Raw genomic sequence first — 60,948 nt, forward strand, 5'->3', positions numbered from 1 at the left:
AAATATTTTAAAAAATAATAATAATAAAAAAATGGTAGACCTAAGTCTACCATAATAATTTCATTAACCATTAATGTACTAAACACTCCAACTAAAAGACAGGGATTTTCAGAATGGATTAAAAAATCATATACAATCTAAGATGCACATTATACTAAAAAATGAAGATAGAAAGTAAGATGTAAAAATGTAAAATCAAAGTAAATGAATGGAAAAGATGTACCATGCAAACAGTACACCTAAGAAGGCTGGGGTGTCTATATTATCAGGTAAAAGAGAAAACAAGAAAAAGATTACTACAAAAGCTAAAGAAGAAAGGGAATTTCATGATGATAAAAGGCTTAATTCATTAGAAAGACACAAGAGCAGTCCTTCAAAATATATAAATCAAAATTGACAGAAAAATAGAAAATTGCACCATCTTCATTGGAGATTTTAATACCCCTCTCCATCATTGATATACCAATTAGACAAAAAAATAAAATATCAACTTAGAAGCTTTTACATAGTTGAAACCAATATTTAGCAGTGAAAGTTACACACAAAAAAATTGTGGACATTGAAAGACTACAAGAGCTTACCGTCCAGGCACCTACACTAAAAACTATTAAAGAAAATACATAACGAAAAGAAATACAAACCACAGAAGTTGATGAAATGTCAGCTATTTTAATAATATTAAAATAGAAATACCAAATTTGTAGGGTTAAACTGGTAAAGACAAAAATCTAAATAATAATGAGATTGCAGAAGAATTCCCAATGCATACTTAAAGCATATTAAAACCTTCTTATGTTCAGGAAAAGAACAGAAATACTGAATAATAGAAGCCCTGTTTAGGTGAACTTATAATTAAAAATGTGTCTTTACATTTAAGAGTAACACTAAAACAATAAAAAGAGAAGTTATACCTTTCCAATGATTAAGAAAATTTCATTAATTTAAAAGAAAGCAAGGAAAGTAAAAAGAAAAAGAACAACAACCACAAAACACAAAGTTAAGATAGTTAGAAATAAGTAGTATCTGAAATGCCACCAAAAAAGTTTAATCGTTCTAATTATAGCAATTATCAGTTGATTTTTCTTTAATTTCAACTCATACCCTGCTTTCAAAATATCTAACTAAAACAAAGAACAAACTGAGGGTTGTTGGAGGGAAGATGGGTGGGGAGATAGCGTAATTGGGTGGTGGGTAATAAGGAGGGGACTTGATGTAATGAGCATTGGTTGTTATATGCAACTGAAAAATCACTAAATTCTACTCCAGAAACTAATACTACCTTGCATGTGAACTAACTTGAATATAAATAAAATTTTGGGAAAAAAAATGCTAGTCTCATAAGAAACTTGAGTAACAATATCGACATCAGGCAAAAAAAGGTCAAAAGTCATTAGCCAAGCAGAGTAAATCTATATAATAATAAAAGAAATACTCCACCAAGAAGAAATAATATTCATGAACTGTATGTACCTAATAGCATAGGTATAAACATAGAAATTAAAAACTTTTAATTACATTTATTAGGAACTTACATCAAGAAGAACTTTTCTACTGTTTCCCAAGGAGCTGACTAATTAAGAGATTTCAGACCAATCAGTTAAACTCTGCTCCCTCTTGGTGAAATGGTGGTATTCGAGCTTGTCTTTCTAAACTCAGTGCTTTTGTTTTAACTAGATAAAGCTTAATAGATAAATATATACTGGCAAACATGTATCTGTATGTAAGTAGGCATGTGCATATGTATACTTATACAGATAGACACTAACAGACACGAGATGAGAAGAAAAGAGGAAAAACACACAAAAGAACCCAGACACACAAAAATTCAGTTATCACACAAAGGCTGACACAAAAGGAAATGGAAAAATGAGGAGATAAATGAGGAGGGAGGAGGATAAGGAACCACAAAAGTCATGATGGACATTGGAGAGAAAGAGAGCAAGAACCATTTACAAAGACCTGGATCCAGGGAGCTACAAATAATAATTGAGATAAACAGAAAATACATTTCCTTTGGGACCTTGCATTGTTTAAGTCATATAGTAAATAAGTCAGATTCTTAACTATTTCATGAGTGAACAGGTTATCAACATCAAAACAGACAAAATCATTGGCTCTAATGTGTTTCCTGAAGTCCCTTTAAAAATAAATAAATAAATAAATGTGATTGAATTGTATCAGGAGGTCATGCTACAAGGCATTTGCTTTGATGGAAGCTTTCTTTAAGCTTTAAAACAAAATGGGCTGCATCACAAAAATATGTAAAATCTGACCATTTATATGACAGATGTTGGATTTTTTTTTTAATTAGGTACTCTGGTGCTTTAAGAACAAAGTAGTTAAATAGTAATGCAGTGCATGATGAAGGTCGTTGAGTTCCTTCGCATTGCTCTGACCTGTCACCAATGTGCGTGACACTACTTGAAGCTAAGAGATAAACCTGATGAATTCCCAATGTCCTCTTCGCCCCTGGGAAAGCAATGTCCATTGAAATCCTCTTCAATGAAAAGCAGTTGCGTGAAAAGCTGAGACCTACTACAAAACGAGCTAAGAAGAGCATGCTCCTATGAGCTTACTGTCTAAAGCAGACAATACTGATGAGGCTGGAGATTAAATTATGTCAACCAAATACAAGAAAATGTAAGTTAGTCATTTAGAGATAAGAGAGATTGCTTTCTTGCCTATGAACTGCTTGAAAGTAGGACCCGTGTCTTTTTCAGCTGTTTCTCCAGGGCCTAACACGAGGCCAGGCATAAAACAGGTACTCGGTGATGGATTGTTAAATGGAATTGAATTATGAAGGCATTGGTGTCTCTGACTGGATCTGAATTGAAACGGGAACATGAGACTTTGCAGAACAATGACTTTGGCAAATGGCTGTTTTTACCACCCAGCACCCACTGGTGTTTCTGCTGGTGTCGGTGCCCTGGTGATAGTTCCCCTCCCTCTCAGCACGTGGGTTCCAGGGGAGCCTTCCTGGGATAACCTGTGACACAGACTGAAGCCAGTCGGCATGGCACCTTACCCTGGCCAGTACCAATTTGTTCAGTGATGGGAAACTGGCCCAATTAGAGATGAAGATAATTCTAAGAATCAGGGGTCAGAGGTTCTCACTCTTTTGCAAATAGGATTTGAAGACAAAAGATTAACAGCTGCTACTGATCATGAGGGGAGACCCTCTTAGGGTCAAAGTCAACCAGAAACAATGCAGAACTGAGAGAAAGGGAAACCCCAGCTCCAGCTGACATTAGTTGAGCCCCTGAATCCAGCTGGACCATGTGTCTGCCCCACAGTGTTATTTTGACACTCAGCTTTCAGCAAAATAGAGGGAACTATAGTATTTTTCCCCATATCACACAATCTTTCATTTTCTCTGCCCTTGTGAGTTCTTACTGATAAATCTCTTGCTTTTCTCCTCCCTCATCTGTGAATGCTTCCTGGTCCTCTGAACCATCCTCCTTATTTTCTAAGTCTGCTCATTCTACCTTTTCCCAAATACTTGTACTTGTGTTCATAATGGTCTTATTTGTGTGTAGGCCTGTTTCCCTTCTGAAATATGAGGTCTCCCAGGTAAAGGATTATGTCTTATTCATTTCATACACAATTTAATTTCTGGAACATAGTAGGCACTCAATGTAATCATAAAGATAGTGTGTGTAGTGCTGTGGAAAGAGCTGTAAAGCAAGCCCAACTGGATTCCAACCCACTACTTAACCACAGTATAGAATACGCTGGCATCTCAGTTTCCCCATATGTTAAATAAGAATAACTTTCACGACTATGCTGAAAAGTAAATGTTAGAACTATGTTTCTATGATGCCTCGCTTACAGAAAGTCCTCAACAATTATTAGTTTTTCAATTCCATTCCCAATAAGTTTTGAATAAATTGATAATTCATGCAAGTGGTAATGAGGATATAATGGAAAACTATAGTTACACACACACAAAAAAAAAAAAGAAGACCAAATTTAGGATATAAAGTAAAAACAACAAATTTTGGCAAAGGGCTAAGTAGAGTGATGAACACGGATAATTAAACATAACCTAGAAGATAGAAGGACTCAGAGAGACCACTGATAATTTCATTCCAGTGCAGAAAAATAGCACATAGCGTGTTATCAGCTAGTTTAGAAATCCTCCTCCAGAGTTCTAACAACGTAACTGACAGTAGCAATGGTAAAACTATAATTTAACTGCTGTGAACATGTTGATTAGCCAGACTCTAATTCTCCGTTAGTGCTACCATCAGCCATTTCAGTAATTAATTGCCCAAATTAGTTGCCAGCATTGAGCTCATTGATACACAATTTAATGATAACAAAGCATATGGCAACGACAAAAAAGAGGGGAGGGTTTCCTGCTGGAGACCCTGGGCCCTGGAAGCCCCAACATACCTCAATCCTGATCCTTCCCAGCCCTCATTCCAGCACTGGGACCCTCCAAAGTCCTGTAAATGTGTATACAGTGTGTACAAAGCCTTTTTTTTTCTACTGAGTACTATCATTAAATATGGTTATTTTAAAAAAATAAAAATAAAATAATAATAATAATAATAATATCCAATGTAGGGTAGAGCTATCTTCTAGAAATTACCTTAATAGTTAGTTGGTACCATTCTCTCACTAATTCCTTAAGGTCCTAGGCCTTCCTATGGAATTTCCGCTGAACCTTTCTGATGAGATTTGCTGACTGGAAACATCAGGAAAATATCTAAGTATCAGAATGAATCATCAAAAAATGTTTTTGATGCATACATACTGTACAGATCAATGAGTGAAATATCTTAACCTACTGATCTCTTTTTTATTACTAGAAAAGAGCAAAGTTTAATTATGACAATGCATTTCTGCTGACAGAGCACCAATAAGGCCAATGAGATTATATGTAGATTATCTCGGTATTAACCATTTCTGTTCAAGTAATATAAATTCATGTACACAAATGTAGAGAGTTAGAGGACGCTTGGTGAATAAAAATTTCCAGATGGCTGGCTTTTTTTTCTGAAAGTTGATTTCATAATTTTATATACCCAAACTCTTAATTATCTTGAGTGGAATTCTTTCCAAAATAAATCACTTATCTACTTGACTCCTTATACAACGAATATTGATTCAAGTTTTTCATTATAAATAACAATTATTAAAGTCTTAAATATCTGAATACCCTTTAAGTTAACATTTGCATTACTGGGAATTTGTCTTTATAGCATAGTCATAAAGGTGCCCAAAATTTTACTACAAGGATACTCATATGTTTTCATAATTATTTATAGGATGTACACTCAAAAGTCATCAAAATAGTACAGATAAATGATGAATAAATATGCAACATTTACAATATTTTTACAAAATGAAACATGACAAGGAACATGTCACACTTTTTAAGAAAGGACCATATGTCACTCTGAAAATATTAATTGTGATATTGTACAGTGACAGTGGTGATGAGCACACACAAAATCAGGTTCTAGTCTAGTCCTTTTCAGGTCTTGTGACAGAGTTCTGATATGTCTCCGCCTTTCTCCACTGCAATACAGTGATGTTCTCTGTCTTCTCAATATTGACAATACCTCTGTCCATAGCAGCCCTCCTCCTTTCTCATTCTCTTGACTCATGAGATTGAATAAGATGTCAGCGATCCTTGAAACCAATGACCTTCTGAATGCTCAAGTCACCTCATTGACAACTCTGTCAAATGCCACTCAGCTGAAACTTGTACCCATGCACCTTAGGACAATGTCTCCCTCTTGCTGCCTCTTGCTTCTTTCAGTTTTCCAAATTTCTTTTCTATTGGCTCCCCTACAATGTTAACGTTTTGGCTTCAGGGATAGCCTTTGAAGCCATTCAAATCTAAACACCTTTCCAGTTACAATTCTTGAAACATTTAAAAATAACTATCATGGTACCCAAGGTCTTCTCTATTCCTTCATTTTTCATTAAATCAATGAATCATTATTTACCCCTACTCAGTGTTGGGGACTGCTCTAAACACTGGTAATATAGTAATAAATAAGGCCAGTAAGATTTCTGTCCTCATCAAATCCACATCCTAGTGAGGAAGATCATAAACAGAAAATAAATAAGTAAACAAGATAATTACCAATCACAGTAGATATCCAGAAGAACCCAAGTAGGCTTTTGTTACAGAAAGGTTTCGGGAGAGACTGAGTACATAGGGAAGGCACCATATCTGAGTAAACATGAAAGTTGAAGAATTGAGAAAGCCAAGGGGAAAGCATTTTAAGCAAAAAGGAATAGAATGAATTCACTCTTAAATAAGAAAACTCTCAAAATGATCAAGGAACATAAAGGAAGCAACTTGACCCAAGAGAGTGAGAAATGGGAGGGGCAGAGGGTTATGAGATGAGGTGAAAGAGGTAGGAAGTACGAGATCATGTAGGGACTTGGTAAAAGGCTTAGATTTCTTTCCAAGTGCAATGGCAAGTGACAGGCATGAGAGTGATAACATCTGATTTATGATTAAAAGAACCTTCTGGCTGCCTAAACTACAAATTCCTGTAACCTTTTCTCACAGGAATGATTTGCAGTGCTTCCCTTGGTCCCACCCCTCTGAACATGCTCTAGTTTTTCTACATTCTTCTCCAGAAGGGAGCCCACAGCTGAAGGCAGTGCTGTGAGTGGGATCTGATTGTTCAGAATAAGGTGAAATAATCACCTCTCTTACCTGGGATCTTCTATTAATTTAGCTCAAGATTAAATTCCCCTACACTGTTGGGAATCCTATAAAGAAACTTATCGGTAAATAAACTGTTTGAGGGCTCAGAGCAGTGGTTCTCAACCTTACCTGCCCATTAGAATTACCTGCGAGCTTTGAAAAAAAATCCCTGGTGTCCAGACAATATCCCAGACCCATTAAATCAGAATCTCTGAAGGTAGTCTTAAACATCCCCAGGTGCACCCAAGGCCGAACACCAGAACAGAAGGACTAGCCTAGCACTTCCAAACATTAATGAGCAGAGAAATCATCTAAAGATCTGATTAAAATGTATATTCTGATTTCATGGGTCTGAGGTCTGTATTTCTTAAAAGCTTCCAGGTATACCTTCGTTGCTGGGTTAAGAACCACACTGCAGGTAGCAAGAGGCACCCTGAAAGCCCTCATGCACCAGAAGCACTAGGAAGGTTTGTTGGAACACAGGTTGCCAGACGCCATCCTCAGAGATTCTGATTCAGTAGGTCCAGGGTAAGACCTGAGACTATGCATTGTTAACAAGTTCCCTGTTGATGCTGCCGCTGCTTGTTCAGAGATCCACTTCTGCTATTCAGGGGGGAGGAAACACGTCAACTGTAGGCTCTGATGTTCAGAGCACAGACTCTAATTTTGTCTTGCGTTATGCAGAAAACTTTTCATCTCTTTTCATTCTCCCCTGAATCCCATCTAAGCGCATAGTTATGTATGGTCTCAGCAGGAAAATGCCAGCTAAAAGGCAATTTATTTCAGGAAGGAAAAATATGACAAGGACAAGCCAGCAAATTAATCTGGACCATTGAAGCTAGCCCTGATATGTTCCATTAAGAAAAGCTGTTGTTAAATTTTGCATTGTCTCCTTCTCATAGGTTTTAGCTACAGCATGTAACCAGTCTATTTAGTAAGATCTTGAATATTCCGAATTCTCTCTGTCTGCCTATCCGCTTTCCTGATTGCTTTGTTTCAGTGAATCTTTGTGTCTCTGGCTTGTGAATATGCTACATAATGCAAACTAATAAAAATACATGCCACTAAAGAGTAGAGAGCTGAGTATCATAAATAGAGAGTAAAGTGAATTGCTCTTCCGGCACCAAGTGTTTCTCAGTGAGCATTTTTCGGAATAATATATTCCCTTCAGGCTCATCTGCATACCAAAAAGCTGACAGATATATTATACTTCATCTGTTACAGATATATATTTTTTTGATGTTACATCATTTATTTCCTTTTACTGTTTGTCATCCTAGGAATGATTATTTAAGTAGTTTTATTAGTGAAATGTGTTTAATAAACCAAAAAAATTGTTCCCCTATATAAATACTTATTTACTCTATAAATAGTTTTTGTTGATGTCCAGGACATACAAAAAATTGATGATTATAAATTATAATAAATGATTAATAAATTATCAGATTATCAATTATAATTGATTATTATTTTTATCTACAATATTTATCTATATTATTTGGATGGATAATGTTATTTAGATAGATAAGTATTATATACTTATCTGTTTATGATCTATATTATAGATAAATATAATAGATTATTAATAAATGATAATCTGTTATCATTAATAATCTGATAATTAATAACCATCTATTATTTTGTAGGTCTTGGACAGCAACAAAAACTTTATTTATAGAGTAGTTATAAAAAACTACCAAGCTTAGCACTCTTCTATGAAGCAGTAAAAAAAGTCACGGTTGTGATATAATGAAAATCTTTTAAAAAACCTAAAACAACTATGGCATCATTCACCTCAAAAATAGCATGGATTCTTACAGCTCTATATTATAATATGAAGTTGCAAACTGCATATTGTCAAACCAGACGTGGGAGGTAGATGATTGGAAACTTCCACGTGTCCTCCCAATTACCTGATATTCTCTGAACAAAGGACAGTAATAAAAGGTAATTAACACACACACACACAAAAAGGTACTTAACAGAAATCCTTTTCCTACTTGATTTAAAATGTCAAATTATTTTTTAAACCTTCTAATCAGGAACAGTCTCTGAAGAATCACAAAAAAAGGAAAGAAGGGAGGAAGGAGGGAGAGAAAAGAAAGAAGAAAGAAAGAAAGAAAGAAAGAAAGAAAGAAAGAAAGAAAGAAAGAAAGAAAGAAAGAAAGAAAGAAAGAAAGAAAGAAAAGAAAAAAGAAAAGAAAAGAAAAGAAGGAAGAAAGAAAGAGAAAGAGAGAGAGAAGGAAAGGAAAAAAAGGAAAGGAAAGGAAGAGGCTTCTGGGCAGCGGGTGGGGGGATGAGAGGCAGAGGAGAGGAGAAGCAGATTCCATTAAGCGGGAGCCCAGTCTACCTTTGGCTTAGGTCATGATCCCAGGGGTTGAGCCCCACGTGGGGCTCCCTGCTTAATGGAATCTGCTTCTCCCTCTCCCTCTGCCTCTCCATCCCCCCCACCCCGTTGCTCATGCTCTCTCTCAAATAAATAAAATCTTAAAAAAAAAAAAAAAAAGACGGGTGTGGGGGGCAGCCTGGGTGGCTCAGCGGTTTAACACTGCCTTCAGCCTAGGGCCTGATCCTGGAGACCCAGGATCAAGTCCCACGTCGGGCTCCCAGCATGGAGCCTGCTTCTCCCTCTGCCTGTGTCTCTGCCTCTCTCTCTCTCTCTCTCTCTCTCTCTCTCTCTCTCGGTGTGTGTGTGTGTGTATGTGTCTCATGAATAAATAAATAAAATCTTAAAAAAAGAAGAAGGAAAGAAAGAAAAATTGCATTTTATTATTTTTAAGAAAAGAAAAGAGAAAGATTGACTTGAGAACTTACTCATAATAAATCTATTCTGGCAGAAACCCAAACAGAAACTAGAAGTTTCACATTAGAAAATGGCATTTCATTGGCATTTTGCTTGCCATCAGTCTTAACAGTTTAAGAAAAATCAGTGAGATAAAATGGAGTGCCTTCCAAAGAAGTAGAGAAAAACCAAAAGATATGCCGAGGCTCAGATTCCTTGCAATAAGTGTTAGAAAGGCAAATTTGAGGGGATGATTCCATGACATGTTAAATTATCTCTTTCTCATAAATTTGAGCTATAGCATGCAACCAGCTTCTTGATTTCATTGTTGACTCAGTGGATTACCCAGTGTTGACCAGTTCCAGGATTCATGGCTGGAAGTCACCAGGTTCTGAGTATTGCAGGTATACACAGCCTGATATGTTTCTTAAGTTAGTTCTTTCAGAAAACCCTTGTAGGCATTTAGCATTTTGGCAGCTGGAAAAGAAAAGTGACCAAAAGCCCCTTGATTTTGGCCAAAATAGCCAAATAGCTCTACCTATGAATTACTATTCAAGCCAATATGTAGGATATGTAATTTCTTCTGTGACAAGAGATGGGAGAAATTGAAATTGAACTACTGGGGAGACAATATTGCTAAAAAATACATACATAAATAAATAAAATCTAAAACTTTAAAAAGCCATTTCAGGAGGAAAAAAAAAAAAAAAACAAGCCCAGAAAGTAATTAGAAACATAAGATATCCTGATTAGGAGAAAACACTAAATAGAGTTTCATGCAAGTCCTTTAGAAGCTAGTATTATTTAGCACTTTCATTAAAAGTTGAGAGTGAAGGAATTAATTGTAATCAAACTTATAAGTGGTTGGAAGAATTGTGCTGGTTTTGAAAATTAGGATTAAAATAGAATATGAGCCTGAGAACTTGGGAGAAAGAGGTGAAAAACAATAAAAATGATTTATTCAATAAAGGAAAACAGTGACATGGCTCACATAGAAAGCAGTGAGAACCACAAAATACTAATGAGAACAGAACACAAAAGAACATGAGAAAAATGAAAGATGTCAATAATGTGTCACCAACACAAAAATTCAATAATACATTTTATCCTTCATTAAGTATAGTGTTTAACACAATTAAGGAGTTTTATTTGCATTGCTCTGGTTTAGTACCAACTGAAGTTCATTCTAGGAGTATTATGTAATAAAAGAGACATTGATTGTAACATTTCGAAGAGAAGAATTAGTAGAAGGCTAGGAAAGAAATGCCTCCCATACAAAGGCTATAGGAATTTGTTAGTCAGACAAAAGACGGCAAAGTAAAAATGATAAAACTCTTAAATAATACATAAATAGAAAGTAGTACTCAGTGTGACGGCTAAGAGATTTTATAGGCAGAGAGAGACATGGGTCAGAATACTATATTCTTCAACTTCCTACTGTTCACAGGAAAGAGCATGACTCGGGAAGTTACCCCACCTTCTAAATTTCCTGATCTGTAGAATGCAGAAAATAATAATATCTAGGTTTGTAGGATCGTTGTGAGAGTGAGACCATATATTAGTGAGAGCTTGCACCGGTTTCTGAGCCTCATTTCCATTGTTAATTAAGAAAATTTAGTTATGGGGCACCTGAGTGGCACAATCCTTGAAGGATCCAACTCTTGGTTTCTGCTCAGGTGGTGACTTCAGGGTCCTGAGATCGAGCCCCATGTCGGGCTCTGCACTCAGTGGGGAATCTGCTTGAGATTGGCTCTACCTCTCCCTGACCCTCCCACTTGTGCTCACTCTCTCTCTCACTCTCTCTCTCTCTCTCTCATAAATAAATAAACAAACAAAAGATAAATTTTAAGAATATTTTCTTACATTTCACAAGTTCTTGCTACAGTTTGATCTAACTCTTTTTGTCTTTTGTGCCTTAAATTTAACTTTTAAGATTTCTACATATAATGTATTCCTTCCTACCTAAAACTTCTATATCCTCACTCTCTTCTCATTCCTCATACATATAATTTGAAGTCTGCAATTTCCAGTCTCTTTCCCAAAAGGCAGCTACATTTCTTGTTACTTGCCTAACTACTTTGATCAAGTATTGGCTGCCTGGAATTTCATGTGAAATGTGAGGCACTCCATGAGGGGTAGGACGTTTGTGAAAATCTAAATCGATGACCTCTAACACTATAACCAAATGTACCATTTCAAGTCTTTGATTGTATATAGTCATCAAAAAGATTTTCACATATCTTTAGGAGACTTTACTAAAGAAAGCTATGGTTTTCTCTAATTCTACTGGAAACCTAAGTGCACACAGGGGAGAGAACATGTGATACATATGAGAGGTGGGAATATGAAATCAATCCTGACGAGCACCCGGCAGTCTTTCGTGATTCATGAATCCTATCACCGAGACCCGCAATACTTCAAGTGTCAGACGAAGGAAAACTTGGCTCCAATTTCATTAAAATAGATCGTTCAGTAATACGAATGCTGTTAAAGATGAAAATGCTTGCATAAGAAAAAAACATAATTCAGAGACTTCCTCTGCATTCTGAAATAAGATTGATTATTCAATCACATATTTTTACACGCAGTATGAGGATTTAGGGCTAGATATGGCAAATATCTTGAGGCAGACAAGAAAATATTGAAGAGATTTTCACGAGGAATTCTAACAGAAATCTTAAACCTAATAAATCCAAAACTGGACTCTTACTTTTCCCCCCAGATAAAATTTAACTTTACCTGAGCCCCCTGCTCCCAGTCTTTTGCATCCAAAGAAATGGATAGGGGCACCTGGGTGGCTCAGTGGTTGAGCATCTGCCTTTGGCTCAGGTCAGGATCCGAGAGTCCTAAGATACAGGCCCACATTGGGCTCCTGGCGGGGAGCCTGCTTCTCCACCTGCCTTTGTCTCTGCCCCACTCTCTGTGTCTTTCATGAATAAATAAATAAAATCTTAAAAAAAAAAAAAGAAGTGGATAACCATGAAGCACCACCTTGATATCAAACATTCCAAAATAACCCACCTCCACCCTTCCTCAAGGACACGGATAAGAGCCCTCTCCATCCCTCCTCATGCCTCCCATAAGACAGCCTGATGACTCTCTTGCCTACCCGCATCTCCCTCAAAGTCTCCCTCCAAGCCCCTTTCTTGTTATTTATTAATAAATAATAAATTGTTTATTAATAATCTTTCTCCCTATTGCAATAGGCCGAATAAAATCAGCTCCTTAATTGGTGCATTTTGTCTCTCAGACACCAAAACTCCATTCCAACCTTTAGTTCAATTGATGCTCATCATTCTTGATGTTCCTCAACCCTTAGAGTCACCGCTGGCTCCTCTCTTGCTCTCAAACACCCTCATATGATCTATGAAGAAATCTTTTTTATTTGAACTCAAAACATACCCAGAATCTAGCCACTGCTGAACAACTTCTTCACTACCATTGATCTGAGCCACTGTCATCTCTTCCATAGATTACTGAAATAACCATCCCATGGACTCTCAGCTTCCACCCTTGCCTAGCGGCTATGGTATATTCTCAACAAAACAACATGAGCAAACTCCGGAACTTCAGATAATGTCATGCTTACAGGTTCTCCAGAGGCTCCTAAATGGAGTCAGAATCCTTACAGTGGCCTAGAAGTTCTCTGCAACCCAGGACCCCATAATATCTCTGACTTCATATCTACCACTCTGCCCTGCTCACTCTGTTCTGGCAAACAAAACTGGCCTCATTTCTTTTTCTCGAATATGTCAAGCATGCTCCCACCTCAGAATCTTCGCCCTGGCTTTTGCCTCTGCCTTGAGCTCCCTTCCTTCAGATGAGATACGTAGGTCATTCGAATAACTTCTCCAAGTGTTTTCTCAAATGTCACTTACTCAGTGAAGCCCACCCTAGCCACCCCTTGAAAAACGGGGCATACAAACCAGCCTTCCACATTCCATTATCAGGTTCTATTTTTCCCCGAGTACTTTACTCCTCTAAATACACTCTACAATGTCTAGAATGTCTCTTCATATTTATGTATACTCTCTCCTTCTCTCAGAGGGAGAAGCATTCTTATGTTTTATTCATTGGTGTATTTCTTAGTTCCTCACTCTTTTCTCTTTCATTGATATATCCCTAGTACCTAGAAGAGAGTTGGCACATAGCAAGGAGTTAAATAAATATTTGTTGAAAGATTGATTGGCCAGATAACCAACTCGACTAATTGAATGAGTAAGTAGACATAACAAGGCTAGCTATCTGTCTGTAGTAGTAATGAGTACAGTAATGAAGTTGCACACTGATTTCCTGGATTATTTTACATCATGACTCTGTCGGACTTTTGCCACGTCATGACCCCCAGTTCTCTTTCCAGGCTCTGAATGTGGTAGGAAACACTAGTATTACTGTGTATCTGGCACCACGGACACTCCTGATGCATTGCCATAGTCACATGGCCCCGAACAGTAAGGAAATGGCATTAGCTAAGTTGTAAAACAGGCAAGAGTATGTCCACAAATTAATTGTTCGTGAATTCATTGGAAACTTAGAGGCCTCCCATTGAAGGAGTGTGTACCAAAACCTGTACTTCCGAGATCAAGCCATAGGCTACCGGGCATCCAATGAAGCCAAGAATTTTCATTCAAGTCCCCTGGTAAGAGCTGTACAGAGTAGCAGAGTGTGAATTGGGGAAATTAGAGACTCTAGCTCCCTGCCCTATTGAGGAGAGATTCTTGATCAGGCTAGAAGATGACCACAGGTTTTATTTAAAATTTCTAAGAATAATTCTTAAAAAAAAAAGTATTTATTTAAGAGAGTGAGTGAGTGAGTAGGGAGGAGAGAGCGAATCTGAAGAAAACTCCATGCTGAGCTCAGAGCAAGATGGGGAGCTCAATCCCACAATTGGGAAATCATGACCTGAGCCCAAACCAAGGGTCAGACACGTAACTGAATGAGCCACCGAGGTGCCCCTCTAAAAATAATTCTTAAGGTTTTTTTTTTCAACCAGTTCATTTTCAATTCACCTATTAATGACACCAATTTGATTTCTCAGTGGCTCAAAAACTTTAGGATGAATCTGTGGGGATTCTAACAACAAAGACTGTCCAGTAAATAATGCAGAACAATGAAGTCCAAAGGATACAGTTGGAGCTTAGAATCAGACTCAGTTTAAAATCTATACCAACTACTTATTATGTATCTTTGGGCATGTTTTTAAATCTTTTAACTTAAATTTCCTCCTCTAGAAAATGAGAACAATAATCTGTGCTTCAGAGAGAGGTTGTAGGGATGCAGTTAGATCTCCAGGGAGCCAGGTACCCGGTGTCAATCCTATTCATAATTAAAGAAATGCTCCCTCTGTTTTGTTTTGCTTTGTTCTGTTTTGTTTAAAGATTTTATTTATTTATTTTAGAGACAGTGGGAGTAAAGGTTGGAGCAGAGGGAAGAGGAGAGAGAGAATCCCAAGCCGACTTCACGCTGAGCGTGGACCCTGATGTGGGGCTCGATCCAAGGACCCTAAGGTCACAACCTAAGCTGAAATCAAGAGTCGGACACTTAACCGACTAAACCATCCAGGTGCCCCTCTACCTCTTTTTTTTTTTTTAATCTTTCTGAGGTTTGGGACCAACCAAGAAGTCTCCCCTATTCAAATGCCAACTGAGAATTTTAAAACTCTGCTTAAATTGCTAAAAATTCTCCCAGGTGAAGGTACTCTCTCTGCTTTAGGTTTTTCTGTTCCTTGAACACTCCAAGACTGGTCATGCCTTGAGATTTTGACCTCTGCCTGGAACCCTTTGCCCCTTTTCCTTCTGGGCCTTCATGGCAGGTGTGGTATCTCAGAGAGCCCTTCCACTAATGGTGGCTTCTTTTCGGCCTTATTACTCTCTGTCACAGCACCCTATTCCTTAAACTCTGTAGCATTATTAAAGCTATTTCTGTTTGTTAACTTTTAACCTCTTTCTTCTTCCACCACCACCAGAATGCACATTCTTAAGGGCCTTGTCTGAATTGTTTACAGCAGTATCCCCAGGATTTAGAAGATTGCAAGGCTCATTAGTGAGTACTCAAAAATGGGTTGATTAATGAAAAAATTAAAAGGCAGGATTTGTATCTAGTCAGTGTCAGATCCTTTCTTTAACAAGAAGTAAGCTGATTGCTTAACCAGGGGGTCTGGGGCATGCATCTCCTCTCCCCCATGGACCCCACCCCAGGGCACAGGGGACAGGGAAGCTTCTTCTAATTCACATAGATCCCTACATCACTCATCCATTCCTCACATTCCTTGTTGATGGACAGTCCCAACTGGGACAGCTGAAGAGTCATTAACTACTACTCAACAGCAAGAGCCTGACCTCTGAGGATCCTTTCCTACTCCCAAACTAGCCTCTTCTTCTGAAACGAATCCCACTCCTGAATTCAGTCAGATTCATTTCATTCAAGCTTCTGACAAAGATGCAGTTTTCATCCCTGGGTTCATTCTCGGGCTTGAGTCTAGCCTTGCTTCTGGCACAAACACTACCCAAGCCTCTTTATGTGGCTTGGACAATTTGAAATGATGGAATGATGAAATATGAGAACAGAAGGAGGGGAAGACTTATTATTTTTGTACTTGTGATTATTTGAACAGATTCCTTTGGTCTCCTTATTGTTCCAATTTATTAAATTGAATTAAAATGTATATTTTTGGAACCTTCCCTAATATTGGTGAAGCATAAACATAATCATCTACTATATTAGAACACAGCAATTAAAATTCTTAATTGGTAGTATTAACTATCAGGATAGATGGTATCCAATTTCCTATAAATCTTAAATTTCATGGAATTTCAAGGATAGTAGCGTATTCCACTCTGTAATGTTTTCATAATGTTTTTGTCACTATGTATACAAGTGAGCATCTGGATAGAGATTTTGCCTCTAAAAGAAACTATAAATTACCATGTTAGGTCTAAACTGGTTCATAGAAGAATAACTTTGCAGTTATTTACCTCTCTAAAAAGATAATTTTCCAACTTCTGGAAGTTTGTTTTTATAGAGCAAATGTAATGTAAAAGAGTGGATATATACTTTGCCTCTTAAAACTTATATTACGAGACGTAGAGAAGATACTGTGTGTGTGTATAATGACTACAACTGAAATAATCAACAAATACAATAGGGAAAAGGCCAATCCCTGCAGTTTCATGTTCTACTATTTTACACTGAGTGGCCAAAAGGTTCACGATGAAAGATTTTCTAATAGCAAGCAGACAAAAAAATATGGCTTTTATCCTGACACTTCAAGGAGATTATGGTCCATTTTTTATTGTATTTTGCCTTGAATATTGACTTTATTATTTTAATATGCATTCATTTACCTATTTTATTGTGTACATATGTAGGAATACTTTAGTACTGCAGGATTTCTCTAGCAAACTAGGCTTACATCGCTGACAGAATGAAATAGTTTTCACATTTTGATATTCTCTTGTTTATTTATTTTCTTTGTTCAATAGCTATGTGTCCAGAGATTGCAATTTTTAAATTTGCAATTTACCAGAATTCTTTACCTTAACCATCATATGAACTGATAGTTCAAGACAGCAACCTTACATTTTTGTATAGAGGGGAAAAGTACAGCAAATTTTCATCCTTTTAAAAGTAGAAGTAGGTCTTGGATCCTTTATGATGTTACTCAATTTAAACAATGACCCTCTAAAATAAAAGAGGTCTTGATGAACTTCAATAGCATTTACCTAAATAAGCTATTTTTATTAATCCCTTGTAGAAAGTAGCATTTCTCCTAGCATTCTTTTATAAATAAATACTCTATTTCTTCCCAAGCTTACTCTAAGTACTATTAATATTTAAAATAGTATATTAGGGACACCTGGGTGGCTCAGCAGTTGAGCGGCTGCCTTCCGCTCAGGGCCTGACCCCGGAGTCCCTGGATCCAGTCTTGCATCGGGCTTCCTATGGGGAGCCTGCTTCTCCCTCTGTCTGTGTCTCTGTCTCTCTCTCTGTCTCTCATGAATAAAAAAATAAAATCTTTAAAAAAATAAATAATAAATAAATAAAATAGTGTAATTTATTCGCAGTAATTTTGAATCTCAAACATTACAAGTACATAAAGGAATTGTCAAATTCTGAATCAATCTGAAACTAGAGAAGAATTTCAGCAAAATATACAAGAAAACCAAAATAAGAAATACTAGAAAACAGATTCGTATCTTACTTGATAATTGAGATGACTCCCCCCAAATTGCAAAAGGAAAAATTTAGAAACATCAAAAGTAAGCAAACTATGTATGTATGACCTTAACAACTGGAGAGTTGGATGTATACATTAGCTGAATATTTTGAAAACTGAAATTCTATCGCATTTAAGTGGAAATTCAGAAGATGGTACAAATACACGTTGCATCATCAGAAGACTCTTAACAGTCAACAGACAAAAACTAAATTGATTTTACTGAAAAGTGATTTCTTGTCCCTTTTCCATTGCCATCTTTGGTTTATATTGGTTGGTATGAGAAAAAAAGAAAGATTAAAGAGAGATAAGTGAAAAAAGTAGTGGAGCATTGAGCAAGATGAAGAATTTTGGAAGAAAAAATTAGCTACGTCCTTTCACTAATGGAACATCCACGTTCCAATTAGAACAGTTTTTAGCATGTATGAATGGGACTGTGGGCAGGGAGAGGGAAGGTGGGTTACTAATACAAATGAAAGCAACCAAATTAGATAAGCTCACAGTATCTTTCCACCGCTACTGTCTAAAAAAACCTTTTTCCCTTAATGAAAGTATGCTTAAGAGTTCCCTTTAATGGATAATTTTTTAAAGTGTGCATTGCTATGAAAGCTAAGCAATTCTGAAATTCTTGGTGACATTGAAGAAGCAAGAGATTTGTTGCTTAAGGATTAAGACTTCATTGTGAAATTTCACCCTTTTTGTCTTGGTTTCAGAAAAGATCCCAAGAAAACACACAGCCTGGGTTGCCCCAGAGGAAGAGCTAAGTCTACAGGTTCCAAACTGGATAGGGAATCAAAAATCCTGGAAAGTATCATGAGGCTGAGGAAAAGGTAACTATATTGATTTAATGAATGCATTTACACGTTGATTGATTGATAAGTTAGCATCCAGGTTCCACTGCCTAATATTTATGGGAAGGGGTGGAAGAAGGGAATTGTGACTCTTACTGTGATGTCCAGGGCCAGTTTAGCAGAGAAGTGCTAGAGGACTGGGTCTGCTTTAGGAAATGGATCACTCGGCTTGCTTTGAACTCTTGTTCACCACTACTTTTCGAGTCAGCTTGTCTTTGTGTTGGTAGAAGGAAAAAACAAAAAACAAAAAAAAACAAAAACAAAAAAAAAAAACATAAGACTGGCCTTTAGGTTCTAAATCAAAGTTCTGCTCTTCTGATTGCTGGTGTGGCTTTTCAAAGGCAAAGCAAGTGGGGGCATTAAAATTCCTTGTTTCAAAAAAAAAAAAAATTCCTTGTTTCTGTGGACCAGGAGCTAAGGGGCTTTGGTTTTGGTTTGAGTTTTGGTTTTGCGTTTTTTTGTTTTTGTTTTTTTTTTTTTATTCTAAGTACGAAGATAAGGATTTTTCAATGTATTTTAGATTTCCCTTAAAACATCCCCAATATTTTTTTTTTTTTCCAATTTGGCACTTGGAGAGGACAAAGCAAGGTGAGAAAACACTTTAACAGGGAATCTATAGAGGGTTAGAGGAGGCGTCCCTTGTCACCTAATTTCAGAGCCAGAAGGAACCAGACCACTGCCCTTAGCACACTCTTTCTTGGTAGTGACCCCTAAGTTCAAAAACATTAAATCGGTTGCCCCAGAGTCCTGCTCAGAAAGTCAGGACAAGCCCCTTCCCACCCCGGATTGGCACTCGGTCCTCTTTACGCTGCCCTATGCTGCCTCTAGCGTTAGATCGGGAAATTACAAGGAGGAGTGGGGACCGAAGAGAAGAAAAGAGATGGAGAGGGTCAAAGATGCTTCCAAGGAGCCAAAAAAAAAAAAAAAAAAGTGTAATACCTAAGTCAAGATGCCTGAACCTTTCCCTGGACATACACACACACACACACACACACACACACACACACACACACACACACACACACCGGGAGCTCCCGCTGAATACCTGTGATGCTCACGTCCAACTCTGGAAGCTGAGCCTATAGGGGAGAAAGCTAACTGCTCCCCTCTTGCTCGCCACACCTTCTACTCCGATTCAAGTGACTGTCGTTCCTCCAGCATGTCGCGGGCTTGCTCCTCGTGACACACGTCTTAGATGTCTCTTTCACCCGGGTCTTAGATGTCTCTTTCAATCCCCACCGCACCCCCCCCCCACCCCCCGCAATTTGCAAATCGTTACGCTGGGCTTGGGTCGGCCGTCAGCCTCCACGCTGGCCCCCGAGGCGGACAGGGAGGACCCCGGGATTCCCTATTTCAGCGACAGTGCAGAGCCGGTGCCCGCCGCGAACACCCCCCGGTTGATGCACACCGGGGAGACCCCCAGAGGTCACTTACGGGGGGGAGTGGGCGCCCTTCGTGGCCGCTGGTGCACAGCGGGCGATAGGCGTGCAAAGGCGCGGGGGCGGGTGGGCCGCCTCTGTGCAGGTGCCGAGGCGCGGGGCGCGGGGCGCGGGGAGCCCCCACCCCCACCCCCGGGGGGGCCGGGACACGGCGGCTGCGGCGGGAGCGCACAGGGCGGGGTGGCGCTGGCCGCGTGCAGGGCTCTTTGTGCGGGACGCGGGGTGACGAGGTGGGGAGAACCCCGGAACCGAGCGCGATCCGGGGGGCGCCGACAGGGGGCGGCGTCGGGGCTCCGAGGCCCCGGGCGGGGAGAGCGGGAGGGACCGGGCGGCGGGGGCGCGCTCGGCGGGCGCGGGGCGGGGCGTGGGGCGGCCCGGGGGCCGGGCCCCCGCCGCGGGGAGACGCGCGGCCGCCGCGCTGCCCTCCCCGGGCCCCCGCCGCGGGGCTTGCGGCTTATTTTCCCAGCTGGCAAGCGTCGCGCTGCAGACAAGGGAATGCCTGTGGTGAGCTGTTTATTTTGTCGGAGTTTGCGGTGGGCCGGGGACGTGGGGGGCGGGCGGCGGGCGGGCGGGGTTTGCGCAGGTCGCGGTCCACCTGTGTGGCATCCATCCGCCGGCCTCGGGGCGGCGGGGCCCGGGGTGAGCAGCTCCCCCGCGCTCGCGGGGGCCTCCCCTTTGCCGCCCCTTGCAGACCTGGCACCACGTTGGCCGTCGGCTCCTGGAAGGGGCTGGACCGCAGCCCGCCCTCCGCCGCCGGCCCCTCCCCGAGCGCCGCGGGCCCGGCTGGGGCGGGGGACGGCAGGCAGCGCCCGCGCACCCCCGGGGACCCTGCCCCGTTGCTTGAGGATGGGAGAGCTGAGGACTGGAGCCGAGGGGCGCTCTTGAAACTAGTGGGAACTTGCAGGGCTCCTTCTGCCGTGCAGGCGTGACCGGTCTGCAGAGCGCCCCAAAGTGGGATCCAGATGGGCCGGAGTTTCCCTGACTTGAGGCCGGGGGGTGGAGGGGGGCCCTAAGCGGTTGGCTCCCGGGGAGTCCGGAGGACCCCACACCCCTCCCCCCCCCCCCGCAGGGCTGATGACAGTCACCACCGCGGCTGCGTTTGCCTGGAAGAAAAGCCTAAATACATTAGCGAGCTGGTAAAGCTTTTAAGGCCTTCTCGGGAGTGAGTGGCTGGCTAATGAGAGGTTAATTTTGTTTGGAAGAGAAGGCTGCGCTGGTTTCCTGAGATAAATGGACAGGAAGCGCATTACCTCCGCGCGCTGGCAAGCGGCTCCCAAATGCTTTTTGCACCTGCCGCTCTGAGCGGTGCGATCCGCTGCGGCGCCCGCGGGGATCGGGGGGCGCAGCCGGGTGTGCTCGGGGGATGAGCCCCGCTCCCGCCCCGCGCCCTCTCCCGCCCGGGGCGCCGCGCTCACTGCGGGCTCTGGGGTCTTCTCTCGCACCCAGGTCCTGCGTGCTCCAGAGTTCGGGGGCCCCCTGATCCCGCCCAGCCCCCTCCAGGAGCGGAAGGGTTAAGCATGATGTAAGTACGATCCGCTAGCTGCTCGCTGCGGGGCTGTGGGACTCCGGGCGGCTTCAGCCCCCGCTTTGCGTGCACCCTGGGCCGGGGGACAGCGAGGGCGCCCCGAGAGGGGGCTGACACACCGCAGCCGCGGTCTGAGTCCTCGCTCTCCTGCCCTAAGGCGATCTAGGGGGACCGTCGCGTTAGATCCCTGGAAAGGGGAGATGTTGTTAACAGGCGCGTATAGGGTCAGCTAAAGAAACCTCTAAGTCTTCTTTCATGTTGCGGGCGTGGGTTTTAATTCTCTTCATTCGCACGTTCAGACCATGGGATGCTCTGCCGTGTGTCCCCTAATTGTGATGCTCTGGCCTCACCTTTTCTCCCTGAAAACAAAGATGAAGGGAGGAAGAGTACAAGTGGCAGGAAATAGGGTGATCTTGTGAGTTGGGCAAGCTGTCACTTCACGATTTTTTTTCCAGATTAAAACGTAAAACTTTTATAAGTCATTGATTTTATTGGGGTGGGGAGGGGAATCCCCAGATTTTTCGTTATAGAATCTTAAAATCCTCCTAGGACACTTGCAGCATTCGAGCTGGGGGGTGGGGGGGGAGTGGATGCGCTATGAGCGACCATTCGCGACGCTCTTGCTCTCCAGGCCGATTCAGGATCTTGCTCACAGTCCGAATTTACCCTGTGAGTGTGTCGAGTGACCTAAAGTCTTGAAAACAGGAACCACCTTGCGGTTTAATTGTGAAAATTAACATTTTTACTCTAGCCGGCCGAACGCTTATGTGGTAATAAAAAATGAATTGTTAGGCTTATAAATCTTGAGCTTGTCAAATTTTACAACAGATGAGCAATAAAGCACCTTCGGGGAAAAAAAAAATGAAGTTTTCCCTCTAAAGAATAGTACCCTGTCGATACCAGAATTTGCAGTGACTCGAGGACGCCCTCTATTGATAAGATAATTTAGAGCACCGTGTATTTTAAGGAACAGGATACCAGGTGGGGGAGAAGTAGTGGCAGGGGGAGAAATGATGGAAAGTAATGACAGCGAAAAGAGCCCAACTAAAGTGAATTTGATCCTTAACTTTCGGTGATGTGTTTTGAAGTATGGTCGTGGTGGCATGCTTCTTTTATAGGTGTCGAATTAAATCTAGGGTTAGGGAAAAGGAAACACCTTACTCTTTGTTAGAAAAAGAGCCGGAAGAACGGTTTAGATTTGGTGATTTTTGAAAAGATGTCTACCAGGATTTCACTGACTTTAGTTCATCGATTCATGTAGTCGTTGCAAGAGAGTCAATGTTGGGTGCCGTGCTATTCACTCCCCAGTACTACCTAAAAGTCGTATCAGATAACTCGGCCGGCAAAAAGTCATTTCTCCAGGCAACTCTGAAGCTATTATTAAGCATATTTATGGATATACCCAGGGCCTGGATTATATCTTGGGCAGTGAAAGGTGTTTTTACCACTTGAGTCATCATAGTATGTAATAGGTAAGTAAAGAAAGGTTACAGTAAAAGATAGGCATCCTTCATTAGGGACCTAGTGGTTTGCACAGTTCATAATGTGTCTAATGAGTGAGGCCGAGTGATGGAAGGTTTGCCCTCAATTATCCTCGTCCATTGATTAGCACATTGTAACATGTGGACTATCAATGTGTCCGTGGCTGATACGAAATTACAAAGCAGGGATTATGAGCAGTGAAGGGGTGCAGTTGCGAGCTGCAGTTTGGCTGTAAGTGAACTAAAAAAGGCAGCCCTGAGCCCCTTGGAGGAATGGCCAGGGCAGGCGAAGCCGCTCTCGGGCCTCTGAAGCCATTCCTGAGATTAGATACCACTTCACACCTACTGATAACAAATTGGAACCTATCATCGACCTCGCAACGGGCCTTCCTGTGACTGCACTCGGCAGCCTCCTTGCTGGCACACAGTTGGGCTCCCCCCCCCCCTTAGTTCTGGATCCGACCAAGGGGCAAAAGTAGAAAGTGACCTGCTAAGAGAACTCGGAAGATTTGTGGGAAAGCCACCGAGCAACCAGAAGTGATGGCCTGATTACTCCACACTGCATTAAAAACTCACCATCCTCATTAATCTAATTACACTGTAACCGAACACGTTGAAGTTCGCCCCCTCTCAGACTCCTCCCCGCCGCTTTCAGGAAGGGAAATGTCAGAGGAACAATAACGCCGGGGCCTCGCACAGCTGCCAGCGAATTCCGCCGGGAGCTGGGCGCGGGGCGGGGGGGGGGCGGGGGGGCTTCCCGGCCCCTCCGGCCTGCTCGGGACCGCGGGTCACGTTGGGGTCTCCAGCGCGGCGGGGTGCCAGCCCTACCGAGCGTCCGGGGAAGGCTCGGGACGCGGTTCCGCAGATGGGATTGGCTGCGGAGGGACCTGCCGCTCGGAGCCGGAGCCGGAGCCGGAGCCGGAGCTGGGGCGGGGGGAACCTAAGGCACCCACACACCTTAGGGGGCGGTGGAACCCAATCACATTAATTGAAAGAGAGGTCCAAGACCGGTTCCCTCGTGACGCCGAGGCAGAGTGGCCGTCGCCGGTTTCTGCAGCGCACGGGGAACCGGGAGCTCGCGGCGGGGAGGAGGCGGAGGCCGGGCCCGGGCGCCGCGGACCGCACTCCGCCCGCGGACGCGGAACTCGCAGTACAATGAGCAAGCGGAGGGCGGGAGGAGGTGCGGGGGGCGGGCGCTCCGGGCCCTGCGAGGGGCGGGCCGGGCCCTCGCGGCCCCGCGCTCGCAGCCAATGGGGCGGGGGGCGGGGCTTGCCCGGGGGCGGGGCCGGCGCGGATTGGCGCGCGTCGGGGTGGGCGGGGCGGCAGTGCGGGGCCGAGATTGATTGACCGCGGGGCGGCCGCACGCAGACCTCGGGGCCGCCCGCGGCTGCTCGCTGGGGCTGGGCGCGCCGCCAGTCGGTCCACGCCCGCCGAGCCCACGCTGGCCGGGACCGGGGCGCCCGCGCTTTCGGGGCCGGGCTCGGCGCGCAGCTCACGGTCTTTGTGTCTTCTCTCCCGCCCTCTCTGCCCCGCCCGCCGCGATGCCGCTGCGCCCCGCCGCCGCCGCCGCCGCCTCCGCCTCCGCCTCGCTCCGCCCGCGGCGCGCTTCCCGCTGCGGCGGTGGCGGCGGCCCGAACCCGACGCGGGCCTGAAGGAGGAAGAAGAGGAAGCGAGGCGCGTCCCCCGGCCCATGCCGCAGCCACGGCCGCGACCCCGCCACGGCGCCCGCGCCGCCGCCCTCGCCGGAGCCCACGAGACCTGCATGGACGGGCATGGGCTGCAGAGCAGCTCCTTCCTGCGCCGCCGCCGCCGCCGCCGCCCCCGCCGCCGCCGCCGGGGCTGAGCAGCGCCGCCGCCCGCAGCCCTGCCCGCCGCCCCGCCCGCCGCCCCCGGTGCTGCTGCCGCTGCTGCTCCTGCTCGGCCTCGGACTGCTCCACGCAGGTACGCGGCGCGCGCGGGGGGAGCCCGCCCGGGGCCCCGGCTTTGTCCGCAGACGCTCCCGGGCCGCAGGCCCCGCTGGGCGGCGCGGGGGCGGGGGCGCGGCGGCGGGCGGGGGGCTCGCGGGCTCCCGACCTGCAGCTGCGCGGGGCTCGGAGCCGCCCGCCCTGGGGCGCACCCGGGCGCTGGGGACAGGCCGCCCCTCCCCCGCGCGCCCGCCCCCTCCCTCCCGCTCCCCGCCTTCCCTCGGCGGGGACCGTTGATCACTCCCCTTCCCCGCAGCCTCTTATCAGCGACGGGGCGGGCGGGGACGGCGGGGCCCCCGGGACCTGCGCTCCGGCCGCCTGGGGATCCCCGCGGAGCAGGTTTCCGCGGCCGCCGCCCCCTTGGAGGGGAGACCGCGGGCTTTGTGCTGCTCCCCCGGCGTTGGGAGGGCGGGGGCGGGGCGGGGGGGGCTGCAGCCAGGGCGAGGAGAGCGCACCAGAAGTGCAGATTTTCACCGGGATTTGAAAACCTGGGGCTTGCTCTCGGGGTAACTTAAGACACCCGCAAATGCAGCTCTCTTCCCCTCCCTGCAAGAGCTGCTCGCAGCCCCTGGAGAAACTGGTGCCCTGGGGCCGAGCCGCGCGCGTTTGAGGCTCCCTGGAGGGAGGGGTCGCCGGGTGGAGGTCGGCGCAGGGCGGGGGCCCCGCGGGGAAGCCGGAGGGAGTCCTCTGTGCTTAGGGCACTAGGCCTGCAGAGGAGCCTTCCAGCAGGTGATACTTATTTTCTTTGTGAAATAAGTTGCATAGCTCTGCAGTCACTTGTCAGCTGTAGGTCAGCTCAGAGGGGGTGGGGGGAGATGTCTGGGACGCTCCTTCTAAACAAGTACCAGGTCTAGGAGACTGTCTAAAGGATTTCCTTAATGCCAAGTTGAAAGATGAGTTCTCTTTTAGTTTGAGAACTAGAGCATCAGGTAAGTTTTCCTTGGAGACCTCTGTGTGTGTGTGTGTTGTGTGTCCTGCAGTTTATGACCGCAGTCTCAGCTCTGATCTGGAGAGTCCTGAACACTCATGGGTTCTCAGCATAGATCTGGAAAGTCCTGAACACTGATCAGTTCTCAGCGCTGATCTGGAGAGTCCTGTGTGGAGTCCTATTTATTAATTAAGTCCTGCCATCCTTGCTGGAGACCTGGGAGGTCTCTTAAGTAATGGGGGGGGGGGATGTGGCATTTGAGGAAACTTAATTTTACTTTTCCTAACTCTGCATTGTGATGGAACAGCTGCATTTTTAACACCCACTTGGGGAAACATAGGGTGTAATAGTAAGTTTTACAGTGATTAGGGCTTTAAATGAGTGGCTTTAGAGCCTGAGAAAGTAATGTCAACCTGCTTGTGGTCACATGGAAATTTTTAATGACGTGTCAAAAGATACGTTCAGGAGTGTTTTGGGTGAAGAATATGTGTACCTAATGTCAAGGTGTACGCCTCTTGAAATGAATTGAGCGCTAGAGGTAGGACTGTGTGTCCCTCACGGCTGCTTGGAGATTGCTTCCCTTCGTTGCCAGAGGGTTCTAAGGCAAGATTGGAATGTGGTCCTTGAAGGTTTCTTTTCTGGCCAGTAATGAAAAATTTCAGAAGGTGTTTTAATGTTTTGCAAGAGTAAGGTGCCTTATTTCAAGAACTTGCGTGAAACTCCTCTCAGTGTCATCATGTGTCCACACTGAAGTCACCATCGGGTTCTACTTAAGAGTTTCCGTGGTGAGTGGTATCTGTGGACGACCTGTTGGAGTGATTAATTTGGTTACAGGAAAAAAAAAAAAGGAAGGGCTCCTTTTGAAAGATTTCTTTAGAGTGTAGCCATTGAAAGAAACGCATGGATTGTTTCTCAGAGAAGAGAGCCTAGCAGAGTGCTCTTTGCAGGTGGGCTACCATATGTTTTAGGCCCGGATCCATATAATTTGCCTCAGCATCCCATATGGCCCTTCATTGCACTTAATTCAGCTTCAGCATATCTTATTTCTTTTATTATAAACTGGCGATTGTGCTGCAAATTCACACGTGCAGTCCTGGCATCAAGGAAATGTGGTCTTGAATGGTGAGGTCTTTGAATCATTAACGAAAGCGGTAGACCCACAAATCCTTTAGCACTTTCAGTAACTGGAATGAAAACACTATCACACCAGTCGGAGGTCACCTGACTTGAAAAATGGAGACATCTGTAACAGCAGATTCTGTTTCCTGCCCTGGGAAATGAAAAAAGTCCTTTCATACTTTTTCACTCCTTTTAAGCAGACTTCCATAATTCCTGAATGGAGATCCCAGTATGGGAGTTGCTTGCTTGCTCATACTCTTCATGGCTTTGTTGGCTACATCCTTGAGATTGTTTCTGCTCTGCACTGTCTTGGCATTTTGACAGGAAGCTTACTTTACCGCCTGTTAACAGGCAAAGTGTGCGCTGTCATTATGAATTCATGAAGCCTGGATATTTCTGGGTATATGGCGCAAATTAGTCATTATATAGGAAGGAGCCTGTGATGAGGGCCGAAACTGCTGACCCAGATGCTCTCTCTGCTTAGCTCTCCTCCTTCCCAACATCTCGGTTTGAAACCTCATCCCAAACAAAAGAACCCAAGGAGTTCAGTTTGCTGTGACATTTCTCAAAAGAATGGGCACCTGCCTGCTAGGAAAAAGGGTAGGAAGGCAGGAGAAGGGAGGTGGGGATCTGCATTCTGCTTCTCTTCTCAACAGTTGCATCTGCATCTATGCTCTCCTTACTTTGGATATTTTATGACTATTTAAAATAATTACAAGTAAATGTATGCTCGAATAGATTTTATAGACCATAAAAAGAACAAATAGGCATTGCAAGTTTAGCGGAAAGTTCTGGTGCTGTCATTTATTCATAGTCCAGGAGCTCTTCATTTCTGAGTGGTCTTGGCCCAGTTTTCATTACCTTGCTTTCTGCTTGCTGTGACTCTCGTTCAAAAAGAAAAAAATAAAAATTGATATGATAGTGAAGTCTTTTTTTTTTTTTGTTATCAACTATTATGAGAGTCAGAAATTTAGAGGAGATGTGACCTGAGGAAGGAAGGCAGGGATTTGAAGAAAGGCACTACATCTTGGGGCTCATTCTTGGTATTTATGATCCAGCCATGACAAGGCCTTTAATATCCCTTTGTCTTGATGTTCCCATCTGTAAAATGGCTTTAATGCCTTTTGGGCTGCTGATTGGTTTAGGGGTTTGGGGTTTTTGTTTTGTTTTGTTTTGTTTTTTTGGTGTTTTTTTTGGGGTTTTTTTTTTTTTTTTTTTTTTTTTTTTTTAGTCAAAACAGTTGAAAATTACTTGATCTACTTTGGAGAGAGGAATTCTGTAAATATAGGAGCTGCTTTTGTCCATTCTAGTATGAGCCAGTGTAAAATAGGCCAAACACATGAAGGTGTTTCGGTTTTTTTTTTTTTTTAATTGTGATTTAGTGATAGCTTATAGGTCTATAGCCCAAAACATTAAAATATTTTTAATATTTTAATTTTTTACTTGAGTTAAAGTAAATCAATACACCATCTAGACTACATTTTTCCCTTGTTGATCTTTGAAATTTAAAAATACTGGGGGAGGTGTCTAGAGAGTTGTCATCCCCCAGTCTTTTCTGAACTCACGCCAGAAACAGAGATTACCGGCTATTCCATTCGGGTTTAAAAGCACTTTAGTACTGAAAAGATTAAAGTATCTTTCTAAAATGATGCTAGGGTTAGTTTTAAGTCTTCATCAGATGAAGTCCAAAATCTTGATAGTATCTTGCATTTTATGTCCACATCTTAAAATAATTACCTATTTAATAACACTATGATTCCCCCCGCCCCCCCGCCACCTAGAATAAGAATTGTAAAATATTTTATGCCTGGTGAAGATCACAAAACAACCTCCTCATTTCTCAGCTGAGGAACCTAAGACTTGAAAGTATTGAAATTTCCTCCAGTTTAGGGACCTAAAAAGAATGTTTAAGTAACACAAAGTACGTGTTCGTTTTTCTAAACTTGAAGTGGATGATTAGAAAAGTATTTTCCTTTTCAGTAATTTTACTGTTCCCACTTTATGAACCAGAATATAAAACTGGTGCACACAATTGACCTAGTATTGGCAATTCTTGCATCTTTTTATGCTTTGAGAGGACTTTAATTTTTTTAAGATTTTATTTGTTCATTTATTTGAGAGTGTGTGCACTCTCTTGCTCTATTTCTCTTTCTCAGATAAATGAAGCTGGAAGCAGGGGGAGGAGGAGCAGAGGGAGGAGGACCAGCAGACTGAACACCGAGCCCAACGTGGGGCTCCATCTCATGATGATGAAATCATGACCTGAGCTGAAACCAAGGGTTGAGCTCTCAACCAACTGAGCCACTCGAGCATCCCTTAATTTTTTTATATGAGAAACTAATGGCAAAACATCACTTGAAAATTGACTTTTAGGGCAGTAATAGTTGGTCTTTTCATTCATTTTAGCTTTGCTTAAATCATTAGGTGTGCCTGAAGTCGACCTAAGAAAAAAGTTGTGTATATGTACTCTCGGAATTCTGTGTGTTGTGGTTCCCTGGTTCTGTTTCTGATACAACATAGTTGGTGGAATCACGTGTCTGTACAGCATGATTTCAGCGTGGTGTCCTTTTTGAGTCCGTGTCTCTTTCCTGATGAGCTACTCAGGATCTGGGGTCCCGTAGTGATCGATGTTAAGGGAGCAGTAAACACACAGTTGATCAGATGAGTCAGGTTATTTATTTTAAGAGAGCAGTCCCCTTTTGTAGCATCCAGGAGGTTGGCCGTTTATACGTACAGGTCATGAATAGACATCCCTCAGGAAATGCAGAATAACTTAGTGCCTGGATTTTGTCTTCACATTCTCCCCCCATAGCTGTACTAGGAGTGGGTGAGGGTGTTTTAGTCATGCTACGATTTTAGGGGCTCCTACCTGGGGTGCGAAGCTTAATCGTGGTTTTGTGCATAGACCCGGTGCTCTCCAAAGCCAACGACTTGGGTCCTTTTCAAAATCAAAACCGGGTCCACACCTTTGGCTCGGCCCTGGAACAAAGGAATCTCCCTTAAAATCTATCAACAATAGCCAAGTGGGTGAAGGATGCTCCCTGTAGCCCTTCCCTTGTGGTTCTAGCCCAAGAGCCCCGAGCTGGACTCGGGGTCCCTCCCTGCGGCTCCTGACCTGTCTTAGGGTCCCGGCCCGCGGCCAGGCTTAGGCCGCATGGCCTGGTCCTGAGACGCCCGCCCCGCGCAGCAGAGGACAACGTGCTCTCTGCACGGAGCTCAGGGAGTGGGGGGGCAGCTCCCAAACGTTGGGTCTTCTCTTCTGTCCCCGTAGGTGACTGCCAACAGCCGGCCCAGTGTCGGATCCAGAAGTGTACCACGGACTTCGTGTCGCTGACGTCGCACCTGAACTCCGCCATCGACGGCTTTGACTCGGAGTTCTGCAAGGCCCTGCGTGCCTACGCCGGCTGCACCCAGCGGACCTCGAAAGCCTGCCGCGGCAACCTGGTGTACCATTCGGCCGTGCTGGGCATCAGCGACCTCATGAGCCAGAGGAACTGTTCCAAGGATGGCCCCACATCCTCTACCAACCCTGAAGTGACCCATGACCCTTGTAACTATCACAGCCACGCGGGAGCCAGAGAACACGGGGGAGGGGATCTGAGCCCTCCCAGTTACCTTTTTTGTGGCTTGTTTGGAGATCCTCACCTTAGAACTTTCAAGGACCACTTTCAGACGTGCAAAGTGGAAGGAGCCTGGCCCCTCATAGACAATAATTACCTTTCAGTTCAAGTGACGAACGTGCCTGTGGTCCCTGGATCCAGTGCTACTGCTACAAATAAGGTGAGTATTCTTTTGTCCTCCTTGCTTGTAACTTGCAGATGTGTGATCCTTCAGACCCCACCCCACCCCACTTATTTTTTTTTTCCAACAGTTTTGGAAGTATGATACAAAAGACCTAGTTTAAAAGGATCTTTTTCTTGTTCTTGGCAAGCGGTTAGCAGGGTGAATAGAGGGTTAAATGAAAATTATTTAGTAAAGAATTTCTCACTGGAATCCTAGGGCCTATGTAAAATGTGGGTCTAGGTTTAAGCAGTCCTATGAAAAAATTTAAAAATTAAAAAAAGATGAGTTTTATGACAAGGCAAGCCTGTTTAATGGGAAAATGTATACTTGTATTTTTCCCCCTGTGATGTCATTTTTGAACGTGACTCTTGTCCTAGAAATCCGTATTCCACTTTATCAGACGGCTGAAGTGGGTGTTCGAAGTAAAGAGAGCTCTGAAACCAGGGGCAGCAGCCCATCAGGAAACCTACGGTATTGGAAATTCAGAAGCGGTAGTAAAATATAAAGGCTATAAGCCAGCGTCCTAGTGGCAAACCCACGACTGTGTTTTAGTTATCGATCGTGTCGTGACTGAGGCATTTTAGAATTGGCAGTTGTGGAGCAGAGATGTATAACCCCCATGTAATCTCAGGCTGACAATTTAAATAAGAAGCTGAGGGGAGAACTGACAAAATTAAGCTTACCCTGCCTAGCTGCCCCCATCCCTGTTCTCGTTTATTTGTATGTATGTCTGTTTTAAAGAAACTAATATCAAATAGAGATCATTGAAACCAACTTGAAGGCACCAGTGTCAGTGCAAGTAGGTGAAGGGCTGGGAACTAGGATCCCGGTTGCCAGGCAGTGCTAATTCAGGCATCAGTAAAATAAGTGTAGAGGTCAGAAAGGGTTTTCTAGAGAAAAAGACTGTCCCAAGTAGCCAGCTCCTTCCCGGTCTCCTCCAGTCACAGAAGTCGCACAGTCTCCTCTTGCTCAATGTCCTTTATTCATCAGTTGGTTGAGACTAAAATGGAATCGACAGGGATCAAGCTTTTCTAATACTTAGAAGTGTTCTTGTGACTCCAGGACAGCCTTCTTTGCCTGCAGACATGTGTGGCATATTTTTTAAGTGAATTTAAATTATTTTACTTGGCATTCTGAGGAGGTAATTTTACAGGACCTCCGGAGATATGTGGAGACACCCGGGGGTGTCACAAATCTAAGATTAGAAGTCATGGCTGTGAACAAAGAAGTCTGTTACGTTAGTCCAGACATCTTAGGGGAACTCAAAAATGTTTACGCTTCAACTCCCAATAAAAGCCCAGGCTTGCCTTTCCAAATCCTGCATCTCAAATAAACTTTCCCTCTTCTGGTTTTCATACAAGTATGCAAATAATTTTTTCTATCTGTATATTAAAATATGTGTTGGCTGTGAGTCATGGAGGAAAGTTACACCATTATGAAGTTATAAAACGAACCGTGGCCAAAAATCCATCATTGCTGCAGCGTCATAAGGCATAAAACCTGGGAATGGTCTTTGGGAAAACGTGAGACTGAAAATTCAAGAAGGCAGTTCCAGTGGGGTTGGAGAAGGCCATCATCCATGGTGTAGGTACTTGAGGGCTTGGAGGGCCATCTGCAGTACTTTGGAGATTAGCAGGTGTTTTGTGCATGGGAAAATACTGGTTCTTTGCACAAGCCCTAAATTTAATTTTCCATGACTTCCATCCAGTCACGTGTCACTTATACCTGTTAATGAGCCTTTCAGAATTGTATGCTTTTTATTGATCATGCTGGAGTCATTTGGGAACAACCAGTTACCTTATTGATATCAATATTCTATAAATGGAACATTTGACACTGAGGTACCTTAGGTCGGTCCATTTCAGTTGCGATCGGGTCGGTCATAGTTTTTATAGCCAATGAAGAAGTAGTACAGCTTTGTACTACTTTCCCCCTCAGTTGGTAAGGATCAAAAGTTTCGCTCTTTCCAAAAAGGATGTGGGAGCAAAGCTGTCCTCTGACTTAAATTCCATCAGACAATGAGAATGCTTGGTCTTGAAGGGCACTGTTGGAAAGAAGTTCCCCACATCTGGTGACCATGCCGTTCAGGAGCAGATGACTCTATGGCTTCATGACCTCTGGTAGTTGTGGGTTTTTTCCCTTCTACTTTTCATGACTCTCCAAAGCTACCAAAAGCATCTGGAAGTTACTGCTAAATACCTATCTCAGTGTTGGTGAAACACAACTAAAGGCCTAAAATTTTGCAGCGCCATTTCCTTTTTATCTAGGCAGGGCCAAAATAAAACCTTTAAAAAAAAAATCTAAGCATGAAAAAATGACGGTAATAAAAATAAAAACGCTCTGAGGCAAAAAATACTTTCCCCAAAAGATCTGATTTTTTTTTTTTTTTGGATGTCTACCGCAATACTTCTTTAAAAAAAGTCTTTCAGAAGATTTCTTTTTTTTTTTTTTTTTCTTCTTGTAAGAGTCTCAGCTCTGCCGAGACCTCAAACACATGCACAGACCGGCTGCTCAATACCTTAGCACTGCACACAACAGAGACCATATCATCTTTGGGGTCGACCGTATTTAATGACCCATGTGCTCCGTGTCACTAGATGGAAAGCTGACAGTGCTAAGGTGGAGGCTGGCCAACGGCTACTAAAAGTGTCGTGTGTAGGCCTCCCTCAGCTCACCTCTTTGAGCGCTGAACCAAATCACTGAAGCCGGGAGTTAGGCTCAGTGAGGTCCCTGAAACAATTGCTCAGTCCTGGGAACCTGGTTTCTGGAGCAAGCCACCTTCAAGGTCATCTCTGTGATCTAACTGCCCTGAGTACCTCGCCCTCATCACAAGTCCTCTGTATTCAAGGGGGACCATTGATCACTTCCTTTGGCCACGGAGGAAGCAGTGAGGTTGGGGCAGCTAGACCTACAGGGCTCAACAGTGTGGCCTCAGCCCCCCTGCCCCCCAGGCCTTCTTTCTGTTCCCCTTCCCTGAGAAACATAGTGTGGCTTTGCCCTGGGTCCCCGTGTGCACAGCTGTGCTTCCCCATGGGACCCTTGATGGTAGGCCCTCCACCAGCCTGTTTGGCTCCCCCTCCTCCGAGAAGCCTCGTGGGGCGGTGGGGCCGCTCCCTCGCCCGGTCGGTGTGTTCCCGAAGGGGAGGCCAGGGCTAGCTAGCTTTTTATCTCCACCCCAGGGCCTGCAGGGATTTCTTGCACACCTGAGGCCTCGGCCAGCCGGGATGCACACCAGCCCTGGGCCAGCTTACCCCCCTTTGGCTGTGCGTGGCGGCTTCAGGCCTGCAAGCCCTACAGAGAGAGAGAGGAGAGGGACAGGCTGAGAACTGGGAGAGTTGGCTCCATAGGAAAGAAAAGCAGTTTTTGTCTTGTGGGGAGGAGGGAACCACTTAGGTTCTGCAGAGGACACCGTCCGCAGCTCTACCGGGTCTCAGAACAACAGGCTCAGTCTTCGGTGCAGATGACGGTCTTCCGCACCGTTCCCTTTGCCCCTTCATCCTGTTAACCTCGCTCGGTGCACCCCCGTGTTTCTGTTTAAGAGGACTCAGTAGGGATTTGTATGTACCGCGATTACAGAAGGTGATTTTGGAGTAAATTTCCTGAAAAGATTCTGTACTTCACAGAAGAATTACTAGTAGCCTGCATAAAAATTGCCGGTCTCTCGGATACATTTAAAATTATACCTTTTCCAGAAAATTTCGAGACTGCATTTACTGTACACCTAAACAATGGGGATACTTTTTAAAATTATATTTTTTAAATTATATTTTCCGGAGTATTTTGGATACCTTTGGCTTGTTTTTTGTTTTCCTGTAATCACGTCCTTGCCCGTCACTCCACCTTCATCATCCTGTCCTTCAATCTCGGTAAAACAAAATAATAAGTAGGAGGGGAGATTGGGGGATGACAGCAGGTTGTTTTGTAGACGTCATCCCGTCCTGTCATCCCATGGCCCAGGAGCACCAGCGCCCATCCACAGCATGGGAAGAGGCTGTGCCCGGCAGTTACCCCATTTCTTAAAGCCCGTGATTATCCCTAATTCCCAAGCTCCAGCTACTTTCTGGGAAATTCCTGAAAACTTGCACTGGTTGATGATACTAGAGGTGTAGGGAGCCTTATATTGTTTGGTTCATTCCTGCTTTCTGTTTCCTTCCAACTGTGTAACCCAGGATGTTCCCTTGTGATAAAACAGAGTCGCCTGTGGGGTCCTGGAACACTGGTTAGGTCCTCTCCTTCTTTCTGATGTCCCTTCGTATGTAGCCATAGCGGTATGAGCATATAAACCAGTGTTGTGGATCATTCTCTGTTGGTTACAGAAGCAAGGCCTGATACACCTGCATTCCAAAGGCTTTCAACTGTCATTTTAAGCAATCTCCGGATCAAAGCTGGGGAAACCATCCTCTCTCGACCCCAGGCCTGGCACATTCTCTTTATAGCCAGGTTTTTGTCCCCCATGAAGTTTTTAGTATCTTTACAGAGATAGTGTGAGCTACACAGTGGTGATCATTCTTATTTTTATCGACTAAGGAAGATGCCTCATACTCCCAAAGGCAGGTTTGTTTTTTTTTTTTTTTTTTAAATTTATGATAGTCACACACACACACACACACACACACACACACACACACACACACACAGAAAGAGAGGCAGAGACACAGGCAGAGGGATAAGCAGGCTCCATGCACCGGGAGCCCGACGTGGGATTCGATCCCGGGTCTCCAGGATCGCGCCCTGGGCCAAAGGCAGGCGCCAAACCGCTGCGCCACCCAGGGATCCCCTGTAGGTTTGTTTTTTGATGCACAGATGGTGTTCATGCCTGCTGCATTGTTATAGAGGGGACACTGGCGTTTTCTTTAAGAATACAGAGCCCTGGGCGGCTCAGTCAGATCAGCATCTGCCTTTGGCTCAAGGTCATGATCCCAGGGTCCTGGGATCAAGCCCCGCATCAGGTTGCCTGCTCAACGGAAGCCTGCTTCTCCCTCTCCCAGTCCCCCTACTTGTGTGCTCTCTCTGTCAAATAAATAAATGAAATCTTTGAGGAGAAAAAAAAAAGAGAGAGAGATGTATAAGCCCTTTCTTTCCAGAGATCACAAACTTTCTTGCAGATACATTGAAACTAACTTGTAAATGCTGAAATTGCTCTTTATTTTGTTAGGATTATCTGTTATGCAGGTCATTCTTGCCTTCTCTTTAAAATTGCTCTTTGTCCTGGTCCTCATTTTTGCAAAAATAGTCACCCCCCCCCAAAAAAAAAGACCGACTGAGGCATATTGGGGAACAGATGGGGAAGAAGTTTGCAGTTGGAGTTTCCTGCTCAGTGTAATCATTTCTCTGATAAAAATGTGTGATTAACTTGGTGCTATGTTGGAACCACCGAGCGTCACAGGGCCTCCTGGGGGGAGGGTTGAGGGGCAGTGAGGGAGATGCTCAGTCTCTGTCTCAGTCTTGACACATAACAAACCTATAGCACTTGGTGGAGCATTGTGGGGTTTGTGTGTAAAACCAGCCCTTCAGGGTTTCTTTCTAGAACATCGGTGGCCCACATCCATACGCTGGTTCTAGGTGTTCCTACTTAGCGAGTTGTCACAGGCGTCAAGAAGGGCCGGAGAGATGGGCTGATGTACCCAGGGCATACCCTTCCCCCTGGTCGCTCTCACAGGTCCCTATTTGTATTCCTGGGATTTGGCATGGTCTCCTTTCCACCTGCCGTGGTCATGGTGGCCCCTCACTGACACCTGGGTTTCCTGATTCTCCACACACCCTATCAGGGTCTAGAACTCTAGCAGCCACTTTTGAAAGATTGTTGGCCTTTAATACCAAAAGTTTCTAGACTGTGACTGTCACAGTCACCAATTCTCAAATTCATTTTTCGGGATCCTAGCTCACTTTTAAATCCCACAGAAGCACATAGTCGATAGCTTTCTCCTCCCTGAATTTATTTACTGTAGAAACAATATCGAAGCAGTAAGAAATAGTTCTTAGAAGTCAGCTTTCGTTCCAGGTGGTGGTGGTCTCCCTTTGTCCATTGCCTGCATAGCTCCTCCTTGTACTGGATATAAGGCTTTAGGCCCAGGAGCGACTCCGCTTTATTTCGTACAGGTTCAGCCAGAGTTCTGGAAATAAAAGGATTTCCGTGTATATTGGTGGGGGGTGGGGGGTTGGCAGAAAAAGGAGGAGAAATTATGAGCTGTGTGGTATCATTTGGTAAGATGAATGAGCCTACCTCGGTTATTCTTTATGTTATACTTTTTTTTTTTTAAAGTTTTTATTTGCGAGAGTGAGTGAGAGAGCTCATGAGCATGGGGGTGGGGGAGGGAGGTGGCAGGAGAAGCAGACTCCTCACCGAGCAGGGAGCCCAACATGGGACTCAAACCAGGACCCCAGGATCAGGAGCTGAGCCAAAGGCACACACAGACCCGAGGGAGCCACCCAAACACCCCTAAGCCGTGCTTTCCTTACAAGCTACAGCATCATATTGTCCATGTGCGTTCAAATACTCTGGATCGTGAGTCTTTTACCATCTTAATTCTCTAGTTTGAAGAGAACTTAAAGATGTTAGTAGAAACCATCTACAATCGTGTAAAGTTTCTATCTGCGAATCTAGTAAGTCCTGCATTTTGCATTGTCCTTCACTGTGCCCCTCCTTCCATCCCAGCTGTGGTTTCAGAGGAGGAGGAGGAGACTTTTAAAATATCCTCCATTTGTAAATGAAAATAACCCAGCTCCTGCCCCAGCCAGGCCAGGCAGGATTCCACGGCCGGGCCTGGGCTGCTTCAACACGGAACCACACTCCTCCGTAGTTGAAACCAGAGGCCCCGGGCCAAGTCTGATACACAGCTGAGGGTTACAACCTCTTTTACTGTCCCATTTCCAAACGTCTCTCTCTCTCTGCCCTATTAAATTTTCTTTGAGTCAACACTTTGAGAGGAAGGGGCGAGAAGGGAACACTGGAGGGTTGGTACCTTTTTGCTGGCTTCAGTGAATGCTAACCAAACACTTTCTGCCTGTGTGGAATGTGGCACGTAAGAAGTCACCTGCGGTAGTGAACAATGACAAATCCTGCCTTACCCATTTTGTCCTTGTTTGTTTTGACTGCAGCAGAACTCGCTCTTCCACTGTGTTGAATTTTGTGTTCTCGTGGGTGGGGCCCCGTAAGGACCTTCACGCTGCTCCACTCCCGAGTGATGAGGTGGGGAGTTGACCTGGACGGGCCTGCAGTGAGAGCAGTGCTGTCGCCTGCAGAAAAGAGCTTTCGGTGAACCCGGGTCTGTGGCGAGAGCAGCTCTTTGTGTCCTAGTTAGCTGGTTATGTTAAGAGTGGAAGCCAAAAGAATGTTTGGCTAATTCTGGTGGGGTTCTTTGAGTGTTAGAAGACAGGACGGGACTGTGGGGAGATTGATAGGACCGCATTTGCTCCTGAAAGGTAGGGGGTCAGGGTTTCATCTGTGCACCCGAAGGGGTGTGCGCTAGTGTGCATTTGCTGTCTTCCTCCACCCGAAGGGGTGTGCACTAGTGTGCATTTGCTGTCTTCCTCTCGCCCTGCCTCCAGCCCCTGACGACCAAGCATGCAGCTTTGTAGCATTTCAGGTCACTGGCTTCTTGAAATATATGGTCATCACCTCTAACACCTCTTTCGTGAATGGGCTTTTCTTTCTTTTTCTTTTCCCCCCCAAGAGCCCTGGGAACTTGAAATTGGACCTACCGGTGGTAGAGTGTGAGGGTATTGTAAAGACCTTCAGGCCCTTTTGCTTTTTAAGTCGCCTCTCAAAACTGAAAAATGATCAGAGGCCCTGATTTCCTAATCCCCATGGCTTCGGGCGACAGCTGTGCTGAACCGAGGCCTAGAGCCCTTGCCAGAGGTCCTGCTCTAGGGCCCCTGGAGCCGTGGCCCTGCCCCCTCCGAATGTGAGAAGGGCCATCCCTGAAGGCAAGACCTGCTGGGGCAGATTCCGGCCCGGCCCCGGAGTCACTGCCTCCAGCCCTGGTTCTACCCTTTTCAGAGTATTTCTGGTCCGCAGCACAGTGGCAGCTGAAGCCTGTAATACTGTCCACACATGCCTAACGACACATCTAGAAGCAGCGTGAGTTCCTACACTTGCCGTCCTCCTTATATAATGCAGGGTGTGAACACAGCAAACAACAGACGCGTTCCACGCGGAGTCTTCTGAGTGCCTGGGAGCCGAGGGCTGGAGGCCTTCTGGCCTTACAGGAAGCTGGCCAATCTCACGGCCTCCGAGCCTACGTAGAAGAGCTGCCAGCCTTCCTGAGTGTGAGTGTGCAGAAACTGCTCTTTGGAAGTCGACATTTCGGTGCCTCTTTCATGCATCGTCCCTGGGCCTGCTTCCCTCTCACCGCTGCCTATTCCTTCCAGCCGCCGAGCTTCATGCTTCTCCCTGGACCACCCTAGCAGCCTCGGCTGTGGGTGTCCTTCGCCTCTGCTTTGGTTTCTTCTTTCTCCGTCTGCTGCCAAGAAGCCCTCCCGCAGCCAAGGCAGCCCTTGTTCCTGCATGTATTACCTGCGGCGGCGCTGAAGAATAAATAAGGCTGATCCATTCCATTTCTCTGGAATCCTGGAAGTGCTCCTAGAACAGAGCTCTGTGCAAAAAGATTTGGAAGGTAGGGAAACCTAATTGGAGACCTCGTTTGAAGGTAGCAGGCCCTTAAGCGCTCTTTCCAGCCCCAAGAGGGAGTCTAGGGTACTATGTTCATGTGCTGCCCTCCCCTTCAACACGAGTACTAAAATACACTTTGTTGGGGCTCAAGTTAAGCCTTGCTGTAGGTGGATCCTTGGTATATAGGTTAAGTCATAATTGTAAAATTACATTTCAGTTAGTAACCATATTTATATTTATATATATATATATACTGTTTATATTCATCTTCCCTAAATATTTATATAAATACTGTTGTTTTTTTTAATTCAAGTATACTTCTCATACGTTTTATTAGTTTCAGGTGTGCAACACAGGGATTTGACAATTCCACACGTTATAAAATGCTCACTGTGCTGTTGTCACTAACTATACAGCATTATTACAGTCTTATTATTTCCCCTTTGTTATACCTTTCCTCTCCGTGAGTTATTTTATAACTGGAAGTTTGTACCTGTTAATCCCCTTTATCTCATTCTCCCATCCTCCCACCACCCGTGCCTCCCCCTGCCCCCAAAACCACCAGTTTGGTCTCTGTATTCAGAGTTGGGTGGTTTTTCAGATTCCATACATAAGTGAAATCATCTGGTATCTCTTTATCTGACATGACTTCACTTAGCGTAACACTTTCTGCATCCCTCCCTGCTGTTGCAAATGGCAGCACCTTGCCTGTGTGACGGGTGTACAGATCTTCATCCATTCTACTTTCAGTAGGCACTTGGGTTGCTTCCGTATCTTGCAGATTGTAAATAATTTTGCAGTTAACATAGGGATGTGTGTAGCTCTTCAAATCAGTTTTCAAAAAAAAAAAAATCCGTTTTCATTTTCTTTGGGTAAATACCCAACAGTGACAGTACTGAATTACATGGGTTCTATTTTTAACTTTTTGAGGAACCTCCATACTGTTTGCCACAGTGACTCCACCAGTTTGCATTCCCATCAACAGTGCACCAGGGTTTCCATTTCTCTCCATCCTTGCCAACACTTGTTATTTGTCTTTTTGGTACTAGCCATTCTGACTGGTGTGAGGTGATGTCCATTGTGGTTTTCATTTGCAGTTGCCAGATGATTCGTGATATTGAACATCTTTTCATGGGTCTCTTGGCCATCTGTTGCCTATTTAGGAAAAATGCCTATTTAGACCCTTTGCCTATTGGTTTTTCTCCCAAATTTTTATTTAAATTCTAATTAGCTAATTTAGAGTACAGTACTGGTTTCAGGAGTAGAATTCAATGATTCATCACTTACATACAATACCCGGTGCATCCTAAGTGGCCTCCTTCATCCCCATCACCCATCTAGCCTCTCCCCTGGCCCACCTCCCTCTTTCAGTCCTCAGTTTGACCCTCAGTCCGTGCCTTGTTGTTAGGAGTCCCTTACAGTTTGCCTTCCCATCCTCCTCTTCCCCCCCCCCCTTCCCGCACATTCATCTATTTTTCTTAAATTACACATGAGTGAAATTCATTGTTACTTGTCTTCCTTTTTGCTTTGGTTTCCTTCACTATGCAAAACTTGGTTAGTCTGGTGTAGTCCCAGTAGTTTATTTTTGCTTCTGTTTCCCTTGCCCAAAGAGACCTAAGGAGAAAAATGTTGGTGAGGCCAGCGTTCCAGAGATGACTGCCTAGGTTTTCTTCTAAGAGTTTTACAGTTTCCCATCTCACATTTAGGCCTTTCATCCATTTTGATTATATATTTATGGTGTAAAAAAGTGGTCTGCTTTTCCCAATACCATTTACTGGAGAGACTCTTGTCTCCATTCTGTGTTCTCGTTCTCCTTTGTCGTAGATGAATGGGCCCTATAAGCCTAAATTCCTTTCTGTCCCATCTGTGTGTCTTCTTTTGGTGCCAATCCTGTGCCTTTTTGATCACAACAGCTTTGTACTATAGCTTAAAATCAGGGATTGTGATGCTGCCAGCTTTGTTCTTCTTTCTCAAGGTTGCTTTAGCTCTCCAGGGTCTTTGGTGATTCCATAGAAATTTGAGGATTATGTGTTGTAGTTCTGTGAAAAATGCTGTTGGTGTTTCGATGGAAATGTCATCTAATCCACCGATTGCTTTGGGGGGTATGGACATCTTCACAATATTATTCCCAGCCATGAACATAGTACATCTTATTTAGTTGTGTATCTCTTTATTCCCGTCTTAAGTTTCTTTCATCGTTATTTTATAGTTTTTGGAGTTACAGGGTGGTCACCGAGTCGGTTAAATGTATTCCTAGGCATTTTATTCATTCTGATGCAGGTATAAATGGAACAGTTTTCTTAATTACTTGTTGATATCTTCTTAGTGTATAAAAAGGCAACGGATCTCTGTCCATTTTGTACCAGGTAACTGTCCTGGATTCATTTATTCTAGTGGGTTTTTGGTGAGGTCATATCAGTGTCTGTAGATAGTGACAGTTGTACTTACTACCGATTTGGAATGATTTCTTTTTCTTGTCTGATTGCTGTGGCAAACGTTGACATCTTGTGAGAGGAAATTGTCAGAAGTAAAGACCGGATGTTGTAGGCCTAGAGCTAGAGCATGTGAAGTTTTTCCTTTGCAGCACGTACCCTTATTGGAATGGTTTATTTTTGCTCACACTCGAGGATTTAAGGTAGAGGCTGGATCCCACTTACCTGTGTAAAAGGGGCTGTGAGCAGTGTTCCCTTATCCTCCCAGAAGTACCTATTTTTTTCGACCAATTGCACCCAGAGGATCTGATGCACTAGACAGATCTGCTGATTACATGAAAGATAATTCATTTTAGCTTCCTTTAACACAGCAGCATTTTAACCAGGTACTTGTCAAAATTGTGTTTCTCTCTGTTCCAACGTAATCTCTGTGGCTGTTTCAGCTTAGTTGGCCCATTTTAATCCAAGAGATGGGAGTCCCGTAGATCTGAGAGTCCTGGTCTGGAATCTGAGGATTCTGGTAAGGTGCTGCACGTGCAGTGCCAAATAGCCTGACAAAACACCCGTACTTGTTTCTTCCAAATCACAAGAAGCATAAGTAGTTAAGTGTACAGCCTTCAGGGACTTCTGTTCAAAAAACCTATGCACAGCACTTTACAAGGCTGTCGAGCCTAGGGAAGCTACCTCTTGGCAAAGCAGTACGTGGGTTTTCCTTTGTTGGCTACCTCGATTTCTTTGCATGCATTTTCTTTTTATGGTGGAAAGGAGAGGCAGGTGTGTCTAAACTTTGATTTTTCACAGCAAACCTTCAAATCCTCATATCACACGTGGAAAGGTTGATTTGTAGCTGTCTCTGTCTTCCTAATAGACCTTGTGGGTGGTAAAGATCTCAGGGAGTGAAACATTAAAAATGGATGAGGAGAACTAGAGTAGTTTGTCTGAGGTAGGGGTTGAGAGGGACTGGGTGGGAAAGGTTTAACAAAAGGCATTGATGTTTTAAATGCACAGAAATGCCATCCATCAATAATAAATGGTGTGGCGTAGAATAGATGTGCCACATTGAGTTATTACAGCATATGGATCAGTTCACGGAAGGGGAAAGTAAGCAGCATGGCTGGTGTTTTTTTAAAGTATCTGTTTGAGACCACTGGAATACAGATCAGAGCATAAATAGAAGAAACATTTAAAATTGCCAAAAATTCTAGGTTTTGATTTTTTTTTTTTTGATTAATAAGAATGAACTAATTTTGTTTTCCTGAAAACAAATTTCTGGCCCTACCCAGCTGAGTGCCTTTTTTAAGATCTTGAGTTGTGATTGTAGGAGGAATGAAATTTTAACATTACAAAGCAAAAGTCGTGTACAACTGCTACCTGGTGTTTTGTACATGGACACCTCGCATATATCTCTAGGTGTGTCTTCACTCTTACTTAGGCTCAGAGGGCCACTCAGGAAACCCCTCTCTCGGTTGGAGAGCGAGTCATCACCCCCCTCAGTATTTTGATTCAAGAGCTAATTCTGTGCCTCTGCTCTGTGTGAGAATGAGGGAAATCCAGCCTCACTGTCTCATGGAAAAAGTTACTCTTAGAAAATTGGACAGAAATCTTTTAGGTAAACTGGGCTCTTTGGTCGCGTGCATCCTAGGACGGAAGTCAAGGTTTGCGCGTTCTTTGATCTCCCAGAGGTCTGGGGGTTACTGGTAGTGGCATGGGCATAGCAGGGGACTGGAATGCAGGAGAGGTGTTGGAAAGGACCCCTGAGTTGGAATCAGTGTGCTTAATGAAAATGCTAGGCTTGGTAAGGCTCGTGGAACTGATGCGCTCATCTTACCACCCACCCCTGCATGTGTCCATTTGGCAACTTGTGTGGAATTGGATCTGTTTTGTTGTCTCAGCAAAAACTAATTCCTCTTTGTGTTTCCTAAGATGAACAAAACACTTAATTCTTGCAAATAATGTTAATTTAGTTTAAATTTGAGGTTGGTTTGACCAGAAAGCGAGTCTTTTGAAAAGTGTGACCACTCCAGTTGAAAATGAGGACAGTGATCATGTGACAAGTCTCCCTCGCCCTCATTGGAGCCATCTGCCAGTGGCTCTCAGCTCTCTCAGGTGCACAAGTCACTTGAGGTAATCTCTTCGCATCCGAGGGATCCTAGCTGGCCTTGCAAAAAGCCCTTGTCAAAGTGTCTTTAGAGCCACCAAATAAATCTGCTTTATAGTCCCATTAGATACCGAGCTCACAATCCCATTCGCTCTGGAAGGTCGTCCTATGGGTGGATGCACAACACATTTCCTGCCGTCATCTCTGGTACACCTCCTTTGGGTTGTTAAGAAGGTGTTGAAATGTGAGAAGGCTGGTAGTGAAATTAAGTGGTGGGTCAGGGCAATTAGGAGGGGAGAAAACCAAGCATTTTCATAGTACATTGTCTGGCTTCTCGTTGCAGCTGCAAACAACGGATATGAATTTAACCAGTTGCTAGAGTGCAGCTGGTTCAGATCTAGCTTTATAACGGGCTGAAGTAAAATGAAATGGCTGGAAAATTCCAGTCAAGTAACACCAGTGGGAACATGTGGAATTAAATAGTGTGAGTAAATGCTGCCCGGGCCGAGGGTGGTGGTGAGGACTTGTGGAGAGGGGTGCGGAGGGGGCGGCCGGGCTCTTTCTGGCCTTTGCAACAAGGGTCTATTGTTTGGATTAGCTCCCTAGCGGGAGGGAGGGCCGCCTCCAGCCGGGGAGCTGGGGCGGGTGGCCCGCCTGCCTTCGCTTTGATAGACGGAGAGAGAGATCTATTTTTTTTTTTTAAGAAAAAGAAATTTAAAAAGCCATCACTTCAGTTCCTGACCATAACCCAAATCTCAAAACATTGTGGCCTTTTCTCGGGGCCACTGCACCCAGCTTCGGTGACCCAGAGGCCTGTGTCCCCTGGGAGCCCGAGGATGTGGGGCTGGCCAGGGAGGCGCCCTGGCGGGGGGGTTCCTGCTGCAGTTGGGGAATCCGAGGTGGCTCCAGAGAAAAATTTCTAAGAAGTTCAAGGGCCGTTCTGCTGTTTGGGGAAAACAGTCGCTGTAACTAGGCTGAGGGCAGGGAGGTCCTGCCAGGGCCTGGGAGCCGAGTTTGCCAAGTGGGCTCCGCGCCGCCTCCAGGTTAGCCCGGCAGCCGGGACCTGCCGGGGGCGCGGAGGGGGGCTCGGCGGGGGCAGGTCGGTGGCCCCGGGAGACGCGGTGCAGCTGCTGCCGCCACGGCGAGGTCCGGGTGGGGCTGCGGGTCGGGGGCGCCTGAGGTCTGTGCGTGCCGGGGGAGATCCCGGCCCAGGGGGAGGTCCCCTGGACCTGCAGGGCTGCCAGCTCACCTGCAGGACTGCCCCCCCCCCCGCACCCCAAGGGGAAGCGCACCTGGACCGCGCCGGGCTGGGCCCCCCCATCCCCGGCCTCGAGGAGGTCCCCTGGGCCCTGCAGGGCTGTCCCCCCACCCCGCCCCAGGGGAAGCTCACCTGGATCCCCCAGGACTGCCCCCCCCCGCACCCCGTGGGGAAGCGCACCTGGACCTCGCTGGGCTGGGCGCCCCCCCATCCCCGGCCTCAAGGGGAGGTCCCCGGGGCCCTGCAGGGCTGCTCACCTGGACCCCGAGAAGCTCGCCTGGACCTCGCAGGGCTGGGCCCCCCTTCCCCACCCCCGGCCCCGAGGGGAGGTCCCCTGGGCCCCGCGGCTGACGGCGCTGTGCTCCCCCGCAGGTGACCGTCATCTTCAAGGCCCACGGCGCGTGCACGGAGCAGAAGGTGTACCAGGCGGTGAGCGACGACCTGCCGGCGGCCTTCGTGGACGGCAGCACGAGCGGCGGCGACGGCGACGCCAAGAGCCTGGTGGTGCGGGAGCGCGAGAGCGGCCGCGCCGTGGAGATGCACGCGCGCTACATCGGCACCACCGTGTTCGTGCGCCAGCTGGGCCGCTACCTGACGCTGGCGCTGCGCATGCCCGAGGCGCTGGCCATGGCCTACGAGGAGAGCCAGGACCTGCAGCTGTGCGTGCACGGCTGCCCGCTGGCCGAGCGCATCGACGACGGCCGCGGCCGGGTGTCGGCCATCCTGGGCCGCCCCGCGCCGCCGCCCGGGCCCGGCTTCTCGCTGGAGGCGGCGCACGCGCGCTGCCGGGAGCGGGTGCCGCTGCAGGACCTCTACTTCCAGTCGTGCGTCTTCGACCTGCTCACCACGGGCGACGCCAACTTCTCGGCGGCCGCGCGCAGCGCCCTGGAGGACGTGGCGGCGCTGCACCCGCGGCGGGAGCGCTGGCACCTGTTCCCGGGCGGCGGCGGCCCCGCGGGCGCGGGCGCGGGCGGGGGCGCGGGCGGGGCGCGGGCCCTGGGCGCCGGGCTGGCGGGCCTGCTGCTGCTGCGGCTGCTCTAGGCGGCGGCGCGGCGGCGCGGGGCTGGGGTGGTTTTTTTTGTTTTTTTTTTTTTTTTGGTCTATAACAGAATTTTAAAATATATATTGTCATAATATATTGAGTAAAAGAGTATATATGTATATAGCGTGCAGCCGCCGGCGCGGGGGCGTCCGGAGGGGCCGGCGGCGGGGGCGGGGGAGGCAGCGGGCCGCGATTGTACTGATTTTTGTTTTGCAGTTTTGTGAAATATTTTATAATGTCCCTCCCTGGGGACCTGTTAGAAAGCACTTTATTTTTTATATATTAAATATTTATGTGTGTACCTGGTTAGTACGTACAGTACCTATACGCAGACCCCCCCCCCACGTGCCCTTGGGGAGGACCGGGGGCGGGCGCTGTCCCCACCCCCTCCTGCAGCAGGTGGCCTCACCCCGGCCTGCCCCCCCCCCCCCGCTCCCCTTGAGGCCGTCACTCTGCGAGGGGCAGGGAGAAGCCGCCTGCGGCCCTACGGATCGTTCCACTGAGCACGTCCCACACGGGAGGTTGAGCCACACAAAACTGCTGTTTCCATAGGCCCGAAGGGGCGAGAGGGGACAAGTTCATGGAGAGGTACCAGGCGCTGTGCTAGACACCCCCCCCCCCCCCGAGCGCTCAGACTTTTGCTCATCCAGGTCCCCGGTCCCACTGTCACCCCTTTCTGCCCTCGCCTGGGTGCAAGCCGGGGCCTCGGGCCGGGCTGGGTGCCCTGGGAACCGCGCTGCACCCGGGCTCACCCCCGGAGGGCCCTCCTCGGCCTCCCCGCCCCCCCCAAGCCCGGAGCCAGGCTGTGTTGGACGCTTGCCTCCTGGCAAGGCCCGGGCCGCCCCAGAGCAGGGCCTCCCTGATGCGACTGACGGGTGGGGGGGGGGCTAGCTAATCCAGGCCTGGTGGCGCCCCAGGCCGCGTGTCTGTCTCTGTCATCGGCTCCTCGGGCTGCTAAGAGAGGCTCCTTAGGCACCTGCTCGTAGAACCTGGTTAAACTCCCATCAGGTACCTCCTTGCCGCCTCCCTTAACCCCGTTGGCGGCCCCGGTGCTAAAGGAAAGCCCCACGCCCCAAGTGCAAGAGCGGCGAGGAAGGGAGTGCTAGGGAAGGTAAATCTCTCGTTTGTCTATGTAAGTGTTTGGTCCCAAGGAGCAAGGACGCAATTTTTAACTTAGCTCAGTGCAAAAAAAAAAAAAAAAAAAAATGAACTTGAGCGACCACAGCAGTGTGCATCCAGAGCGCGCCAGCGCGCGGAGCTGTAGCGGGCCAGGCCTGGCATTCCCGCCTTTCGCCACGGCCCGTCGGTGAGGGTCACTGCCAGAGGCCCCCGACTGGCAGGAAAAGAGGATTTCGCTTTGCGGAAAATTCTATTTCGTCGTGAACTGATGGGTCATCCAACCGCAGGATGGAGCTGTGGGTTCATCTAGAGGTGGCGACCGTCCTCTCTTTCTGTGATCTAGGACAGAGTCGCCTTGGCCAGTCTGGGAAAACCACAAAGGCATCCGGCTTCTGACGTGATAGAGATGCAGCGCCAGAGAATTGAAACCTAAACCAGTTAACCTTTTATAAAAACTGGACTGGGGGCCTACCTGCCATCAGCGCTGAACTGGGGCTGTGTTTGTTCACCTGGGGAACCGGGGGCCAGGTTCAGAAGCTAGAGTTAGCTAGTAACTTTGTTATGTAACAGAGTAGAACAAAGGGAAAATAGAGTACTTATAACCACTATTCTTGTGCAAACAGTATAATGAAAGTGAAGTAAAAGCGGTAGAAACTCCTACAGTATCTGGCCTTAGGGCGCAGATGGTCGATATAACCTTTGTCCTTTTCAGGGAAAGCAAAACCACCACCTCTACTAACAGTTGGGGAAGGACAGACCCTTAACTCAGGCCACGGTGCCCTATCGGAGAGCTGGCGAGGCCCCTGCCAGGCATTCTGTGTCACTCGCGTTCTTACCAGTGTATTTGGCTCTTGTGCCTTTACAATCCGAGTCCCTGTACGACCTTTCCCATCCCCACAGGTAACTGAGACATACAGATGATTCTCTAGTGGAAGACCAAGTTATTCTTGTTTTTGTCCTAGCACTTCTAGAGAAAATACTACTTGTGCATTTGGGTTCTTGAAATTCTCCTTAGACCAAAGTTTCAGGTTCTACCAACATCTGGATACGCTGTAGCTATTCAGAGGTCTCCTGGGGGAGCTTAAGACTGGGGGGGAAACACTGGTTTTCACAGATGCGCCACATGGCTGTCTTTTAAAAGACTCCAAGCCTATTTTTTTTTTGTCCTTTCCTTCTCTTTGTTATGCTTGGAAATTCCCAGTGTGTCGAGTCTTTGCAAAGAAACCTTTAGATGTGGTTCATAGGTATATGAATAAGTATCTGTGTAAAACAGTGAGTGTGCAGTGTGTAAATACTTTAAATTATTATGCTAGAAAAATAAAGTTACATACCATGCTGTGGAATGTTTGTTCTGTGATTATAGTGACACCTGCTGGAGGAGCTGCAAAACACAGGAGCTGAGAAAAGGGAGCCAGAGGGGCTTTGTGCAAAGTCCTTCCTTGGTGATTACTGACAACACGTTGTGCAACCTGCCCACAAATTCACTTATTTTCTAAACCTCTTTAGTGCAGTTTTTCATTTTTAAGTTTAAAGCGATTTCAAGTAAGTCAGTGTCTGTCAAACTGGTCCCCTGGAATCCTCCCAAAGGTCTGTCTTTAGTAATAGTTGAGGTCGCTTGCAGACATGGGACCTGCACTGCGGTTCCTGAAGATAGCGTGAACTGCAGCAACTTCCTCTGGTGGGAAGGACCTGGGGCAGGGCTTTTCTGGCTTTGGGAGCTTGTAATCCCCTTTTCTTGGGCGTTCTAAAAAAGAGATGTCACAAGATCTCAACTTGTTCTTCCTTCAAGAAGCATGCCCAAGGGTAGCAAAATTTGAAAAAGAATTGAGCCCAATCTGAAGGCAAAGGCAATCAGTTAACTCCTATTAAGTCACATGCTAAATGAGACAAATTCCAACTAAGGGAAACCTACATAATCACTTAAGTAGGTTTAATCCATACACTCAGTGTTTATGAGTAGAGTGCAGAATTGTTAAAAAAAAATGTTATCTGAAACACATAAAATAGGACGATGGTGATAAAGCCACTGAATCCCTAAAGCATAAACTGGCAGTAAATGAACACTAAGAAAAATCATCCACATCACAATGAAGTCCATGCTTAGAAGTCAAAATTTCTCTTTCGGTGTACTCTATGTCCAGACCCCCGACTTTTCAGGAATTGAAATCTAAGTGACTGTCCAAAAACCTAAGAAGTCTTACTGTCTTAAACAATAAGCAATGATTTCAACAAACCTTAAGAATCCTGTTAGTTACCTGATTTTTTTTTTCATCACAACATCAAGCATTCTAGTGCCTGAAGGCAGTTGGAGTAACACAGTCTCAGTCTTGAATTACAGTCCTTTCTGAGCAAAGACACTTTGTTTATGGGAACAGCAGGAGAAAAACTCAAGCAATGTCTTTGCATGTGTACCCAGGAACATATCCCTGCCTCAGAGAATGTAATTAAGACATTACAAAAAGAGCAGTTGAAAATTCCTCATCATCTGACTGCCTTGCTTACTATATTGTTTCTCCTTCCATTCATTTTCTGTCTTCCAAATGGATAAGGCATATTCACACTATTTAAATGGTATTTTCTTCTGAACTTACTACTCTACCTCCACCAACTAAATAATAGGATATCCACTATATGTGTCAAGTGTGGAAGTACTGTGTGTTTCTTACAATTAGCATATAGATTTATAAAAAAAAAAAAAGTGGGGCACCTACAGCCCAGGAGGATATGCAAACAGGTCCTACACAGATGGAATGTGCACCCTTGCCTGGTTATGATGATGTTCAAACTAAGAGAACAAACCAGTCTGGTTAACTAAAATATATTAAAGTAGGTCCATCAAATTCCAGCTAGAAGAAAGCAACAGGGCAAAGTTTTCTGAGAATTCTTCATGGATCACATTTCCATGACCCCCCACTTTTTTTTTTTTTTTGATTACGTTACTTAAAACTCCAACTCCAGAAAAAGGGCAGAAAGAAAAAAAAAAAAAGGAAGCACTCTACTATCAGATGGAATACACAAGGCCAAACCATACACAAACCAGGTAGGAACTGCATTTGCCATAAATGACATATTAAAAAAAAAAAGAATCATCTCAATCCCTAAAGTAGCACTAGCACCTAAATATGTAAAGCGAATTTTAACAGACATAAATGGAAAGTGGACAGTAGTACAGTAACAGTAGGGGACTTTAATACACCCCACTTACATCAATGGATACATCACCCAGACAGAAAATCAGTAAGAAAACATCGGCCTTAAATGACTCATTGGACCAGATGGAATTAATAGAGATATAGAGAATATTTGTTTCATCCCAAACTTCCAAGTAGATATAGTTTTCAGGTGCACATGGAACACTCTCCAGAATAGATTCATAGTAGGCCACAAAACAAGCCTCAATACTTTCAAGAAGACTGAAACCCTATCCAGCATCTTCTCTGACCACAACATCACGAAACTAGAAATTAATTACAAGTTAAAAATGAAAATAAAAACACACCAATACGTGGAGACTAAACAATAACTGCACAACTAACGTGTCAGTGGAGAAATCAAAGAGGAAATCAATGGGGCGCCTGGGTGGTTCAGTGGTTGAGCATCTGCCTTCAGCTCAGGGTGTGATCCTGGAGTCCTGGGTCCAAGTCCCACATCAGGCTCCCCATGAGGAGTCTGCTTCTCCCTCTACCTATGTCTTTGCCTCTCTGTCTCTCATGAATAAATAAAATCTTAAAAAAAAAAGGAAATAAAAAAATACTTGAGACCAATGAAAATGGAAGCATAACTTACCAAAATCTATGTAAGGCAGTAAAAGCAATTCTAGGTTCAAAGTGATACAGATCTACCTACCTCAAAAATCAAGAAAAATATCAAATTATCTAACTTTATATCTTAAGGAACTAGGAAAAGAAGGGTAAAACTGACAGTAAAAGGAAGGAAATCATAAAGATCAGAGTAGAAACAAAAAAATATTTTTTTTAAATAGAAACATCAGGGGATCCCTGGGTGGCGCAGCGGTTTGGCGCCTGCCTTTGGCCCAGGGCGCGATCCTGGAGACCCCGGATCGAATCCCACGTCAGGCTCCTGGTGCATGGAGCCTGCTTCTCCCTCTGCCTGTGTCTCTGCCTCTCTCTCTCTCTCTCTCTCTGTGACTATCATAAATAATAAATAAAAATTAAAAAAAAAAAGAAACATCAATGACACTAAAAGCTTGTTCATTGAGAAGACCAACAAAATCGATAAACTTCTATTCAGACTCCTTGAGAAAAAAGAAAGGGCCCAAATAAATTTAAAAAAAAAAGTACTTACTATTGATACAAAGGATCATGAGAGGTTAGTTACTACTTAAGCTAACAAATTGGAAAATCTAGTAAAAAAAAATAGTTAATTTCTACAAACACACAACCTTCTAAAAATCTATCACAAAAAAAAAAAATTAGAAAACCTGAATAGACCTGTATAAGAAATGAAATTAAATCACTACTTTTAAAACTAACAAGTAACATTTCAGGATCAGACAGCTTCATAGGTGAATTCCACAGAATATTTAAAGTAAATGTTAGTACCTATCCTTCCAGAAATATTTTTTAAAAAATGAATAGGAAGAAATGCTTCCAAACTCATTTTACAAGGCCAGCATTATCCTGACACCAAAGGAAGTCAAAGACACCACAAAACAGAAAACTATAATATTCCTGATAAACACAGATGCAGAAATCCTCAACAAATTATTTCTAAATTTAACAATACAAAAATAATTAATTAATTAATTAATTTAACAATACATTAGAAGAGTCATACACCATGATCAAGCAGGATTTATCTCAAGGATTAAGGATAGTTCAACATCTGCAAATCAATCAACAAGATACTCCACACAACAAAAAGGATAAAAGTTCTATGATCATCTCCACAGATGCAGAAAAAGCATTTGAAAGTTCAACATTCATTTGTGATACAAACTCTCAACAAGTGGGTATGAAAGTAATATACCTCAACATAATAAAGGCCATTTATGATGAGCCTACAACTAACATCATACTAAATAATGAAAAGATGAAAGCTTTTCCTCCACTATCAGGAGCAAGACAAGGATACTCAGTCTTGCCACCTTTATTGAACATAGTATTGGAAGTAAAGTCACAGCACAAAAAATGGACAAATTGGTTGCATTTCTGTACACTAATAATGAGCTATCAGAAAAACGAATCAAGAACCCCATTTGCAATTGCACCAAAAAGATTAAAACACGAAGGAAAATATTAACCATGGAAGGGAAAGACCTATAATCTGCAAACTAGGAAACAACAATGAAAGAAATTGAAGACGTCACACACATGAAAGGCATTCCTATGCTCATCGATAGGAATAGTAGTGTCAAATGTCCATCCTATCCAAAGCAATCTAGAAATTCAGTGTAATTACTATTAAATACCAACAGCATTTTTCACAGAACTAGAACACATAATCCTGAAATTTGTATGAAACCACAAAAGACGCTGAATAGCCAAAGTAATCCTGAAGAAAAACAATGCAGAAGGTCTCACAATCCCTGATTTCAAGATATATGACCAAAAAAATAATAATAATAAATAAAAAGAGGTATACTGAAAAGCTACAATAAGTTAAACTGTATGACACGGTCACAAAAATAGACACAAAGATCAGTGGAACAGAACACAAAGCCCAGAGAATAACCCACACTTACGTGATTAATCTACAACTAAGGAGGGAGGAATACACAATGGGAGAAACACAGGCTCTTTAACAAATCGTTCCAGAAAAACTAGACAGCTACAGGCAAAAGAATGAAACTGGAACTTTCTTGCACCATGCACAAAAATAAATTCAAAAAGGATTAAGGACCTAAATGTTAGACTAGAAACTGTAAAACTAGAAGGAAACCTGCACAGTAATTTCTTGGACATTGGCCATAACAACATTTTCCTAGATATGCCTCCTCAGGTAAAGGAAACAAAAGCAAAAATAAACTGTGGGAGTACACCAAAAAAAAAAAAAAAAAACTTTTGCAACACAATGAAAATGATCAACAAAATGAAAAGGCGACCTACCAAGTAGGGGAAGATATTTGCAAATGTTATGTTGGATAAGGGATTAAGATCCAAAATTCATAAATAATTTATTCAGCTTGACACACACATAAAACAATCCAATTAAGAAATCCTACACCTGATGAAATCAGCTACATGGTGGAATCAAGGCCATTTGTTTGGCTAAATAAATGTGTGACCACAGGGCAGTCCACGCTGGCAATTTACTGATATTGCCACAATGTTTCTGTAATATATTTGGGGACCAATTTATCTTACAATACAGGTGGCTGTAGCAGGATTATGCCACAGTGGGCTATGGTGGAAAAAATAGATGACCTGAATAGACATTTTTCTAAAAACATCCAGACAGACAACAGACACATGAAAAGATGCTCAGCATCACTAACCATCAAGGAAAAGCAAATCAAAATCACAATGGCCTATAACCTTAAACCTGTCGGAATAGCTAAACTCAAAAAGACAAGAAATAATTAGCATTGGCAAGATAGTGAAGAAAAAGGAACCCTCATGTGTCACTGGTGAGAATGTGAGTTGGTGTAGCTAATATGGCAAACAGTATGGAGGTTCCTCAAAAAATTAAAAATGGAAATACCCCATGATCCAATAATTCTACTACTGTGTATTTACCTAAAAATAACAACAAATTTCAAAAAGATAAACACACCACTAGTTTTACTATAGCATTATTTATAATAGCCACAATATGGAAGCAACCCAAGTGTTTTTCCATAGATGAATAGATAAAGCAGCTTTGGTATCTCTCTTTCTCTCTCTTTCTCTCTCTCTCTCTCTCTCTCTCTCTCTCTCTCTCACACACACACACACACACACACACACACACACACACTGGAATATTAGCCATAAAAAATGAAGATATCTTCATATTCACAACAAAATGGATGGACCTGTGGCTTTTCTTCTAAATACGTGTCAGAAAAAGACCAATACCATATGGCTCTGCTCCTATGTGCAATTTGTGAAACAAAACAAAGAAAAAGAGACAAAGAAAAGAAACCCAACAAGACTCTTAAATACAAAATAAAAAATACTGGTTGTCAAAAGGGAGATGGCTGGCAGGATGAGCGAAATAGATAGAGGGGATTAAAAGGTACAAACTTCCAGGTATAAAATAAGTACATCACAGAGATGAAAAGTACAGAAGAAAAAAAGAAAAGTATAGAATAGGGAATATAGTCAGTAATTGAGAGATGGTGACACACGGTGGCAAGCCCTGATGTATAAAATTGTTGAATCATTATGTTGTACACATAAAATATACTATTAATTGTACTTCAACAAAATGAAACATGGAGATACCAAAAAAATAAATAAAAATGAAGGTGAACAATCCATTGCTAACAAAAAAATAAAAAATAAAAAAAGCAAAGAATCTCATTTATAATGGCATCAAAACAACAACAACCTAGGACCAAATTTAACCATGAAGGTGAAAAACCTCTATGCTTCAAAAACTCTAAGACACTGATGAAAGAAATTGAACAATGACCGAATATATGGAAAGATAGTCTGTGCTCATGGATTGGAAGGATATTGCTAAACATTCATCATATCCAAAGCCATCTACAGATTCAATGCAATTGAATGGCAATATATCGATGGTATTTTTCACTGAACTAGAATAATCTGAAAATTCATATGGAACCACAAAACACCCCAACTAGCCAAAGCAATACTATGGAAGAACAAAGCTGGAGGTACCACATCCCTGATTTCAAACTATAGTACAGAGCTACAGTGATCAAAACAGTATGGTTCTGGCATGAAAACAGACACACAGGGCAGCCCCGGTGGCTCGGCGGTTTGGAGCTGCCTTCAGCCCTGATCCTGGAGACCCGGGATCGAGTCCCACATCGGGCTTCCTGCATGGAGCCTCCTTCTCCCTCTACCTGTGTCTCTGCCTCTCTCTCTCTCGGTGTGTCCCTCATGAATAAATAAAAGGTATTTTTTTAAAAAAAAGGAAAATAAAAAAAAAGAAAACAGATACACAGATCAACGGAACAAAATAGCCCAAAAACAAACCCATGCATTACATGGTCAATTTATCTATGACAAAAGCAGCAAGAATATACAACGGGGGAAAAAGTCTCTCCAATAAATAGTGTTGGGAAAACTGGACAGCTACATGCAAAACAATGAATTGGGACCACTATCTTAAAGCATATAGAAACATAATTTCAAAATAGATTAAAGATTTCAATATAAGACCTGAAATCATAACATTCCTAAAGAAAATAGACAATAAGCTCTTTGACACCAGTCTTAGCAGTGTTTTTATTTTTTTGGACCAGTATCCTCAGGCCAGGGCTGCCAAAGCTAAAATAAACAAATGGACGTACATCAAACTAAAAAGCTTTTGCACAGCAAAGGAAACCACGAACAAAAAGACAACTCCCTAAGTGGGAAAATGTATTTGCAAACGAAACACATGATAAGGAGTCAGTATCCAAAATACACAAAGAACACACTCAACTCAATATGGAACAAGAAAAGATCTTATAATGGGCAGAGAACTTTTCCACAGCAGACATGCAGAGGACCAACAGGTACATGAAAAGTACTCAGCTTCATCGAGCATCAGGAAAATGTAAATCAAAACCACAGGGAGAGGACACCTGGGTGGCTCAGTGGTTGAGCATCTGCCTTTGGCCCAGAGTGTGATCCTGGAGTCCCAGGATTGAGTCCCACATCGGTCTCCCTCCATGGAGTCTGCTTCCCCCTCTGGCTATGTCTCAGTGTCTCTCATGAATAAATAAACTCTTCAAAAAAAATTTAAAAAATAAAAAAAAAACAGGGAGGTACAGCATCACACCTATCAAACTGGCTATTACCAAAAAGACAAAAGCGTTGACAAGGATGTGCAAAAAAGGGAACCTCATCCTCTGCTGGTGGGAATGTAAGCTGGTGCAACCACTCTGGAAAACAATGTGAAAGGTTCCTCCCAAAAATTAAAAACAGAACCACTGTAAGATTCAGAAATCTCACTTCTGGGTGTTTATCTGGAAACACACACACACACACACACAAATTCGAGGACACATATGCATGCCTGTATTCACTGCACTATTGTTTACAATAGCCAAGATGTGGAAGTGGAAGCAACCCAAGTGCTGCTCAAGAGATGAGGGGATAGGGGATCCCTGGGTGGCTCAGCGGTTTAGCGCCTGCCTTTGGCCCAGGGTGTGATCCTGGGGTCCTGGGATCAAGTCCCACGTCAGGCTCCCTGCATGGAGCCTGCTTCTCCCTCTGCCTGTGGATCTGCCTCTCTCTCTCTCATGAATAAATAAAATCTTTAAAAAGAGAGAGAGAAAGAGAGAGAGAGAGATAAGGGGATAGAGGACAGTGGGGTGCATACATACCAAGGGGGATTATTCAGTCATACCAAGAATGAGGGCCTGTCACTTGGAACACCAGCTATGACCTAGTACACAGCTGGTGGGTATTATGCTAAAGGAAACAAGTCAGAGAAAGACAAATACCATGAGATTTCTCTCCTATATAGAATCTCAAAAACAAAGCAAAGATGGACTTACAGATACAGGAACCTGTTGGTTACCAGAGAGGGGAAGGGGCTGGGAGTCCAGCAAAGCAGGTGAGGGCAATCGAGAAGCACAAAGCCCCCATCACCAAGTAAAGGGGTCACAGAGCAGAGGGAACAAAGTCAATAATATTGTAATAGGTCTGTATGGCTGGTATCAGGTGGTAGGTAGACGTGTCCTAGGGATCATTTCATCATGTGAAACTATCAGATCACGCTCACGAATACCTGAAACTAGTACGATATCCAATGTCAATTATATAGGCAATAAAAATGAAGTATTTGGCACTGCCAAGGGCAATAGTGCTACTTGATGGCACGAAGGGCTTTCGAAGCCTTCACACAGGATAAAGCAAGGTGGTGATCCCTGAACGGGACAACAAATTTATTTTCTAGCAAGATCTTTGTCCGAGCTGCCCGAGAGCAGTGCCGTTAATATATCGTTGGTCACGGGTGCAGTGAGGACTGCGGAGCGAGCCCTTCATTTGCTCACTCTAAGGGCAAGGGATAAATTCTGAGCCAGAGTCTCCATCATCCTTCTTGGGAAGGAGGAAGAAAAGGGAATCAAGTAACTGAGGATGGCACAAAATAAAGACTGTGTTCTGCTGGATTGGAAATTTGATTGTCATGTAGAGGTTGGTAAAGAAGTAAAAGTTTGGGAGCCCAGGTGCCTCAGTGGTTGAGCGTCTGCCTTTGGCCCAGGGCGTGATCCTGGAGTCCTGGGATCAAGTCCCACATCGGGCTCCCCACCTGGAGCCTGCTTCTCCCTCTGCCTGTGTCTCTGCTTCTCTGTGTCTCTCATGAATAAAAAAATAAAATCTTTAAAAAAAAAGAAAAAAGAAAAAAATTATTTGGGGAGCTGGGAAGTACATGAAGAGCTCACAAACCAGAATGATAAATTTGGCAAGTATACTAATCACATTTTAGGCTGCAGGCCTGTTATTAAGGGCTCATTTGTGTGGAAATACTTATTTTATACACCCAACATAAAGGTAGAGTTAAAGCAGGCAGCACAGCATAGCGGTCAAGATTATAGGTTGTGGTTCTGAGTTCAAACCCACCAACTTCCCTGGATACACGGCTTTAGATAACACCAAACTATATCCTTCTCCTTAAAATGGAGATCCTATTAGAACTTTGCACCTCAAACATTCATTTATGAGGGTTAAAGTGTTACCACATCTAAATTTCTTAGCACATTACCTAGCACAGATCTGGCATTCAGCACGTTACTCAAAAACATACCTGAGATGAAGAAATGGGTGTTCACTTTTGGGAACTGCAAACCCTGGAGTTCTTCCTAGATTTAAGTTGGCATTTATGCCCCTGGGAACATTCCAGAATCCCATAAGGGAGGCCAGCTCTGCACCAGGCCTCCTAGAGGAAGGAGTGAGACCAAATGCAAAGGGTGGACACACCAGGGGCCTCGGCCTTGCCTCCTCACCGTGCTGCCCCAGGAATCTCAAGGCCCCGATTGAGAGAGTAATCCTGACTTGCAAGCAACCATTTGCCCCAGACCGGACTGCAGGGCTTAAGAAAGGCCTAGAAGGCCCCAATGGGACAGGACAACTCTCAAGAGAAGCTGCTACCAGTGAAATTCCTGCTACAGATTTCCAGTCATGTGTCCTACCCCTCAGCGAACAAGAGTCCCAGGGGGGTACCCAACTTGGGGAAAGGACCTTCTAAAAGGTCTTCATCGACGGGGCTGCATGTAGAGGGTTTGGAGACGGGGCCCCCGATGTTGGCATCGCAGCCTTAGCTCTCGGCCGTAGATCTCTTCCAGTTCCTCCCCCTCGGCCAGTTGGAGCATTCTTGACTTTCCAGAATGCCTCGTGGTAGAGCGGAGCCCAAGGGGAGAGGCTCACCAGTGTCAGCACATCCTTCTGCTCCCTGATCTTAGATTTTTTTCAAATGAAGCCAGTGAAACGAGAGAGGCATTGTAGCCCCTGCATGTAGACTCGGTGAGGAGACAACACAGAAAGTTAAGGGAAACATGCTGACAAGAACTAAAAGATAATAGGACCAGGGAGGAGAAGTGGTGACGGGGGGACAACTGAAAAGACTGTCCCACTGCTAGTGGGAGCATGGAATGAAGACCCAAAATGCAGACAAAGCCAGAGGTATTTATGAAGAAAAGCAGTGGCACGGAGTCATCAGAGATCCTCCCTTATCAGCCAGGGTCCTTCCTGAAATAGCACCGATGGAGTATTTATAGACGCACAGGTACGTATACAGAGATTTAGCCGTCCTGTATGTATGACCATGTGTGTGCATATGTATCTACCTAAATGCATACAGTTGACCCTCGAACAACACAGCTCTAAATGGCAGGAGTCCATTTGGGACTTTTATATTCTCGCTAAGCTTAAGAAAACGTCTGACGTACAAAAGACCTGTTCACCCACAGCTTATGTTATCAGTAAAGCTTTCAGTCAACAGTAGGCTGTTAGTAGTTAACTTGTGGGGCAAAGTTATATGTGGATTTTTCACTGTGTGGGGAGTTGGGCCCCTCAGGCCCTGTGTTGTTCAAGTGTCGAGGTGGGGTGAGGTGGGATGCAGGGAATCTGTTATAGAAATTGGTTCATGTGAGGGGATCCCTGGGTGGCTCAGAGGTTTGGTGCCCGCCTTTGGCCCAGGGCGTGATCCTGGAGTCCTGGGATCGAGTCCCACGTCGGGCTCCCAGCATGGAGCCTGCTTCTCCCTCTGCCTGTGTCTCTGCCTCTTTCTCCCTCTCTTTCTTCCTCTCTCTCTCTCTCATAAATACATAAATAAAATCTTAAAAAAATAATTAACTCAAGTGGTTATGGAGGTTGAAAGGTCCTGCCATCTACAGGCTAGAACACTGGGAAAACCAGTGGTGGAATTTAGTCTGAGCCCAAACGCCTGAGAACTGGGGAACAGCTGGTGTTAAGTCCCAGACCCTGAGGGCCTAAGAACCAGCAGCTCCAGTATCCAAGGGCAGGAGATGATGGATGCCCCAGCTCGTGAAGAGAGAGAGAGAACTCACCCTCCCTCCCTATTTTTGTTTTATTCAGATCCCCAATGGATCCCATGATGCCTACCCACATTGGTGAGGACGGCTCTCTTCACCATTTCTACTGAATCAAACACTATCTCTTCCAAATACACTCACACAGGCACATCCAGAAATAGTGTCATACAACTCTCTGGACATCCTTTGGTCCACTCAAGTTGACATATGAAGTTCAATGTCATATCCTCCTTTTACTTATTTGCTTTTAAAACTTATTATACATTGCCTCATGCATTGGAAGGGGGAATAAGCGGTCAGGATTCCACTGATTTCCTCAACAAAATCCAGCTGGAGCTACTCTGAGCACAAAGGGAGGAGGGTGGGATTTATTTAAAGGCTTCAGAGATATCTTATGGAACCCCAAAGGCAGGAATGGAGTCAGGCTCCCAAGGCTGGAAAGTTCCTGGAAAGCCATTTGGGTCTCATCTCTGTTTTTTTTTTTTTAAACTTTTTTTTTTAATTTTTATTTATGATAGTCACAGAGAGAGAGAGAGAGAGAGGCAGAGACATAGGCAGAGGGAGAAGCAGGCTCCATGCACTGGGAGCCCAACGTGGGGTTCGATCCCAGGTCTCCAGGATCGCGCCCTGGGCCAAAGGCAGGCGCTAAACCACTCTGCCACCCAGGGATCCCCTCATCTCTGCTTTTGATTCTACAAGTCCTTTTTTCCCCTCTCCTTCCTCTGCAAGCCGCTTTCTCTACTTCATAGGAACTCTTAGTGGAACATGGCCACCTCACCAAGTTGTAGTTCCAACTACCTGCAGAGAGTTTACATTCCTAGAAGCCATCTCTTTGGCCCAGCCTAGGACAGATGGGTAAACAGAACACATAATGGGCAGTGGGCCTCTCCCTCACTTCACCACAGACCTCCATTTGGTACTTTAACGCCCTAGGACATTGGTGTTGCCCATTTCATTCAGGCTCTGAAAGGGAAGGAGGAAGGCAGAAAAGGAAGGGAGGGAGGAA

At 44.7% G+C, this 60,948-nt stretch overlaps 1 protein-coding gene across 3 annotated transcripts; it reads left to right on the plus strand.

Annotated features, from left to right (window-relative positions):
* The first annotated feature begins 19,887 nt into the window (after positions 1-19,887).
* RGMB (repulsive guidance molecule BMP co-receptor b) lies at positions 19,888-48,666 on the plus strand. 3 transcript variants are annotated; one of them, XM_055312873.1, is made up of 5 exons: positions 19,888-19,949; positions 21,410-21,485; positions 24,624-24,910; positions 30,252-30,760; positions 45,535-48,666. In XM_055312873.1, the coding sequence occupies exons 1-5, from the start codon at positions 19,925-19,927 to the stop codon at positions 46,201-46,203; spliced, it is 1,566 nt and encodes a 521-aa protein (XP_055168848.1). In that variant the 5' UTR covers positions 19,888-19,924; the 3' UTR covers positions 46,204-48,666. The 3 variants fall into 3 exon arrangements, with proteins under 3 accessions (XP_055168848.1, XP_055168849.1, XP_055168850.1); XM_055312874.1 differs by lacking the exon at positions 19,888-19,949 and adding an exon at positions 20,355-20,467; XM_055312875.1 differs by lacking the exon at positions 19,888-19,949 and adding an exon at positions 21,084-21,099.
* Positions 48,667-60,948: the final 12,282 nt, after the last annotated feature.

Source organism: Nyctereutes procyonoides, unplaced genomic scaffold, assembly GCF_905146905.1.
Source record: "Nyctereutes procyonoides isolate TBG_1078 unplaced genomic scaffold, NYPRO_anot_genome, whole genome shotgun sequence".
NCBI classification, from domain to species: Eukaryota; Metazoa; Chordata; class Mammalia; order Carnivora; family Canidae; genus Nyctereutes; species Nyctereutes procyonoides.

Excerpts from the sequence above, each read along its gene's own strand:
- RGMB (XM_055312873.1), top strand. The coding sequence starts at position 19,925 with ATGCACACCGGGGAGACCCCCAGAG. Across the intron at positions 19,950-21,409 it reads CACCGGGGAGACCCCCAGAG|GTCCTGCGTGCTCCAGAGTT; the intron begins GTCACTTACGGG and ends TCTCGCACCCAG. Across the intron at positions 21,486-24,623 it reads GCGGAAGGGTTAAGCATGAT|GAGGAAGAAGAGGAAGCGAG; the intron begins GTAAGTACGATC and ends GCGGGCCTGAAG.